A 72,089-nucleotide genomic window follows, 5' to 3' on the forward strand; every position below is an offset into this window, starting at 1 on the left:
AGTCTGTTTATTTCTTTACATTCTATTATCTTAACAATAAACTGTGATTTAAAGTGTCATTTTGCAGCTAAAAACACAACATCTGCCTGTAAAGCGAGTCTAACTGGTGTACTGCTTTTTAAAAATCTGTATACGTGCCTGATAAATGAGTAGAATGTTTTTGCAAGGAGCCTTTAATGCAGAGGGAATGCTGTGTTTTCATATCAGTCAGTCACGGATGACTGTGCAGTCGGCTAACAAAATGCTTCCTCTGAGGCGAAAGAGAGCAAACGAGCCCATGTGAACGGGGCGATCACAGGGTAATGTGACTGATGACTCCGGCTGTGGCCTAGATTAATGACTAGTGGCCACTCACCATCTTCAAATGGACGGGAATGTCCTTGGATTACAGGCTAATCCCAGTTGAGATTTGAGAGATGAGAGAACTTTGTGGCCGTGATAAAGCCCAGTAATGGCTGTGTGTGAAGCAAAGATTAGTCGTCTAACAACCTCTCTTACATCGACGTATCACAGAGCCTTTGGTTAACTCTTCAGTGTGGTCAGGCTCTCAGCTGATCCTGATTAAACTCATTGTTTAAGTGAAGAAAGCTGCTCATTGACTATTAAGCCAGTGTGTCAAAGGACCCTGCACACACAGACTCCACAGGCCTGAGAGTGGCGACACTGATCGGTCCATCCATCCATCTAGAGCGAGATATATCTCAACAGCTGCTGAGCTGATTTTATGTGGCTTTTTTAACCTAGTCTCACTGAGAAGACTCTGATATTGTTTAACAGTGCCCAGCAGTGTCAGGGGGAAACGCAGCGAGACAAAAATAAAAGTTAAAGCAGCAGAAGTCCATGTAGGGTGGACGGGAGGGGTGGTGGATGGGTCTAACAGCCACTGACCTTCAGGCTGGTGTTCTTCCTGTAAGACTGTAAAGCTAAACCTTGTTCCTATTTCCTAAACCCAACCAGCTGCGTTTGATGTTGAAGGGAAAAAAAGGTCAGTCGAAGGTGCTGTACCGTCGTAGTGCATGTATTTTGAAAGAAGACAATACATGTAACAGGCCGAAGTTGACACAGCGTCCCAGAACGTCAACAACTAACGCACCCAGGGTACCTCATATCAGGGACGTCATATCTCAATGAAGAAAGTCCATGACCAAACGCTGATATGCGATGAGGTCAGAGTGAGAATGTGATGGCCGTTTTAATGTTTCCAAAAGGATGAAAAATATTACTTACATTACTTTACTTCAGCGACACCATCTGGTTAAAATGTTCCCTTGATCAACACTTTGGTGCTTACCCAATTATCTCAAAGACTCTTGGAGATTTTTTAAAGGTATACTGTGCAGGAATTCTCAGCTACTGTTTGCAAACAATATCACCAGTCAACTCCAGCATTGTTCGTCGGAGTGTCGCCTCACTATATGTGCATTTTTCGGCGCTGTGTCTGCAATTTTCGTAGCTTCCCTTTGGATGCATGTTGCTTATTTTGAGGAAAATACATGGACACTATTCACTACATTAACATGACATTAGAGAAAACTGATTTACTGTGTCAGTCCGGCTAAAACCAGACTTTTAAAATATATGTAAGCATGTTAGTCCCACTGAAATCGTACCAAATCAAGTTTTGCAAAGTTGGACTAACACACCCAGATCATGTGACTCCTGCATGTATACAGTCAATCATACCCAAACTGACCGAGGCGCTCTGAGCATGCTCCACAGTTTCCGCCCCGGGCTTTGACCCGGAAGTCCAATAGCATTAAATGTGTAAGAGAAGAAGAAGAAGAAGAAGAAAAGGTAAAGCCCATACCAAATGTACAGAGCTGTAAAGTTGTCCACCATGGTACCAGTTAGCAGCTAGCTAACCATAGCTAACTTGTTTGTCCATTGTTTGGTCTGTGACGTAATAGGTCAACAGGAAAAAGGTCCAATACTAACAAGCTGAAAGGGGGCATATCTCCACCTATCGTAGAGGAGTCGCACATACTTGGCTCAATAAATGGATTCCCCTCCCGTGCCTGTATACTGGGACAAGGACAGTAGGCCAGTTAGATGTCCTAGTCGAGCCATAACTGCAGCTCCACTTAACTGTGCATATCGACGTACTGAGTAAGTTGTACTGTGGGATATGTAGTACCCAATGTTTGAAAGGCTTGAGCCATACCAAGAACCAATGCATGCATCAGTTTTGAGCATTCTGCCTCTTGCAAGTCCACCAACATTTTGGAAATGCAATACCGCATGTCTAATGTCCACCTTTAGGTTTGACATTTTATGGATTCCGTTTTTAAAGGCATGGGTGGACCACCAGCTGATTTATTACAACACATATATTATCAAAACATCAGTATTAGAAATCTACCCTCCTGCATATAACGTGATCCAAGGTGGGGTCGTGATCCTGAGACTGGGACCTTCTGCATCACACCACAGTGTTAAACTGTATTCAGCAGTAGTATAATGAAGCTAATATTCAACAACAGAGGTTTTGATAAACATGTCCTCCACCTTAATAGAAATGTAAGAGTGCAGACAATCAGCCTGAACACTTCCTCCTTCAGGAACAACACCAAACACTTCTACCTTAATAAACCAGGCGTATAGACCATGGTTCACTGAGCTGCCCTCAGCTCTGATTCATGCAGGTCATGAGGAGGACAGTCACAAACTGCACACATGAACACACAGATTGCTCCACTCAGACCTTCTGTATTGTTGCTTCCTGTTATGGCTTGCCTCATGGGACAGGAGAAGTGAAACCACCTCGGACCGATCAATTATTAATGCGGAGCGGAGCTGCGTTTCAGAAACACAAAGGCAAAGTGATCTCGTCTCTCAGCCGCCCATTCAGTCGATCAGACTGCCACTGATCAAATGTTGCTGTAGTCATAAAGTTATGCTGATGAGGAGAGGACAACTGTGCCTCTTCAGATTTTAAAAATAAAACAGGATTGAAGGAGCTCAACTGTAATGATGTGTCTTAAAAGCAGAGTTTGTCGTTGTGGGGAATGATCTTCTTCACTCTGGTGGAGATTTGGATGAGAAGATCATTACAAATCACCACATCTATTTATTACCCATAAGGCTACAGCAGCAGCCAGTCATCTCAGCTCAGCATAAGTACTGTAAACACTGATTATGATAATACAATGACCTCAGTGTGTTTCCAGGTGTTTGGGAGTTATAGACGACTGCATATGTTGAAAGTAATATAAAGCCTTCATCGTCTTCAAGTGGAGCTGTGTGAAGTCTGACACCGAGTCCTACCTGGGCCTCAGATTATCAGACTATCGCGCCGCATTGCGACGCTCTCTGTCCACACTGGATCCAACAAACCAGAAAAGATGGGCCATTACGTACTTCCTTATTATTGATACTCGCAACAATACTATTAACTCTTTCACTGCCTAAGACAAGTTATCTTGTTTTAGGCTTTTTTTTAATTGCAACGTTATGCTGAATATCTTGTCCAACTCCTCTGTGAAGATCAGACTTGTATCTTCAAAATAAAGTGCAGAAAAATGCATTTGGATAGAAGAGCACGTGCATCTGGTTTGTGGGAGTAGGTACGAGATCAGAGACAACAGCGATTACAGTTTACAGTGTGTTACAGACTAGGATTACAGAAAAGGATTTGGCTTTTTGGACTAAGGATATCGGCGTTTTGTTTCTATCGACTCTGGCTTTACGGACTTTGGATACGGACCTTGGATCACGGTTTGAACGCTACAATGCCGCGGTGTTGTTCGAGGTCTGGGGTTGCCCTCAAGCAACTTACTCTTGTCGAGATGTTAACACCACGAAACGCCAGTGCTACTGGGCCGGGCCAGGCTGTGCCGAGCCGGGCTCCACCGGAGGCCGGTGCGCCGGAGGCTGAAGAGGCGCAGCTCACATCTGCGGCCTCGCCCTTTGATCAGCACGACAGGGTGTTGCTGCCAGCCCAGACTCAGGATCTGGTGATCATGGGGGAAACCGTGTACATAAAAAAAATTGTACTGGCTCACCTGAAAATGACTGCCGACACAAAAACCTCTTTTTCTCAAGATTTTGGTGCCAAAATGGCTTTTTGGGCTAAACTAACCTATATTCAACAGCCAATTACTCAAGACTGGAACAAGTTAGAAACACGCTCTTTTTTGCTGGAAATTAGAGACTCTCTTCTTTCGTTTGGTGGGTTGCATGTGTATATACTAATAGTACATAATATATGGTGAGCTGGAAAATGCCTGGCAAGCTGGTGGATGTTGTTTTGAAAATGCCTGGCAGTGAAAGAGTTAAGGTAACTTGTTGTAGCTACCATACTACTTGGCTTATTTAGGTTTTTGTAGTGAAATAAAGAGGTATCCTGTTGGTAACTCCTCATTTAAACCTTGAGAATCAGCTGTTCCTCATCCATTGCGATGTTTTCAACACAAGTGACAGAATAAAGATAGAAACAGAGCATCAGATTAAACTTCAGCTCAAAACAACGTGCCACATCACATGGCATCGCAACAGTTAGGACAGTCTAACAGAAAACAACGTAGTCAAACTGATGCAGTCGCTGACCTTCACTTGCATTGCATCCAGTTAGGACCTGTTGTAATAAATGTCCCCAAGTGACGTCAGCATTGGTTGGGGCTGAAGACAAGAAGTTTGAAAATAAAAATGAATCTGGAGATGTGAGGTTAGAAATAAATGAGTTTACCAGCCCTCTGTAGCCTGCTCCTCATCTCTGCTGCAGGCTACACTAGTCCCATAACACACCACAACTGTCAGCCTGCCAACTGTTGCTGCTTCCTCTGCAAGCTGCTTTGCAACCTGCCTCCACCCCAGCTCCTCCTTTTCATGCTGTGTCTGACTTATCAATGTCATTTCTGTTTGTCATTGATGCTGCTCTGTTCTGGTCCTGAGGGGTCTTTGCTGCTGCTCTCCCTGCCTTAGGCTTTACATGTAGGCACATGGAAGAGCAGGGAGGTTTGTTCTCACTGCCTCGGACTCTCCTTATATGCACATGGAAGGGCAGAGAGGTGTGCTCTTTCCACCTTAAGGCTTTCCACGTAGGTGCGCTGAAAGGCAGAGGGGCCCCTGAGCAGAGCCATACCGCCAAATATAACACTGCAATAGAAATAAAGTTTTCTTTGTCTAAAGCAGTCCTGACTGAACTGTGTTCCAGCCCTGACCTGTAGTCCTATAAGTAGTGACAGAAAGAATGAGACTGTGGATACAAGCAGCACATATTTGCAGGGTGGCTATGTTCACCCCATGGAACAAAGTTTGGAGCCTTGACATCCAGGAGAAACTTGGAATAAAACCATTGTTCATTTATATCAAAAGGAGCCGCTGGAGGTAGTTTGAATACGTCATGTAGAGGTTGTCCGAGTCTTAGCCAACTAGACAGAAACTCAGGAATAGATCATTACATGATGGAGGAATTGTACTGTATATTCCATGTAGTCTAAGAACTCTGGACGTCCAAGGAAGAGCTGGAGGATGCATCAGTAGAAAGAAACGTCTTGGCTGCTCAACTTAGCCTTATTATGTCCTGTACCTGCAAGCGGCACTAAAAGAATGGATGGATGAATGGCTGAGAACAATGATGACTGCTGATTCAGCAGTTCACAGTACTAATGGTTTGAGTTCAGCTGTGGTTTTTCCATTTGCAGTCTCTGCTGACTCCCTTTGAGCAGTTTTTTTTCTTTATGTAATGGATCTGTTTCCCTGCAGTGCCGAGTCATTCATTTTGAATGAGGCTTAAGATGGCTGGAGTAGCATTAAAGCATGCTACCTGCTGCATCGACATGACTCTGCAAATAGGAGTCAAGAAGTTAGAAAATGATACGACTTCATGCTCCTGTGGGGAAACTTGTCTTGGGCCTGCAGCACCGTGGATCCACAGAAACAATACAAAAGCCACTGAAACTAAAATCTTCACCTATAAGAGTGATTTCTTTAATTTAGTATCACTGTAATACACTGTAGACACTACATGTGACCTCGAACACAACAATCTGACCTGAACAACGTAGAAACAAAGGGGGCATGTTGTACAGTTGAGCACAGTTCATTTATTTATTAAACATAGGTGGTAGAAACATAAAGCCTCGTTAACTTTAATATACATTATGTCATATTATACAAATCATTTACAACATTGCAGTACATTAAAGAGAAAGAAAAGGCCACATTAAACTTAGTCACAACTATTCAGAATGACTCTGTTGTGCATATACAGTATGTACGATCCCAAGCCAAACATATTTTACATTATGAAAGACTTGTTCTCTTTTTTTTATATAACTTTATACCTGTCATACAGTGAAATACACAGATACTCAAGTTAACAAAAATAAAATATTTCAGATTTTAAACACTGAGGACACAAGTTGAGGTTTTGCAGACAGAAAGGTTCTTTTTTTTTTCATCACGGTTGTATCAGTTGTTAGCAGGACTCAGAGTGCAGAAGCAGGAAAACACCATGAGACGAACACACAGTTCAGTGAATGAATACAGGACTGACCTCAAATACATGGAGACAAATTGCATTTGTTACACTCATGCCGGTAAAGGTCTATGATAGTTATTTTTTCTTCTTTTTTTGCAATCTTTCTCACAGTCTTGTTTCAGTCTAAACTCGAAGTTCACTTACCAACATCTTCCAGAGCTTCATTACTAAGAGATGCTAGTGAAAGTCCTGAAAACATACTAAACAGATTTGAGTTGATTTTTTTAACAACTGAATAATGAACTTTCAAGTTAAACATCAGCTTAGTTTTAAGTTTAGATCGGTTTGTAAAACCAACCCAGAGACACTCCGAAGTCGTCAAACACCAGCATTTGGTCAGTGAATTTTGGCGTCAGATACAAAGAAAAAAAGGTATCCTTTCATTTTGGCATGATACGCAGCCGGTCGCTGTTATTCTGTAAGAGCACAAAGGGAAAGCACAGCTGGGCAACAACATAGGTTAAGGGGGTGAAAGTCTGAGTAGGGTGGGTGGGAGTGGTGGTGGATTAGTCCAACAACCACCATCTTTCAGGAGGCCAGTACACGCTTCCCTTATTAATGTTAAGCCAAACCCTATTCTTTTGTCCTAAACCCAACCACGTGCATGTCTTGGCTAAACATAACGCATGTATTTGTTGTTGAAGGAAAAAAGCATCAATTAGCAGTGTTGTACCAACATAGGGCGTTTATTTTGAACATAACTGTATGCAAACTGTACGTTTCCTGTTAAAACGGAAGTGTATTTGAAAACAGACAATGCATGTAACAGGCTGAAGTTGATACAGCGTCAACAATCAACGCATCCAGAGTATTTTGCACGTCATATCTTGACGTGCAAAGTCCATGACCAAACATCGATATGTGACGAGGTCGGAGTGAGAATGTGTTGGTAAAACATAAAATATTAACAATAAAAGTCTCTGGGGATGTGTGTATACGTGAGAGAAAATCAGCCCTAATTAAATTAAAATCTGGTGTCAGTGTTGTAGTTCAGACAAAATGTTTGTTTCACTTTCATCTCAATTAACTTTCACTTAGTTTTACTGATCAGTGACAATAATAACATTGGTCATTACTTTGCAGCCGGACTAAAAAAGAAAAAATGTGCTTGTGAAAAACAAAAGATTGTATGAAGGCGCCCGAAGTGAAGATCACAGTCAACACTTGTACTCTCATGAGCTTCCAAATTAAAGTGATAAGACAGGTGAGGAATGTCAGAGTTTTACAATATAACATTAAACTAAGGAAGCTCAAAGTGGACATGATTGCAGACATTCTTGTAGACCTCTAATCCAAACATCACAATTTACTTCATTATGTTTAGGGACAATATCAAGGGTTAAAATTAAACAACAAACTTAAAAAATGAACAAAAATGTTCATTCACCATGATAAAACAAAATAATTATTTAATAAGATAACTGGCCTAAAAATATCAGTAGTCTTATCTTTCTTTCTTTTTACTTGTTCCATATTTCTTTCCTCTCAAAACACCAACCAGGAAGACTTCTTACTGTACATTCAATACATTAATTTACAATACAATATTTCTATGTGCAACCAGTCGATTGCCTCCCTACAGTGCTAATATAAATACACACTTTCTTCTTCTATGGTACGTCAGATGCATTTGATAGGGTTAGTAACTGAATCAGGTTATGATTAAGGCACTATCAACTTTTTATGCACATATATGGACCACCAGACAAATCACCTTTTGCTGATGATACTGTACTCTTCATGCATTATTGCTTATCGATGAATAACTGTGGTTACTGCATGTTTCTAAGTGACATCTGCTGGTTTTCTGTCTGCAATTAATTTGCAGCTAAACCTATGAAGCATTTCACAACTTAGCATTTCGATTCCGAACTCTGCACACCTTCAGACACCAACGTTGTTATGGTTTCCATGTCAAAGGTCAGTTTATAGATTTGGTTTTAAAAGGTGGAGACACAACAAAACATAACTACCGATGCTTGCCATTGATTACCTTGTTCTTTATTTCTGTTTTATTTAAAAAGCATCTTTTTTATGGTTACAAATTTCCACTTGTAAATCATCATATGAGCATTTCTTTAAGTATTTTTACAAAGTAATGGGTATGTTTAGGATTAGATATTTTGTCGCAAATTGATTCTGGCATCAGTGTCTCGTTATACTCCCCAAATAAATATCCAGGTTTATGAATTGTTAATGTAAGGACTTTATTATTGGATGATTCTGCTTAACGTTAACATTATAAACAGTAAATGTTTTAACATCCAGTGCTTTTAAAGTAAATTTCTTCCTCCAAAAAGGGAGAAATCTTCAGTCAGATATTGCAGGGCCCAACAGGGGTGGGGGTGGAACCCTAAATAAAAAAATAAATACATATATTAGAGGTTATTGTGACTGTTCATATTACTATAATCCAGACAGTCGTTATAGCAGATACTACCAATACTGTAGGAAAATATTACTCCCAGGATTTAATCTATTTTCATATATGTCTTCATATTCCCTTCAAACAATACTGACTGTTTCCTTCAGCATACTGAAGCACACAAAACATGATGCACATTTAAATGTTGAGTCTGTGATTCCTTCTTTCTTAAATGAGTTTCTTTCCTTCAAAGTGTGAGGGGCTACTGTAGGTACCCGCTGATAGGATATCGTAAGGTTCTAACTGTGGTTGAGAAAGGTGATGACAGAGGGCAAAGGACCATGCCTACAACGTCTATATTGCCAAAAGTGGAGAGAAATGGTTTGTCTCAATATGACCAGGAGATGTATCTGTGGGGCGCTGACATTTTGTACCTGCTGCTGAGATTCTGAGATTGCTGTAATAATTCAGTAACGCTGACCACCATTGACGACAGTGATCTCTGTTTGAGGCTGAACTTTAAATTCCAACTGAAAGCATGTTTACTGCTCCCTAAGTAAAAATAATGCTTTTAAATGTAGACTGCCGGTGTTACATCACAGGGAATGAGAGTGCTGCTGTTGCTTTATAGGGAACAAAAGAATGCCAGTGTTACACCATGGGAAATGAGAGAGTGCCAGTGTTGCAGTCTAGGGAACAAGAGGGTGCAGGTGTTGCACTGTAGGGAATGAGAGAGTGCCAGTGTTGCACTGTAGGGAACAAGAGGGTGCAGGTGTTGCACTGTAGGGAATGAGAGAGTGCCAGTGTTGCACTGTAGGGAACAAGAGAGTGCCAGTGTTGCACTGTAGGGAACAAGAGAGTGCCAGTGATGCAGTGTAGGGAACGAGAGGGTGCCGGTGTTGCAATGTAGGGAACAAGAGAATGCCAGTGTTGCACTGTAGGGAACAAGAGAGTGCCAGTGTTGAACTGTAGGGAACAAGAGAATGCCAATGATGCACTGTTGGGAACAAGAGAGTGCTGTTGTACTGTAGGGAACAAGAGAATGCCAGTGTTGAACTGCAGGGAACAAGAGAATGCTGTTGCACTGAAGGGAACATGAAAATGCCACTGTTGCACTGTGGGCAACAAGAGAGTGCCAGTGTTGAACTGCAGGGAACGACAGTGTGTCTGTGTTTTCCTTGCTACTATAGGGAACCAGAGAATGCCATTGTTAGAGAATGAGAGTGCCGCTGTGAGAAGGTGAAGAGGGAGAGTGCCGTTGTTACACTATAGTGAACGAGAGTCAAAGTAAACTAATTTGTGCTGTAGCCTACATGCAATGCCCATGTTGAATTCATGCAAAACTAGGGGGTGTCATCATGAAACCAAAAAATGTAAAGTATAAATTTCTGCCTTTTGGTTTCTATTTTGTTTTGCTCAAAGGAGAACACAGGACAAATTGTACAAAGGGCAGATGTGTATTTTGTAGATGTGTGTTTTAAAATGAAATTTAATTTCAGTTGGACTTTAAAGATCTGTCCCTTCCTCTCCACTACTTTATTCACCACTACATGGATGAAGGTGACACAGATGTGATGACATTTTATCCCAACAAAACACACATTTACACACCCCACAGGCGTACTGTTTAAACCCAGCCTTGCCGTCTTGTGTAAATGTCTATGGCACATGGAAAGCCAGCAAGAAACAGAAAAAGACACATCTGCATGTGCAGTCGTCTGAAACACATGAAGATTGAAGCTGATCAGGATAAAATATTTATTTTATCAAAAATAGATCACAATTGAAGATTGACAAAATAAAAATAGCAACAGTAACTGGAAATAAAAAACAGGGGAAAAAAAGGAAAGAAATCAAAAATGCATTTTGCTTCCACACTGAATTTCCCAGAGCACAGGAATCACTCACACTATTGCTTCGTCCTCTTTTTGCATGAAAATGAGACAATTTGGTGACAAGCCTGAAACTGAACTCTGCAGTCGAGAATGAATGAATGAATGAATGAATGAATAGATGTTAACGTGCAGTGAATATTACGTGATCTGACCTGGCTGAAATGTAGTCACAAGGACATTGCTGCACTCACAGGAGAAATGCTGTTTTAATTGTTGCACATACAGTATGCAGAATACATTAATCATCACCACTAATGCCGAGTCACAGCTCATCAGTGCCTCTGTCAACCAGAAATCACCCTCGGCTGTTTTTATGTCTAAGCAAAGCAGAATTACAACAAGACCAAACTGCAGAGTTGATGCTCGGGTTTGATGGATACAAGTTTTTACAGACCAGTTTCACTGATTTGTGACAATGACAATAACAAGTTCAGCATTTTGGGGAATGATTTTATTCATCATCTTCCCCAGAATCAGGTGAGAAGATGGACTGGGCATCATTTTGTGCATCTCTAGATGGTCCAGGGGGTGCTTAGCCTAGCTTAGCACAAAGACTGGAAGCAGGAGGAAACTGCTCGCCTGTGGTTGATCAAGTGACCAAATTTTGTAGGGATGGCGTTTCTTCATCGGCCAACATGGAAGTTAACTTTGCCCTGTTTCCTTTGTCAGAAAGCCAATGGGATTTAATGATACACATTTTGTTCAATCAGATAAAATTCACAAATTAACTCCACTTTTATAACTTTTGGAGTTTCACATGAATCGCCAGAAGTAAAAAGCTAAAGTTAGACTATAAGCAAACTACACTACAGTTTCATGATTCAATGTCGCCAGCACAACAAGGCTTTAAAGCTGTGTTCGGCATGACGACGTTCTGAGGTCTCATTTAGCCACTTGCGAACAACCGCTCTTTTTAAGACGTATAAAAGCTTCAAAATTTATGACAGGGGGAATTTGCTGACGTATTTTATGGCCGTAGTCTCTTAGGCTTGTGTTAACCACAGACAGATGTTATTTCAGGCAGCTTAACAAAAACCCATTGACTTTAAGACAAGAGCATGTAGTGCTAAAATGCTAACTCATTTCTGGGTTTTAGGACTCATTTCTGCACCACTCTATAACAAAGTAGCATTATTACATATTGTAGGAACAAAATAAAAAATAAGATTGCTAGCTACAAGGATGTAGAGTTGAGAGTGAGCTAAAACTAGGCAACCCGACCATAAAGATGGGACTTTTGAGATGCTAGCAGTCATTGGTCAACAAATAAGTTAGCTGCAATGGCAACTACTTTTAAAACCACAACATGTCATTGTTACATTTCTTTTCATACACCTTTTCAATAACCATTATATAATGAAAAGTGAATTCATTTTTTGAGCTAGGCTAGCAGTTTCGGCCTGCTTCCAGTCTTTGCCAAGCTAGGCTACAGGTGCCTTGGTATACGCCTAAGAATAACTGAGCTAACATCACAGAGTGACACCACCCCCTGCAGCACCAACATTTCATGTCAACATTTCATTCAATTAACGTCAGCTAGCAACTCATAATTAATCTACAAAAATTGATCATTTTCTTTACAGTGAAAATTTAAGATGTCTTTATCTATAATGTTAGTCAGTGCTGCAAGCTAGCTAACGTTGCCAGATAGTTGTCCAGTAATTTATGTAATTGGTGGCTTTAATAACATTTAACGTTAGCATGTACCACCTAGCCAGCTAAGTCTCTGGATCTCAAATATGTTAAACAACTACTAAGTTTGATCACTTTCATCATGGCTGTTGTTGGTCGCAAAGTAGCGCCAGTGTTAACTGATCCTGAATCTAAGTTGTTTTTTAGGCTAGCAGTTTTCATTTGCTTCCTGCTTTTATGCTAAGCTAGAACACATCCTAGAAACTGATATCAGTGCTGCGAAACTAGAATCCATTGTCCCATCTCAAATTTGAAACAGGTTTTCCAAAATTCTTCCCACAAGTGTCAACAATTACGTGTCTGAAATTTACAAGAAACAAACGTCACCCGAGGATTAGGCTCTTGTCAGGGTTGATAAAACCACTGAAACAGCATTTTGCACCATCAGCTGACATAAAACTTAATTTTCATTAAAACCTCAAACTACTTTGTCTAGGTTTTACAGTTTTAAGACAGGCTGACCCACTCCATTTATTAATGGTAGGAAACTTCTGCAACACATTATTGCCCTTAAATCAACGACTAATTCAAAAACAGTCACATTCACTCACACAGACTTCTGAAACAATTTCACCAGTAAATTAAAATGTGCAAAGAAAATGGTGCTGTCAGGTTCTTAGCTGTTCTGCTGAAGTCAGGCTGGATGACATCGGATGTTTATTAAAAGGATTCATGTAATTCAACCCTAGTTAATATGGTTTTGTTTACATATCCTGGAGCGTCTTTAGCATTTTTGGGGCTTCTCTGAGTTATCAAATGGCAGTTTATAGAGCGTTTGCGTTTCATGAATTGCACCAGAAAATTCGAGAGACATTTAAATACTTAATCCAGGTCTGATGACAGTGTTCAGATAACGCAGGGACACTGACATCACTCAGGTGTTAAAGCTTCTGTCATTAATGAGCGGACACTGAGGTAGATGTTATCGATAATAACAGATATACAGCATTCTGATCAAAAGCCAAACACAATCAAAAATATTCAAAGAAAATCAGATGTCAAATGTCTGCAATAAATGCGTTTCTTTTTTTTTTTGTTAATTTTCCACACGAACATTCTTCATATAGGGGCAGGGTTTTTTTTCCTTTTTTTTTTTTTAAAGTAGACATTTTCATCAGAGCTGCCCTCTGGAGCTGCTTTGTTTTTACCAAGGCAAAAAAAAAAGAAAAAGAAAGAAAAAACAAGAAAATAAAATAAAAACACGTTAGCAAAAATGTTAAAAATCTACAAAATAATTAACTAATTCCTCTCCATATAAAACATATACAGTATGACACTTTAAAAAATATAGATTTAGCAACTAACTCCACCAGTCGAACAGAATTATCTCAATAAACTTGATATTGATGAGTTGTTGTTGTTGTTGTTGTTGTTGTTGTTCCCATGTTTCAGATTAGCGGTGCTGGGTTGAGCCGTCAACACAAAAGTCAGACTTGTTTTCTTCTGTTTACATGCTCTACTTTCCAAGCATGCAATAATATGTTTTGGTTTGAATATGATATGCAACGTACAGACAAGGACTTACAAGTTTCTTTTTCTCTACAGCAACAGGAGCAGTCTCCCAAAAAACATCTATTCATGAATATATGGAGGACTCCGTTAGCCAGCAGACATGTTGTAAATATATGTTGCAGATGATTCAAGTAACATTTGTCGTACCTCAGAGTCCCACTGTAGCTTTGCTCTGTGCAAAAATCAGTCAGGGTGTCCTCTTGTAATGGAAAGGCGTCTCATAGCTCTGTGTTCTCTATGAGTGTCAGTGTTTTTATCCAGAGTTTGTTTTATTTCACCTTCATCAGAGGAAGGAAGAAGAAGAGGAGGAGAAAGAGGAGGAGGAGGAGGAGGAGGTGCGGGGCAAGCAGGGATGGCGTATTCTTTTGGTTTGACGAGGTGGAGGTGTGGCTCATCGTTCTGCACCTGGAGAACAAAAAGAAAACATAGTAAAGTATTGATTCTTCACATTCAGGATGAAAATGACTCCAACCTCGTCACATATCAACGTTTGGTCATGGACTTTCCACATCTACATATGACGTCCAATGTATCCTGGGTGTGTTGGTTGTTGACGCTCTGGGACACTGGCTCTATTTTGGGGCCCCTTTTGTTTTCTCTGTATCTTCTGCCCCTTATCTTAAAGAAGCATGGCGTCACTTAACACATATATGCAGACGACTCCCGAATTTACTTGCCTGTCAAAAGGCTCAACAACTGCTCCCTGATGCCCCTGTTTGAGTGTCTCAAAGGTATTAAGGCATGGATGGCACTAAACTTCCAGCGTCAAAATAGACAGTGCTCTTAAACTTGATAAGCAGATAAATGCTGTAGTGAAGTCCAGTTTTTATCATTTGAGGCTTGTGTCCAAAATCAAACCTGTGCTTTCTTTTAATGACCTTGAGTGGGTTATCCATGCTTTTGTTTCAAGCCGTTTGGATTACTGCAACGCACTGTATGTGGGGCTAAACCAGGCCTCCCTAGCACGTTTGCAGCTTGTTCAAAACCCTCCATTGGCTTCCAGTCAAGTTTAGAATTGATTTTAAGATTTTATTGTTTGTTTTTAAAGCGCTGAATGGGCGAGCTCCCCAATACATCGTCGACCTCCTAAAGTGTACACCCCCTCAAGGTCACTGAGGTCGGCCGATCAGCTGCGGCTTGTGGTCCCAAAAAGCCGTTTGAAAATGAGAGCAGCACTTTGGTAACTTCGTGTTTTTGAAATGTGCTATATAAATAAGATGGACTGGACTGTGTCAACTTCGGCCCTTTATATGCATTGTGTCTTTTCAAAATACACTTCTGTTTTCACAGGAAATGTACAGTTTGGTACAGTCTCTTTCAAAATAAAAGCACTACGTCAGCACGACACTGCGAATTGATGTTTTTTTTTCCTTCAACAACAAACGCACGTGGTTGGGTTTAGGAAAAAAGAACAGGGTTTGGCTTTACATTCATACAGGAAGTGACCACTGGCCTCCCAGGTGAACATCTATGATTGGTGGACACATTCACCACCCCTCCCACCTGCTCGACTCTGACTTTTCACCACTTAATTTATGTTGTTGTCTGACCACATCTCCCCTGGTGCCATTACACCATGGGGTGTTATGCCAATGTGAAAGGTCGGCTTTTTTTGTCAGGTGTCAGATGCATGAGTCACTGCCCAAGTGTCAGTATTCAACGACTTTGGAACGAGACCTGGTTGCCAAATCACGTTATCGCACCTAACTGCAGCATCTCTGGAAGTATTGAGTATATTTTCAAGAGATGCTCACAGCAACTTTATCTTCTTAGGAAACTTAGCGGCCTTGGTGTTAGTCAGCAGATTTTAGATTTGGTGTACCAAACAATGGTTGTTTAATGTTACTGGTACAGTGATCTGACCTGCACATCCAAGAATAAACTCTCTAGGATTGTGACACTGGTGAGTAAAACAGTAAAATAGTTGGCAGACCACAAAAGCCCCTGACCCAACTCTTTACATTAAGGACAAGGAAGAAAGTAAGGAGTATCTTGACAGGTAGCTCTGTTGAAACATAAACCAGTGTATCTGCTACATAACAAGCTATAAATGTAAAATATCTGTGCTCTGCAGAGTCGTACAGTGCCAACATTTTTTCTGGCGACTGCGTTGGATCTGGAAACTCTGACACTTGAACATACACGCTGTGAACAAGTCATCATGTTGAACTCACAATCTGCACACTGACATCTTTATACGTCTCTTTTTACTTGCCCAGTGTCTGCGTCGCCCACACTCACACACACTCACACACACACACACACACACACACACACACACACACACACACACACACACACTCTCTCTCTCACACTCCAGGCCATCTCCATCACTACAGTCACATGCTGAGGAAGCAGAGCCAAGGACAGGACAAACCAGCAGCCATCACTTCCTGTTTATTCTGTCTCGATGGTGCACACTGAGAGCAGCCGAGCTGTTGTCATACACCGAGACGTCGACCGACAACAAGAAGCAAACAAATGTTAAAGGGTCACTGCAGCCTGAGCAGCAGGGGACACTACAGTAAATATCAGGTTGTATGAAATAGTGCCAGAGAACCAAATGATTATTTTTATTTATTTGTTTTTTGTAGGAAATTCAGACAAAAGCAGTGATTTCTAATCAAGTAAATATCCTTTATGTAAACCCTGTAAACTGTCAGCAGGGGGAATGTTTGAGAAATCAACACTTTAGATTAGTCACTGATCATTTTACCCTTGAATTACTTCATATGTTCACTAGAAATAATAAATCCCGAACGACTACATCTTGCTCTCAGTTCATGTAATCTGCTCCTTCCTTCATTTTTCAATAGAGCAGCAATGAACCTTTGATTTCAAAGGTAACACAACATGTACACTACCTCAGTCCACAACCAAAATCATAAAAACACACAAGTTAAATGCAACTGGGTTTTAAAAAAGTTCATATTTGAGTAATTAAGGCAAAAAAAATCTTCTTGCATAGATGCCCTGCGTTAGTGTTACAAAAACATTCAAACAATAAAACAAAGGAACATTTAACATGAGGATCAAAATATAAACAGATATAAACCAATGATAAACAACAGTATGGCATTAAAGTCTAGTTTATGCCAAAATAGAAAATAAAAAATATACACTTAAATCAAAAGTGATTTGATTTTGGTGGTCACAGGTCAAAGGTCAAAGGTCAAAGGTCACTATGACCTCACAAAACATGTTTTTGGTCATAACTCAAGAATTCATTCGCTAATTATGACAAAAATGTCAAATACGATAAAATTATGAAAGGATGACATTATATATCCAAAAGGTCAAAGGTCAACTTCACTGTGACATCATAATGTTCTGCAAAAACATTTTTCTGGCCATTATTCAACATCAACAGAGGTCAGATCAGACACTAATCTGACATTTATCTTGAAACTGTGCTGACTGTGTAGATCTGTGCTGCCCAGGGGAAGATGCGTGTGAAGCATCCATGTTTTTGCAACTTGACAGGTGTCGTTGTGCATTCTTTTGTGTCTCTTTGTGTTTGTTCTCATTTTTGTGGTTATTTTGTGTCTCTTTGCAGTTCCTCTAGATCTCTTTGTGGTAATATTGAATGTATTTGTGGTCGGTAATTGAGTCACATTTTATAAATGAAGGCCAAACCCGGTCTCACTCCAAAGTCATTGAAATCCGGCGCTTGGGCAGTGACTTGTGGCATCAGAAACCAACAAAAAAAGGCTCCCTTTAATGTCGGCATGATACCCAGACGGTTGCTGTTAAGGTTTAGCTGCACCCGTTGGTGTCAGGGGGTAACATGGTGGGACAAGGATGAAATTTAAGGTGGCGAACGTCAGAGTAGGGCTGGTGGGAGAGGTGGTGGATGGGTCCAACAAACACTGACTTTCACCCCAGAGAGCCCTGTTCTTTTTTCCTAAACCCAACTAGACTCACAAGTCAGTCTTTATACGCTTTGCTTAACTAAAGACTGATGTCTTTCTCCCTGATTTTGTGTTCAGATGGACGGATACAATTTCAGAGTTTAAAAAAACTCCCTACGTTGCAGAACCAATAGTAAATCTGTAGGGCGGTCCTTCGGTGGCTCGCTGAACTCTTGTGCTCGTAAACATAGTTCGACTAGAAACACGTGTAGCGGTACAAAATGGCTCAAGTCGCTGTAAGTCCTTCATTTCCACAATCTTGTGGACTGAGCACATGTTTGAGAAAACGGAGTTAAATCTCTCGGCATCCATTTTCAAGCTCTCTGTGTGTTTGTTTCCTTGCGGACAAGAAAAGGGGGAGCGCACATTTCCGGAAGGGCGTGTCCTTTTCAAAAATGCAAGAGGCGTTGCTTTGTTGCCGGCCGTTTGCTCCCGTGTGTTAAACACACTTTAGAAAGGAGTGTCCCCAGACTATCAGAAGGCAGAGATCTCTGATTGTCTGGTGGCGAGACTAAAACCCAACCATGTGTGTTTGTTGTTGAAGGCAAAAAATGTCAATTCGTGGTGTTGCACCAATGCAAACTTCCTGTGAAAACAGATGTGTATCTTGAAAGAAGACAATGCATGTAACAGGCTGAACTTGACACGGTTTCCTACAACATCAACAACCAACACACCCAGGGTACCTTGCACGTTTTATGTAGATCTAGAAAGTTCATGACCAAAATGTGATTGTGACACGGTTGGACTGAGAATGTGTTGGAAGGCCACGAAGGCCCCTGACACTTTGGGCCCCTGGACCTGGGCCTGTTCAGGCCTGTTTGCACTGTGGTGTGCGGTTGTATTTTCTGTCTGTTGTCTTTACACTTTGTGAGTTTACTTTGAGTATTCCTCACACTAAGAGGCAAAGAGATCTTGTGGAACATGATGAATTTGCTGCTCATCTCCCAGTTGACACACGCACACAAACACCTGCATGAATATCGGCAACTGACGTCTGTTGGGCTGATGGTGAAAATGTGAACATGTCAGCCAACACTAGAAGACTTAACTTTTAAAAATGACAGTATACTGGCCAGTAGTAAGTTGTTATTTTGGGATAAACACATAATATACTTTTGATTTTGAATTTCTGTTTCCCAAAGACCTCGAAATGCTGTGAGATGCTCCTTTATTACATCCAGAAGAAGATGCTTTGAGACCGCGTTGGACTCTAAACATTGTCGTGTTTACAACAGGCCGCAGCACCAACACAGGAAACACATCACACCTGTACCAAACTGCACTGTCACCAGCCGGGGCCCTCTGAGATTAAACCTCCAGGGACCACAGGAGGTTTTTTAATCCAGCCAGAAACTCACTTTACTGACCCAGTTTAATCTCAGCTGTCAGATACAGACGCTGGTGGGAAATAATATTACTATAAAAATCTTGAGCAGAGCGGACGTGATGAGCTGAAACAAGACAACGCAGCAGACGGTGATCCGGACCAGAAACAGAAACAGCCCAACCAGCTGTGTACCGCATGTCATTTGTATAACAACCCAGTAGAAACTGCTCTCTGCAGTTTGTCGAGCTTCACTTCACTCCAGCAGATACAAGGTATTATCAGCTGGCATCTTTCAGCATGGCTGCACAGTTTTTCATGTAGTAACCACTAAAAATAGACTGTTCTCCAGAAAGGGAAATGAAAGGGGACATCAAGTAATAATCAATATAAAGCCACAGAAAAAGGAATGATGAGGTTTAATTGACTGATGTCACTCTGCAGGGTGTTGTGCTTAATTCATTCTTTCAGTTAGTTAAACAATGTTGTTTATCCTGCTGCCGCTCAGCTGGATAAACCTTTGTTCAAACCAATGTGAACCCTCCACTGTGCACTACAACCTTCACCAGACTGCCACATTTCACCAGCTATGGAGTTACTGAAAAATAATGAATGACACAAGTAAATGATTTTCTGATGACCTCATGGGTCAGTGTATTTTGTCTTGCTTGTACCGCTGCAGCACTTTGCAGAGGCCTGAAATGAACGCCAAATCCTCAAAAAGTGACAAACCAAGCCTGATCCTAACCAGACCATGACCTGAACCTACCCTGATGCAAACCCGACTTTAAATTAATCATAACCTGACTTTAAAGCTGAGGTCGGCACTTTTATTTTGGCGTCTCAGAGAGAGGGCATTCCTGTTGGCTGTTCTACAAACGCAGATGTGTGTTCACGTCTCTTCAGAAGGTGAAAGCCTGATCAGAATCCTGCAGGGAAAGTTGTATTCCAGCATTGAATGTTTACACTGCAAAGCAACCCGAAAAAGGAGGACCGACGTTTCAAAAAGAGAGTCTAAAAGAGAAAAACAGTGTTTCGGAGATGGAGAGAAAATGATGCTAATACTTTGGCATTCTCCTAACCTGAGCTAAAGGTGCACAGCTTTAAGTTCACAATTATGTAGCTAACGTTAGCTAGAGCCTTAAATCACAGTGTCCTACACCTCACTTCCCACTGCTACAAACCAACTCTCTCAGAGAGGAACAGGCAGCAGCTCTGGAGACTAACAGGAAAGACATTTGCAGGAAAGCCCAATCAGTGTTTTTTCAGCATTGGCAGTATAAAAACAAAATCGGGGAGTGTAGCAAAATGCCGCCTACCTACTTTTGTTTACACAGAATGCTTCTTTTTCGGGTCAATGGGGGGCGTTAGCAAGTAACAAAACGTGTAGCTCAGCGTGTGACGTTAACAGTGACGTGGGAGGGAAGCCGCGGCTGGTCAGTCCTTCTGTGATTCTCTCGTAAGTCGGCCCGTCCTTCACCGTCCCCGTCATCTGACGGTTAATGGCCTCTTCGTTTGCGAGGACAAGGAGGGCGCACAATTCCTTGTCTCCTCAGTTGCTCATCTTTACAGTGTCTGTCAGGTTTGTGTTTCCCTCTTGCTACTAGCTGCTCGCTAATTCCTGCTATCAGCTGTTTCCTGTTTATCCACCGCCAGTGGCTCGCACATGCGGTGTCATCAACAGCTCCTCCCACAAGTCATCAACAGCTCCTCCCACAAGTCATCAACAGCTCCTCCTGTTGCAGAAAGCGCCTCAGTCTGTTTAAACTAAAAGGGTTCCACCAATATGTCTACCCTACGAGGTGGAAAATTGGGCACCTCGGATCAACTCGCCAATCCGGCTCTGTGTGTCTAAACGCTCGCAGCTTGCCGGCAAAACGGCCCAACATTCGCTGAAAATCTGGCAGTGTAAAAGGGGCTAGTGGCCGCAGCAGCTTGGAGTCAGCCACACAAACCCCAGCTCCAGGGAACAGGACAGCCCCAACACCCCTCCAGATCAGCAAACTTTAGGTTGCTGCTGTTACGCAGCTGCTGCTGCTGGACACCAGCTCACTGTGACTTCCGGTACTGCCCACTTTCCTTCCACAGAAGCAGTCCACAGTGGTAAACACTACACAGAACTGTGCATCTGTTTGAAAACGGTTAAAACGAATACCTTATTGTACCAGAGGCACTGTGAAGCAGCAAAGCAACCTTACGTGTGTTTTTCACATTAAATTACATTTGTTACAATAATCCACTTAATTTATTCGGTACCAGTTCTTATAGCCTACGCTTCCACACACTGCTAAGTCTTTCGGCCAAAACCTGATCCTGACCTTACACATATTTATTTTAATATCCAGCCGGCCTCTAACTCAGTCCACACACCTGAACACGCACACAATAATGACATGTGATTCATCAGACTATGTAAGGGGACGAAAGGTAACAGTTGGGAGAAAACTGCAGTATACAGTGGAGGGTGTACAGGGCTCTGCTCTAATATACATAATATGAACCATGAATATTTGAATATATCAATACAGTAGCAGCAATAACTTCATATGTGTGCAACCTTAGAATAAACCTTAATAATTCTCTCCTCCGACCAGCAGGAGGAGCTGTAGCCTCGGTGCAGCTGAAACCAGCAGCCTCCCAGCTGTCAGAGTGAATCTCTTGATGATAGAAAATAATGCAAACGCTCCAGCAAATCAGAATCCAGTATCCTCTGTTGCTATGGTAACAGTCACAATACATATCTGATCAATGTCACCTGTGTGTGATCATGTTTCCTCCACATGCTTACACTGAACACACACATGAAAAAAAAAAACAGCTGGACTCTGGCTCCTGACTTACAACAACAATGTAAACAGTCCAAACACCTCAGCATCATGTTATGTTATGTGGATGTTGTGATCCCGTCGCCATGGCGACGGCCGCTCAGCAGCTGCTGTCACTGATGGTTTAGTGTTGTGCGGCTCAAGGTCTCGTGACTGTAATTCATCAAGTGTAAGTGACATAAGTGTCTTTAAATAACTCTGACCTCCGACCTGCTCCAGCGTGTCACATGGAGCCGTGTGGAGACTGAACTGCAGGTTGAATCACAGCTGGACGCCACCGATAACAGCTGATTCTCACAGATTTATCAATCACTCATCACACAGTTGTTCTTATCTTCAGTACAGACTCTCAGCTGTCCATCAGCAGGATATTTTAAGTTTGTGCACCAGATGGAGACAGATGTTTATAATTCAGTTACAAATTAGGTTCAGCACCTTTTTATGTCTCAGTGACCAATCAGAACAACAGTACTGTCAAAATGTCTTTTACTGTGAAAGTTGATTACGTAGAAGAAAGAAATGAAGTTAAAGATGCAACATGCTTTTTAAAATAATAATAATAATAATAATGATAAGAACGAAAGGAGCACCATGCAAAAGTTTGAGGTCTCAGACCTTAATGAGCTTGTTAGGGCTCTGGCTTGTTCCCAGTCATCGTTAGGAAAGGCCAAGTTATGTAAGTTTCAACTGACTCCTGAAACCTTGTCCCAACAATCAGCAGCCATGGGCTCCTCTCAACAGCTGCCCAGCACTCTGACAACTAAAATAACTGATGCCCACAAAGCAGGAGAAGACTACTGTGGAGGTCAAGCTGAAAAACTTTCAGAGAGAGCTGCTCCTAGATTGTTAGGAAGGAAAATCAAAACCGTCATTTGACTGCAACAATTAGTGCTGTTCAGCTACACCCGTACAAATATGACCTTCATGGAAGAGTCATCAGAAGAAAACATTTCCTGTGTCCTCACCACAACATTCAGCCTCACAAGTTTGCAAAGGAACATCTGAACAAGCCTGATGCTTTTAGGAAACAAGTCCTGTGGACAGATGAAGGTAAAACAGAACTTTTTGGACACAATGAGCAAAGGTATGTTTGGAGAAAAGAGGGTGCAGAACGAACGTAGCATTATCAGGGAAACAATAGGGCGCTTCCTGTGATGCGTTGATAGCACGTTTACTGTGTTCTTTTGACCCGTCTGCATACAGGGAGAGATTTCTATTTGTCCCAGACATTTTTTCTATCGTCCCTAGAGTGACACGACACCTTTAGTCCTGAGTCCTGATTTTTAACCTGTGCAAAACTGATGTGAGACAACACAAAAACATCAACCACCGTGAATGTCATCTTATTTAGTGATAGGTTGAGGCCAGTAAGTCAGTGCATCCCATATATTTTTATATCTAAAGTACTATTCAGAAGGGATTAGTTTTACACAGGGATGTGGACTGATGTCAGTTCACCACAGGATGTCTGTAATATAAATGTCCGATTCGCACAGGACAAGAAATCTCTGTAATTCTACCAGAGATGGGAGTGGTTGCGCCCTGATTCATATTAGGCCTACCTAACACAACCAGAAGTCTCGTGGCTCTGAAAAGTGCTTTCTTCTCGACCTTTTTTGATTGGTCTCCCACGTAGGGCTGTACGATCATTAGAAGAATGTTCGCTATCACGACTGCTGACAACACCGAGTGCTTCTTCAAGCGCCTCCATCATCGGAAGGACGCAGAAAAATGGTTGGAAACAGGACGTGACGAAATATTTACATATATTTTTACAGAGGATCGTTTTCGCACGGGATTAATATTACCCGAGGTGTTTTCTCTGGATCGTTTTACAGAAGATAAAAGTCGCCATAATTTTTACTGACATTATCCGAAATGATTACAGACATGGCACGTTCGGACGGGACTAAAATCCCTGGTAATAATTACTTTACCCCACGTCTCCACGTTAAACTAATCCTGTCCGAATAGAGTGCCGAAGTCACGCCCCTTCCGGTAGAGCTCATGGGACCTTAGATCGGAAAAAATATGAATGGCAGTGAATGAGGAGAGCGATATTATCTTTTGGTCCCGTTTGAGTTGTGACATGAAATCTAAATATGTTGTTAATGAATTTAAAACATAAATATTAAGGTCAAGAAAGTCGTACTTTGTGGTAAAACTGTTGAGATATAAGCTGTTTAATTAGAAAGACTCAACAGTACAGAGGAGGAGGTCACGTGTGTGATGTCATAGCTTTCGCTCGCTTCCTGCAGCTTGGCCTCCCCGCTGAAATTCCACTGTTTTATGATTAATCGATTTATGATTGAAGATGTCTGTGTGTTTTGTGCCAGGTTGCAGTCACTCCAAGCTGCAGGAAGCGAGCGAAAGCTGTGACGTCACATGCGCGACCGCCTCCTGTGTAGTCTTTCTAATTACGTTTTTTTCAAAAGCTTATATCTCAACAGTTTCACCACAAAGTATGACTTTCTTGACCTTAAAATGTATGTTTTAAATTCATTAACGACATATTTGGATTTCATGTCACAACTCAAACGGGACCAAAAGATAGTATTTCTCTCCCCATTCACTGCCATTCATATTTTTTCCAATCTAAGGTCCCATGAGCTTCACAGGAAGGGGCGTGACTTTGGCACTCTGTAGAGCTTTACTGTGTGAATTAAGTTTATTCTAACCAAACCAGAGTTGGTGATTGTTGGAACAGTGGAAAGACAAACCAAGATGGTTTCTTTGAGTTTTATTTTGTTTCTGTCGCCACTGAAGCAAATGCATTTAATGATGATAAAATGAGTTTCTTTACATGGAGTCTGGGGGGTTTTGCAACAATGACTTTGCAGCTGTTTCTGGTTAAACAAAAAGGATCTTACTCTTTACACTTTAGCCCTGTTCGGACGGGATTAGTTTTACATAGGTACGTGGGGTAAAGTAATAATTACCCGAGATTTTAGTCCCGTCCGAATGTGCCATGTCAGTAATCATTACCGCACGATGTCAGTAAAGATTACCGCGACTTTTACCTTCTGTAAAAGGGTCCCGGACAATTACCTCAGGTGATACTAATCCCCTGCGAATAGACCAGCAGTAAATATGTGTGTAGATATTTCATCATATCCTGTTTACAAGTGGTTTTTTGCGGGTTTTCAAGCATGGAGGCTCTTGAAGAAGCACTCAGTTTTGCACTTCACAGTTGGGCAAGTCCGTGTGAAACCTCAGGTACTGTGGGCCTACGACGAACACGATTCAAGTGTGTTCGAGTGTGGTACGCACAGGAAGCAACGTCATACACACATGACGACAGGAGGGGACGGCGGTGCGTGAATGGATTTACCCCTCCCACTTGTGGTAGTTTTACTGATATTTCTTATGCCGTGTGAATTGGCCATTAATATTACGACGTCCTGTGGTAAAGTGACATTACCCCACGTGCCCATGTAAAACCAATCCTATCCCAATAGTGCTATAGACTAACAATCTGAGCCTATCACCTGGCAAAAACAACACGTACACATCACATACAGTGACAGTGTAAACATGCCCTGAGTTACATAACAGCCTGTCTCTGAATATTGGACCAACTTCAATATTTCTGTTCTCCTAAGTCACTTCGACACAGACCATGGGGAAACAGGCTCCATGTTGACAAATACCAAACTTATCCTTTAAATGTGACGTAAAAATACTGATGTGTTTTTAAATCTCCTCCATCGTGTGTTTTGTTTTAACCCCTGCCCTCCCTCTGTCTCTGCAGTCCTTCCTCCGTCTCTACCTCCACGCTGCTGTTGTGCCTGTTTGTCTTTCATGAAGTGGAAAAAGGAGTGGGTTGGGTGGAGGTTGGGTTGGGGGGGTGGTGTAACTCACTGCAGGCCACTTGAGGCTTCGGGACAGATTCCCTCAGCAGTGACAAAGAAGCTAACAATAGCTGTCAGAGTGTAACTCTGCCCCGTCAACAGCAGCAGTGTCATCCAAGGGGAAACCTGTTTACCTCCGCCTGCACCAGCTGCATATGTTCACAGAGGACATGCAGGGCAGGAGGAGGGAGGAGGCAGGAGGAGGAGGTGGGGGTGGGGGTGACTTCACAAGAGGAGGTTTTGACCAAAAACCCTCCCAGCGGGGACACAGTCAGTTAGCATGATGCTTGTTCGAGCTGTCATGCCTGCTGCTCTCAGTCTGTTATGTAAGTGTAACATGGTGGATGTGAGGTGGAGGAGCGCACTCTGAACATGGTTTATTTTTCCTCCACGTCATCTTCACACTCAAAACAAACAGCTAACGTCTGCGAGCTGCACAGGACGGCTCTGTGATGTTCTTATACTGCAGAGAGGTCGAGGAGGAGGTCGAGTCAGATGGGTGGACCTGACGTGCACCTCCCCAGAAATGTAACTACATGTCGCGGTGACGCAGACCTCCTGTCTGTCTCTGTAAGATGAAACCATTTCCCTCAGTGGAAACAAAGCTTTGATTTACTTTAGTTTCACAGATAAGAAACAATAAATTGTGAAGACAATAAAGCCTCCACTAAAATAGCATTTTAAGTGTGTGATTTATCCTGGCTTTAGAACCTCTGAGAGAACAGCAGCGGAAGATCTGAAGGAACTTGTCGGAACACAAAATGAAAGGAAGTCGCTGCTATATGAAGGTGTCAGATTGTGTAAGGCTTCGTAGATCAGTAACTCTGAAATCAGTTCTTAAACATACAGGTAACCAGTGCAGTGCAAACAGAGAGGTTATATGATCTCTCTCTGACTGCAGCCTTCTGAATGAGTCTTTTTAAGGACACCAGTAAAAAGAGAGTTGCAATAATCTAAGCAGCTTGTGATGAAAGCATGTGTCAGCATTTCAGCATGGCTGAATTTTGGCAACATTCCTCAGATGAAATAATGTTTTTGCGAGCCTGTTAAAATGACTAATAACATTAAGATCAGAGTCTGAAATCACTCCCACATTCATAACTTGTGTTTTAATCTGTCTGGACAGGCCGACAAACACTGACTCTAGTCTCTGCCTCTCTGCCACTGTTTTTAAAAATCAGTGAGACGAGTTAAAAAAGATAATTTAGCATAATAATGCAAAGAGCTGCAGCTTTATATTGATTAAAATGTTTAAAATGAACCAATGAAATTCACACTGGTAGACAGACAATAAATAAACTGCACTAAATGCACTGTCCTGTGAACAGTAATGCACCAACATTCATATACAATCCACAGCTGTTAAATGTCCACCTCTCTAAACCAGTTCAAACACAAACTCAACATCATGACCTTTACTGCAGGACTCTTGTAACATACTGACTTCATTTTATCTTGCTGTACCTAATAAAGTGAACACTGAGTGCCACCTGTCTTAGACGGAGCTAAACGAGGTTGATTCCTAGCACCTGTGTGAATCCTTGTCAGCGAGACGACGAGCAGCTGGTCTGAGGGAAGTTATAAAAGCCGCAGAAGAAGTCGGCAGAGTGAGAGGAGAGAAGCTGGACAGCAGGTTTTCTTTTACACATAGAAACAGTTTGAGAACGTTACTGATGGGCTTCAAGTCCTGAAGTCACTTTACTCCTCCTCCAGGGAGTCACTTTGACACCAGTTTAAATTTAGGATTGTGGAAAATGAATGTGGTTGAAAGCATTTTAGTCTAAAAGTGGGCTTTCTGGAAACTAATCCAGAGAGGGAATATTTATACCATGTAACATGAGAAAAACACCTAACATAAAACAGGCAGCTGTTGCCCATTTTTAGACTTTTATGTGGAAAATGTTGAATTAAAAAGTAATTCTGTGAAGAAACCACAAGTTAAACTGCTGAAGTCTGAACCACCAGACTAAAAGCAAAAATCTGACTCTGCTCATGTTCCCACTGACTTTATACAAGAGCTTTAAAAACTTTTCTTACTCTCCCAGACTGACTGGAACTCATCAACTTTTTGTTTTTTTTATTTTTCAAATTTATTTAAACCTTATTAAACCAGAGGAAAAGCTCTTGAGATTAAGAGTGTCCTGGTTGAGACAGGCAGCAACATACAGTACAGGCCAAAAGTTTGGACACACCTTCTCATTCAATGCGTTTTCTTTATTTTCATGACTATTTACATTGTAGATTCTCACTGAAGGCATCAAAACTATGAATGAACACATGTGGAGTTATGTACTTAACAAAAAAAGGTGAAATAACTGAAAACATGTTTTATATTCTAGTTTCTTCAAAATAGCCACCCTTTGCTCTGATTACTGCTTTGCACACTCTTGGCATTCTCTCCATGAGCTTCAAGAGGTAGTCACCTGAAATGGTTTTCCAACAGTCTTGAAGGAGTTCCCAGAGGTGTTTAGCACTTGTTGGCCCCTTTGCCTTCACTCTGCAGTCCAGCTCACCCCAAACCATCTCGACTGGGTTCAGGTCCGGTGACTGTGGAGGCCAGGTCATCTGCCGCAGCACTCCATCACTCTCCTTCTTGGTCAAATAGCCCTTACACAGCCTGGAGGTGTGTTTGGGGTCATTGTCCTGTTGAAAAATAAATGATCGTCCAACTAAACGCAAACCGGATGGGATGGCATGTCGCTGCAGGATGCTGTGGTAGCCATGCTGGTTCAGTGTGCCTTCAATTTTGAATAAATCCCCAACAGTGTCACCAGCAAAACACCCCACACCATCACACCTCCTCCTCCATGCTTCACAGTGGGAACCAGGCATGTGGAATCCATCCGTTCACCTTTTCTGCGTCTCACAAAGACACGGCGGTTGGAACCAAAGATCTCAAATTTGGACTCATCAGACCAAAGCACAGATTTCCACTGGTCTAATGTCCATTCCTTGTGTTTCTTGGCCCAAACAAATCTCTTCTGCTTGTTGCCTCTCCTTAGCAGTGGTTTCCTAGCAGCTATTTGACCATGAAGGCCTGATTCGCGCAGTCTCCTCTTAACAGTTGTTCTAGAGATGGGTCTGCTGCTAGAACTCTGTGTGGCATTCATCTGCTCTCTGATCTGAGCTGCTGTTAACTTGCGATTTCTGAGGCTGGTGACTCGGATGAACTTATCCTCAGAAGCAGAGGTGACTCTTGGTCTTCCTTTCCTGGGTCGGTCCTCATGTGTGCCAGTTTAGTTGTAGTGCTTGATGGTTTTTGCGACTCCACTTGGGGACACATTTAAAGTTTTTGCAATTTTCCAGACTGACTGACCTTCATTTCTTAAAGTAATGATGGCCACTCGTTTTTCTTTAGTTAGCTGATTGGTTCTTGCCATAATATGAATTTTAACAGTTGTCCAATAGGGCTGTCGGCTGTGTATTAACCTGACTTCTGCACAACACAGATGGTCCCAACCCCATTGATAAAGCAAGAAATTCCACTAATTAACCCTGATAAGGCACACCTGTGAAGTGGAAACCATTTCAGGTGACTACCTCTTGAAGCTCATGGAGAGAATGCCAAGAGTGTGCAAAGCAGTAATCAGAGCAAAGGGTGGCTATTTTGAAGAAACTAGAATATAAAACATGTTTTCAGTTATTTCACCTTTTTTTCTTAAGTACATAACTCCACATGTGTTCATTCATAGTTTTGATGCCTTCAGTGAGAATCTACAATGTAAATAGTCATGAAAATAAAGAAAACGCATTGAATGAGAAGGTGTGTCCAAACTTTTGGCCTGTACTGTACGTTACACACAACATCGAACAAAAATACAGAATAAAAAATATACAGCTCTAAAACAAGCAATATAAAACACAAAATGAGATTACTGCAAAGAAAAGCCAAAAAGTGTGTTGATATACTTTAAGTGATGCAAAACAAGGGCAGCATCATCTGCTATAAATGGCAGCTAGGTAGAGACAAGATGAACAGCAGGTGTGTTGCAGAGGGACACTGACTGTGTGATCGTCTCATTTCACTTTTTAAGACAAAACTAAAGTCATACAAACACTTCCTGTTTTAACTTCAAAGTTACAATGTGTAAGTTGTTTATTAGCAAATATCAACTATTGCTTTCATAAATATATATTTACTAAAGTATAATGTAATTCACATACAAATGGAAGCTTTCTCATAGGCTTAGAATGATTTCTCTATATATACACAGGCAGGGCGCGGTCTGCTGGAGGCTGCCCTCTTGCGTCGCTATATTTGAATACAGTACAGGGACATAGGCACTTTGCCTTTGGCGTTTACCTAGGACTTGCCGTCACTGGAGACAGAGAAGGTGAAGATCAATCCGGGGCGCTTCTGCGTGAACCTGCTTTGTACTTTTATGATTCTGTCGCACTTTAAATGGAGGACCACACACACGTTTTGCCTCATAAGAGGGAAACCACGCCAGCAAATAAAAGAGAAAGATCAGATAAGCGAGGACGGGACAAAACGCAAGTGAACATCAGCGTTGCTTATTCCAGGTGGAAAGAACTCCTGAAGGAGGAGGATTTCACAAGGGAAGCGGAGGCTGCCTGCTTTCTGCCAGACAGGTAATTCAATCTGATATTTTCAAATCATTTTGGCTTCATGTTTGCAACTACTTTTCCCTCTCGTCTAAGTTTGAGTGACGGCTACGTTTACGTGCTAACGTTATCCTAGCCTTGACTAATGTTATCCCAGAGCTACAGCTAAATGGTTAGCCTCGCCTACAGCCTAATCTGTTGATTCCTCTCGCGCTGCTGCGAAGGCTGCCACCCTCTCCTCCTCCTCTTCCCTCTGGGTAGCCGAGACACACCTCTTCGCCTGGCCGTTCCTGCACCACATCCTTCCTCTCTCCGGTCTTCCTCCTCTCCCTCTTCCTCCTCTCCCTGTGTCCTGTGGAAGAACACCCTGGAGACGCATATATTATTATCGTACCAACCTATATTTGCTGCACTGTGCCGTGAATATCACATAAAACGTGTTATTTTAGCATTACTGTGCTAATGTTTGCTCGTGTTACCAAAACAATTAGAACTAAAACACTCCTAGCATATATCTCACAGATAACCTGTATCTCACTGGTAAGCTGTAACATATCGTAACATGGTTTAGATTCCTGAATAAATATTCACCTCGTCGCTGGATACTCCTGAAAATCTCGAAAAGCTCTGCTGTCTGCACAAGGCTTTTTGTCCTACGAGGCCACCGTCATTTACCTGACAGGAGGGGTGAGTGAGTGAGTGCTGCAATCTACAATTTGACTGCTGATGTCACCATTTTTACACACTGAGGCTTTAAAATCACTTCCTTCAGTACCCTTGATCAGCAGATTTACTATCATACGTTATCTCACTCTTCATGCTAAAATCACAAACCTATAAATAAAAAATCGTGGTTTCTTTTGCTTTGCTTTCGTACCACAAGCAGAGTTTGATTTGCCTGGTCTCCGGTTGTTTAGTCCAGCGCGCCCCAACTGATCAAGTTTGTTAAAAAAATACACCTTATTTTTAAGTTAATTTCCAGCACAGAGCTTTTATTTTGAAGTGTTGTTTGTTGCTGTAGAGAGAGTGAATAACAGACCGCTTCTTGTCAGAAAGAGCAAACTATCTTAGCGACAAACACAAGTATGGCACTGAACATGTTCAACTGTGTGGACCCTGAAGCAGAAATCTGGACCAGTTGGGAACCACTGGTTTAGTCCACATCAGTTTGACTGTCAGATCTCACGTCAGCCTGAACAAACCAAACGCACAATAAATAAGGAGATTATGTGTGAAGGCACCTTAAGGGAGTGAGCTCAAACTATAAGAAGCAGCCACAGATCAAAAGTGCACAAACTTTATAAGCAGACAGAGGTGTCCACATACTGTATCATATATGACACTGTTCTAAAGTAACTAACTCTCCGTCCTGAGGCACGCCTGTGCTCCATCATAGTGCAGTAACATCCACACTGTGTTCACAGGAGCTCAAACTGACTGAGTTTTAATTTACAGACATTTACAGTGAAGTTCTGAATAGACAGGGATCAGTTTGTCCTTCACGCAGCTGCAGCTGACAGTTTGTGTCTGCAGCAGCAGAAGGATCCGGCTGTGGTGTTTCTCCAGCAGCTGCAGGCTTTCTGCAGTAGCTGCTGCCACCTGCAGGCTCACAGCTGTACTGCAGTGTTTAAATCTGTCTGCACACATTATAACCTTCTAACACTGTTTGTTACAGGAGGGAAGCTGTTGTTCTTTTCTCTCAGTGAAGGTGAAGAAATAAGGTTTCTCATCAACAGAGAACAAACTGCAATAAAGACAGCACTGCAGCTTAAATTATTTTGGATTTGTCTAGTTTACCAGATCCTTTTTTATGTCATTAAGTTGTTGAATCATAGTTTCTTTAAATAATTAGCATCCTGTGTTTCTTGTCTGCTCCTAATTTAAAACAGCAGCTTTAAAGCATTACTTAAAAAACTGTGAGTGAGCGTACAGTTCTAATGCTGTGTTGTGTTGAACACTTTTGACACTACTGGACTCAATAAATGCTCACATGTACTTGTAGGTATTCTTATTTTTGCACTGCTGGATCACCAGCAGCTTCATGGAGGCTGCAGACCAGAGGCCTGAGGTCACTGTGTGGTGATCACTACTTTGATCAGTTGATTCATATAAATTGAAATGCTGAGTGCCTGAAGGTGGCTCCTCCATTTTTATCAGGTCTTGACGCTCTGTTTTATTTTGCAGCAGAACCCTGTTAATTTACATTTTATCACCGGACACGGTGCGTGTTCACAAATTGATTTGTACCAAAAGTAAGTTGAGGAACACAGACGCAGGTCGTCCCTGTGATTGTGAGCAGAATGCACTGATTCTACAGTGGATCCAAACATCATTTGGTTTATGAAGTCTCACTAAGAAACATCCTAATAAAGTGAGATGAAGTTGCAGATGAAGCATTTTCTATTTAAATATGCATTTTTAAAAATTGTATTTTATTTTATTTCTTTTTATTTTATTTTATTTTATTTTATTTCATTTTGTTCTGAAATTTTTTGTTTTAATATGTAGATGAAGCATTTTCTAATTAAATATGCATTTTAAAAACTGGATTTTTATTTTATTTTATTTCTTTTAATTTGATTTTATTTAATTTCTTTTAATTTGATTTTATTACATTTTTAAATTTTTATTTATTAATTTATTTTTCCATAAAATTTCCAGAGCAGTAATTTGAACTAAAAAGCACCTGACTGTGTCTTTGGGTGTTATTTTTCCACTAGTCTGAAAAAACCCATGTAATGAAGTCTTATGGAAAGACATTTTCCAAGTTTTCTGATTTGTTTTTGGTTTTTGTTTGTTTGTTTGTTTTAATATGCAGATGAAGCATTTTCTAATTTTATATGCATTTTTAAAACTTGGATTTTTATTTTATTTAATTTTTTTTTATTTTATTTTATTTCATTTTTAAATTTTTATTCATTTATTTTTCCATAAAATTTCCAGAACACTAATCTGAACTAAAAAGCACCTGACTGTGTCTTTGGATGTTATTTTTCCACTAGTCTGATTAAAACCTATGTAATGAAAACAGTGACATAAGAAAGTGCACACTCTTGTGCATTTATTATCATGTCACATGATCAAATAGAGACTTGACATTGGACCATGTCGACATAAATATTACCCAGAAATCATCGCTGCATATCTGACAAAACCAGAAAGTAAAAGAAAGTAAGAAATTAATCATTTAATTGAATAGTTTTTTTATACAGTAGTTAAGACCCCCACCCCATGGGCCCCACTGCAGCTGCACTGTCTATATTTACGCCCCTGTGTGCAAGGAAAGACGGCTGAAAAATCTCCTGTTAAAATCACCTCCTACCAGCAGATGTTTGGTCTGACGTTATGCAAAATATGAGTCAGACCACTGAACATGAACTGCTCAGCAGCAAACAGCAGACAGACAGTTAGAGACCAGCTGGTGAACATAGTGAAGCATTAGCAGCTGAAGAGACAGATATTTCACTCAGGAGTTAGTGGAGACAAAATTTATAATCATAGGTGTAGACTTCATGGGGGACACGCCCCCTTCAATATTTGCATTTGGCTCCTAAAGAAAGGGCAGTTGAAGAGGATGTTTATTCTGACAAAATTAAATTAATAATCACCCAAATGCAAGAAATGAAGTGTTTGACACTCACAATTTTCTAGCAGATGACCCTAAAATTCTCCCTTCATGTCAATGCTGTGTATTCAGAGTGTTCTGCTGCCCCCTGGTGGTTAACAATCCATCACTGCAGCTTTAAATGTGGAAAACCTTTCAGTGTTTCTTCTGACAGCCTTTAATGCAGCAGCTTCATGGCCCAAAAGCATGAATATGTCACCTGATTAATTAGACCAAACAACCCCAGACAGAAATAGTCATTCATGAACACATCAAAAAAGTTATTGATTGATTATCAGACTGTAGAAACATCAACACAAATACAGACTGAATACAACATGTTCCGGCTAAACTCACCTCTCTGTGTGACCAGCCCTTGGTGTACTGATTCCATTGGTCGTCTGAGCTGAAGAGCCGTCCGTCCTTCCGTCCATCGATCCGTCTGTGTCGATGATTCAGCAGTTAAATTCCATCAGGCCTCCATCCATCAATCCATCAGCTAATAATCCAACAGGACGGTGAACACGTGACGTCTGCTGGGACCATTTTAATCCCCTCAGTTTGTTCAAGAACTCCTCTTTTTGTTTTCATCGGGTTTGGTTGAGTGATTCGTCCATCGAGTCCAGATGAGTAAGGTGCTTTCATGTCGTGGCTAATTATGGAGACTTAAACTCAGCAGGAGGTGACCTGACATTTCACTGTGCAATAAATCATAGAGTTCTGAATCAGTTTGTTTGAAATATCGGGGCATGCACGAAATTATTGATCGATTGGAGACAGATTTTGTTGAATTAATGATTTTGTATTTTGAGTATAATCTGAAGTTAAAACATCAGAGCTCGACTGATACTGGCTGACTGATAATGTCAAAATAATTTCAATTTTTAACAAGTGGCTGAACACCTAATGTTTAAGTTTAAATATGACTGAATTAATGGTATTGAAATATTTTAATAAAAAACAAAATCTGTCTGAGTTCATGTAGTTTGGACGCTATTTTTATTCTTTTTTTTTTATTATTATTTTTTTTTTAGATTTTTTTGTAATTTCAAAAACTTTAATTCAGTCACTCCTAAATGTTTCTTTCTTGGATCAGCGTAACCTGATTGGTTGTCTAAATGATCCCATTCAGACTTGACAAGAAACAGGTCAGTTTAGTTGCTGTTCTGGAGCTTTTGATCAAATCACATGATCTTCTTCAGCTGAAGAAGGGTTAGCCCAGGTGTCATGGAAATGGAAACGTTCATATTTCTGCATATTTATCATTTGTTTCTTTGTTTGTTTTTGTTTAATATTTAATTTTTGGATTTTTAGATTTAATTTTTACAAATTAAAAGTCTTGCTGAAGTAAAACTATTATAGTGAGGGACAGGCCAAAAACCTCACTCTCACCAGTATAAAGCTGTTCAAAATATTTTAAACGTTATTTAATTGACTTTAATTTTATGTTATATTACAGGCAAAGTTATATTTTTTTAAATTACATATTTGTTCATTGTTTCAAGCTTTTTATGACTGATTACCTCTTTGGGACACTAAAGGGCACTGATTCTGTGGAATGACCCTTTAGCAACTTGAAATCTTTTTATTTTTATTTTTATTAATGCTGAAATTTCATATCTGAATCTCTGAACCCTAGTTTTTTTTTGTTGTTGTTTTTGTTTTTTTTTAAATAATATTCACAACTTGAAATCACCCATGGCAGTTCCAAAGATGAGAATTCAAACCATTGTCATTTGGTTTCTTCTTCTGCAACTGAATGAATACCTAATCGTGAAATTCAAATCACAATTTCAATACCAAAAATTCAGATCTTGGCTCTTGTTAGCCTCCGTACATGACTGATATGTAACAAATGCCGCTAAAATGTGACTTAACTTTGTTGTATTGATCATTTTTAGCATCTTTTTTATCAGATTTTGTTGTTTTTCGTTTAGTTTATATAAGTTTTGCTGTTCAAACTGTACTTTTTTGATAAGAAACTAACACTAAAATGTCAGAACATTTTATCACAGCACTTTAATATAAATGTCTAATATCAGCAGAGATATTAAAGAAGTGTCAGTATCAGTCGAGCTCTGAAACATCCATAATATCATCACTGAATCTATTGAACAGGACGATTTCCTTTTTTTTTTCCTATTGTAACTCTTTAAGATTTTTCAAGCTGAAAAAATGCACGATTTTAAAACATCAGATGTGTTTCTGGGAACTTGTGAAGAACATTTCTCATTATTTTCAGCTTGTTGCAGCCAGTTCATTTCTGCGGATCATATTCTCTGTGTGACTGAGCTGCATGGACAACAGGTCACAAACCTGCCTGCTAATATTTTATACTTGATCATCTTTACTGTTGGAGATTAAAATAACGTGTGTCGGATTCAGCTGGTGAGCTAAAACAACATGGAGGCTTCCACAACATGGTGGTTTTGTGGCCTCGCTGAGCCTCGTCTCCACAGCCTCAGCCTTTCATTCCTGTGGCAGACAATACAGAAAAGTCTGGAAGGTTGCTATAGAAACTGCATCCACCGGAGAGATGCGGGGCTCCTTGTCATCCACACAGTGGCGCTCTTGGTTTGGGAAAAGCTGCACCTGATTTCATAATGCCTCTCTACAAAGTGAGGATTTAACCTCCTGAAGCAACATTTAAACATTTAGGCGACTTGTACGGAAGCCTGCTCAGAGAAGTTTAATTTTAGGATAAGTGATTCCTCCAGCCTGCCGCACATCATCTGATCCACCACTGAGCTCCATGCAGAGTGAATGGAAAATACATGAGGGTGAAATAACAGGTGTGCGTGTGTGCGCGCGCGCGGGGCCATAACAAAAACAGCCACCATGTGCCTCCTGCATCAGTCTGTATATTTAGACTAAATTGGTCCTGTGTTGCTTCAGATAGACAGAAAAGCAAATGTAAACTTTAAACCTGCATTATTGTGGCAATAAATTACGCATTTACTAAGAGAAACATCAGGCTAATAATAATAACAACAATAAAGTGCTACAACTGGCTAAAGGCTGATCATTTCAAAGCTTTCCCCTCTGACTCATGGCGCGCGTAATGGAAGACTGTTTCAGGGGGATAAATGTGAGTTATCTCATAATAATCCATCTGTGAATGAAATGAATCCCTTTGATGGCAGAAATAAGGAGCTCGCCAACCTAAACTCAAACCAGAGCGCGGGATGTTTGATGGCACGGAAAGATTCCCTCAGCGCGCCACTGATGCGTAATTGTGGGTCAAAAATCAAACATCGGTGAGCTTCCCGGTGTACGCTTTGTGCGGGCTGCAGTTGGTGTATTTGATGGAGTCCGCGTCATCGCTGTCCAGGTAGTCGGACTTGGACAGAGACGGCTTGCTGTCGCTCTTGTTGAACTCTCCAAACTGCGGCTGCTGCTGGCCGCACGTCACATGCGTGTACTGGAACTGCTCCTCGTGCTCCGTCTCCCGGTGGTAGAAGTAGTTGAAGTTGGAGACGATGACGGGCACCGGGAGCGCGATGGTTAACACTCCGGCTATGGCGCACAGCGAGCCCACAATTTTCCCTCCGATGGTGACCGGACACATGTCCCCGTAGCCCACCGTGGTCATGGACACCACCGCCCACCAGAACGCGTCCGGGATGCTGCTGAAGCCAGAGTCCGGGTCATCCGTCTCCGCGAAGTACACCGCGCTGGAGAAGAGGATGACCCCGATGAAGAGGAAGAATATAAGCAGTCCCAGCTCCCTCATACTGGCCTGCAGGGTCTTCCCGAGAATCTGGAGCCCCTTGGAGTGTCTGGAGAGCTTGAAGATCCGGAAGACCCGGACCAGACGGATGACCCTGAGGATGGCCAGCGACATGGCCTGCTGCCCGTTCCCCTGGTGCTCCGCTAACTCCAAGCCCAGCGTGATGAAGTAGGGCATGATGGCCACGATATCGATGGTGTTCATGATGTTCTTAAAGAAAGCGGGCTTGCTCGGGCAAGCGAGGAACCTGACCAGCAGCTCGAAGGAGAACCAGATGATGCAGAGCGTCTCCACGATGAAAAACGGGTCTGTGAACGGGTTTGGCTTCTTTGCGCGCACGGTCCCGTTCACCACCAGCTGCTCGTCAAACGTTCTGGCTTCCTCTCGGAACTCCGGTAAAGTCTCCAAGCAGAAAATCACAATGGAGATGAGAATAACCAGCACGGAAACTATCGCGATCCCCCTGGCGGGTCCGGAGCTCTCCGGGTACTCGAACAGGAGCCAAACCTGCCGCTGGAACTCGTTATCAGGCAGCGGGCGCTCTTCCTCCTTAATAAACCCCTCATCCTCCTTAAAATTCTCGATCACCTCCTCCCCCAGTTCGTAAAATTTAATCTCCTCCATGAAAATGTCCACTGGCACGTTGACGGGTCTCCGGAGCCTCCCCCCGGACTGGTAGTAGTAGAGGATGGCATCGAAGCTGGGTCTGTTCCTGTCGAAGAAATACTCGTTCCTCAGCGGGTCGAAGAAGCGCATCCTCTTGCGCGGGTCCCCCAGCAGAGTGGAGGGGAACTGGGCGAGTGTCTTCAGCTGCGTCTCGAAACGCAGCCCGGAGATGTTGATGACCACCCGCTCGCAGCACTCCTGGTTCTCGGCTCTCTCCGGGTCGTACACATCCTGGGCTGACAGCGCGGCCAGTGCCACAGTCTCATCCAGGTTCTCTCCGGGCACCACTGTCATCTTTCCCCCCCAGACAAGGGCGACGCTTCCCGCACCTCAGTCCTCTCTGTTCCCCCTCCGACTCCTCCGCGCGTATTTGGAAACCAGCTGAGCGTCTCCGCGTGCCTTCCTCTTTTTTCTCGGTGTGTCGGCGTCACGTCTGCGGGTGAGCTGGTTCCACTGGCATTTTTGTGCCCCCCCACCCCCACCACGCTCACCTTTCCCGTCCACGCGCTGCTGTAGTCTGGACTATCGGCTCGACTGTCACATTCGCTGCATCTTAAGCAGGCTTTGCCCTCCCCGAGCTGACGTGTGTGTGCACGCTCTCTCACTGAGGGGGAAATAAAAACACACATGCACGCACATATGCTCATAATGAATCTCATCCAGATATTTAGGAACAAAGATGCACAAAATGACGACGAATTCAGGAGGAAATGTCAGGAATTTGGAGACTTTGCGTGCACATAAACTGTCGTGCGTAATGAACCTGTTGTCTCCAGCGTGGCACAGTCTCAAGGTTATCACTTCAGCTGCTGTTTATGGTGAAATGCAATGTGATATTTGCAAATACGAACATGCAGTTATGAATGAGGGCAGAAAGCGCGAGAAATTTCGTGCAAAAACATGCGATTCTCATGCAAGAAATTGTTTTTTTCATTCATATTTGATCCTAAATGAATACCTGTGGCTCAGAGATTTGCCTTCCTCCATCCACCCATGCTTTCATCCACAAATGACACACACATAAAGGGGAAAGAGACCAAAAAAGAGGCTCTGCAATGTCACGCTGCAGCCGTTTCAAGACGAAACCTTGCTGACGTTTCCACAACAGCCCTGAACGCGGCTGAGCTGCTCCACAAGTTGTGCACGACTTGCAGGATATGTCATGCCTCTGTTCTGTCTGCTGCAGGCATGTTGCACTGTGCATGACAAGCGAGATAAAGACAGCTATATTCTTCTCTGCTGCTTCTCTGTGAGACATGAAAGGCTGGGTTTCAAAGCAACATGTCTCTGAATGGAAGGTAAACACTGCTGCGCTGTGCAACAAGTCAAGGGGGGGGGGGGGGGGGGGCAAAGCTGGATGATGGAAAGAAGGGAGAGTTTCTGGGCTGCAGCTCAAAGCAGTGACGTGTTTTCCTAAAATAGCTGGATTTCTCTCAGGGCCGCAGGAAAAGTTTCTTTTCCCATGGAATGGCCCGAGGGAGCTGCAGGGGGAAAAGGAGGGAAAAAAGAGAGATGACATGAAAAGGAAAAAACAGATTTGCATCTCTAACCAACAGAGAGCAGAAGATACAGTGTGTGTGTGTGAGTCATTCAGAAATTACAGGAGTTTAACAGAAAACCTGGAGATTGAATTCTGAGCTAAGCTCCAGTGGAATGAACATATTTTTATAGCAGGAGACAAATGCATGAAAACATTCCAACATCTTTCACTATAAATGCTTAAATGTTTCTGTTATTTCATGGAAATGAAAACTATTTTATTGATAAAAACACAAGATGTGAAATAAAATGAGATTGTTTTTTGTAAACTGAACCTGTGTTATCTTATTTAGCTTCATCGCTCCTCATTAAAACAAATCTTCAACATTAAGAAACTCCAAAACCAGTGGAAAATAAAACTAAACTGCCTTGCAAAGTGGGAAGAACATGTGCAAAAGTTTGTCTCTTCCTGCAAATAAACATACAAAAAATGGGGGGGAAATCTGCTGCATTATCTTTGAGCATGGTTTCATGATTTTAACAAATTCTCTGCACAATGTGGAGGCTTCAGACGGCAGATTTGAATAGCACAGTGTCTTAAAATGCATCACAATAGACCCACATCACCACTGATCACCCACTTACAATGCAGTGTTTGGATCCCTCCCCAGACCACTTAACACCCATTCTGGACCCATCTAACCCTAAAGACACATGATGGCCGGGTGGGTCAACGACTCACATGTGACCTCAACGACTCTGTAAGGCTTCACACACACACACACACACGCACAATTTAAATGCACGTAACAAGCTTAATCTGATGCGGCATCCCTGAACATCCAAAAGTGACGCAGGAGGGTAACTCGTGCATCATATTTAAACATGTAGGCACGTCCACTTACGACAAGTTGGGATGGAAGTCCGCTTTTGTTTGACCCTTTCACCTCCCCTTCCTCCCAACCTACTCAGACTTTCTTGCTCTTTATGCTATGTCAGTTGCTCTCAGTGTCAAATATTGCCTCGCACTGGTTTATGTGGGATGTAGCTGAAAGCCCAGTGCATCTCATAAAGATGCCAAAGGGGGCCTTTGGCTTCAATATCACGCTCCGAGGGCTGTACTGTAACAAACCAACGGTATTCAACACCCTGGGAATGAGAAGAGGCTGAAGCTTACTAACATGGCCTCTCGTCCATGAGTAGATGCACACCTCCTTCTGCGCAGTGATATGGTTAGTGGAGGTGGTCATATTTTTTTGATGCTTTGAGCACCACAAGCCGAGTGACACGTGGTTCCATTATACTGGAGAGAAGGCAGACATCTCTACGGCTGATATCTCCAACACTCTGCAACTCACACCAAAACTATCCAGACTGATAACAGCATAATGGGTAAGACAGAAAATATGTTTTTGATTTGGGGGTCGACTCTCCCTTTGAACCTGTTGAATAGTTTCTCTTGTCAACTATTGATTACATTAAGTAGTTTGTGTTCAAAGGTCTCTGACTCCTCATTCTGATGGATCATTACCCAATCAGAGGGCCACGGGGGCAAAGAGAGGACGGAGCCTTTTAAAAATTAATGATGCAACATTTCCAAACTACTTTTAAACGTCTCTTATTCAAACCCTCCCCATGTGTGTTCGCCTCATCATAATTCAGCTCCTGACAGTCTGACTCATGCTGAAAACCCGACTTCAGCTGCCTGCAGATGACCTCTGCAGTCTGGCACTACCTCATTTCCTGTATCCTGTGAGCTCATTGCTTCTAACACACACACACACACACACACACACACACACACACACACACACACACCAGTTGCTAGTTTCATACTTGTGTCCACATGTTTTTAAATGTCACTCCAGGTCTCTGGTGCATACTCTGGCAGCTCGTTGTCCTCGTTTCTGTCCAGGTTTCTGTTTCCTGTTGGACCGCAGGAACGTCTGCGAGGCCTTGGAGCAAAGAAACGCTCGGCGGTGTCTGCAGCGAGGTCGCCTCATTCAGTCTCGTGTCACAGTTACAGTCACGGCTAAACCTTAAATGTCACATTAATCTGACAAACGTCTGGCTCCCAAAGATGATGAGTTAAAGGGCAGCGGAGGAGTTTCAGCTCTGTTCCTCTACAATGCTCTGCAGGCAGAAATAAACTGGTTTCTGATTTCAGTCTCGGCAGCAGGAGACGAATACAAGCATGTTCTGCAGAATATGTTAATATGCAACCATTTGGTATTGCTGATATGTGTTTGGATACATGGAGCTGCCTGCTGTCGTGTTCAGTTCAGATTCAATTCATCTGCAAAATGTTCCAACCAGTTCATCTAATTATTCCTCAAACATCCATAAAGCAGAGTTCTGGTGAATGAATCCACAGACCAGCTGCTTCAAACTGTAGATTTTAGAAGCATTTGCACTATTTTTTTGGTCAGATTTATGAGGCTGTGCATCGTTTTGAGACTTCACACACATATACACTCACTGGCCACTTTATTAGGTACACCTTGCTGGTACCAGGTGGGACCCCCTTTTTAATTCTTGGTGTTCACAGATTCAACAAGGTGCTGGAAACATTCCTCAGAGATGTTGGTCCATATTGACATGATGACATCACACAGTTGATCCATGATGAGAATCTCCCGTTCCAGCACATCCCAAAGGTGCTCTATTGGACTGAGATCTGGTGACTGTGGAGGCCATTGGAGTACAGTGAACTCATTGTCATGTTTGAGATGATGTGAGCTTTGTGACATGGTGCGTTATCCTGCTGGAAGTAGCCATCAGAAGATGGGTACACTGTGGTCATAAAGGGATGGACACACTCAGCAACAATACTCAGGTAGGCTGTGGTGTTTAAACCATGCTCAGTTGGTACTAAGAAAATCTCCCCCACACCATTACACCACCAGCAGCAGCCTGAACTGGATGGCTTTAAATACTACAACACCCATGAGCCTCTGCTGCTGTTGCTATGGAGAAGAAGCTGGTCAGAGGTCTGAATCAGAGCGGCAGCAAATTTCTCTGCAAAATGTGGTCTTTTAGCTTCAGCTCACCACTGTGATTGGATGTTTGTCAGTGAAATGCACCCTGGGAGTCGTAGTCGACTTCTCTCCTCCAGTTTTTATGTCCACAGGCTGAACGCTGCAGGATGAAGCCAGCTGACATCATCCATGAGAACATGAACAGTTGCTGCACGACACCACACATGACCCGGTCCTCGGGTTGTTTTTGGACATTACTGTCTGTTGGTTATGAATGGTTCACTGGGAGCTGACATGCCAGCACCACTGGGATACTCTGCGTCCCATTACCAGCGACCATTACACTCTGCCATCCAGTTTAAATACACACAGGGTATGGAGGGGATTTCCCACCCTCTCAAGCTTGTTGCTGTCATTTATAAATTATGTTGTTTTTTTAACTGTACAGTTCTGGAACATGTTCAGGAGTCTGACGTGAAAAATGATAATAATCCTGGAGGCCACGGGGTCGCTGTGAGTGCAAACATCACAGTAAGAACATGTCAACAAGTATGAAGAACCCCAGCAGCATGTTAGCTGTTATGTAACATCATCTTCGAATTAACCTTAGTTTCTTTGGGCTAACACGTTGTTGGTTTGGGTCTTAATATGATATCTGTTGCCAATTTTCAAAAAAAGCAAATAATAACATTTATGTTTCTCTGTACATTAGGGTTCGGCACTTGAAACCACACCACATGGACTCAACAAGAAGAGTGAATGATCATCTCTGATAATAGAAAATTTCCAACCATTCGCCAGGGGAAAAAATGTTAACGTTGTACGTTTCTGCAAAGCATTTGTACATTATTTTGTAGAAGATATGCTGGAACTTTATGTTTCAACAGGGCTGTGGTTAACATGTGGTTAGGTTAAAGCACAAAAACCACCTGGTTAAGGTTAGGAAAACATGTTGTGGCTTAAAATATCCAGTCTGCTGGTCACAAAGCCACGAGTTCCTAAAAACACCAGTGTTTGGGGACTGAAATGCAGGAAAAACAGCAAATGGATCCCTAAAAAAATCCACATTTGGAGGCTGAAAAGCAGCCAGAAATAAGGCCACAAGTCCCCAAAAAAGACCCACGCTTGGGGGCCTGAAGAGCTGCAGGAAAAAGAGCCTCGGGTCCCTAAAAAAACCCCAACAATTGGAGGCTGAAAAGCAGCACGGAAAAAGAGCCTCAGGTCCCTAAAAAACACCAACAACTGGAGGTTGAAAAGCAGCACGGAAAAAGAGCCTCAGGTCCCTAAAAAACACCAACAACTGGAGGTTGAAAAGCAGCACGGAAAAAGAGCCTCGGGTCCCTAAAAAACACCAACAACTGGAGGTTGAAAAGCAGCACGGAAAAAGAGCCTCGGGTCCCTAAAAAACACAACATTTGGAGGTTGAAAAGCTGCCAGAAAAAAGGCCATGAGTCCATAAAAATGACCCACACTTAGGGGCCTGAAGAGCTGCAGGAAAAAGAGCCTCGGGTCCCTAAAAAACACCAACAACTGGAGGTTGAAAAGCAGCACGGAAAAAGAGCCTCAGGTCCCTAAAAAACACCAACAACTGGAGGCTGAAAAGCAGCACGGAAAAAGAGCCTCGGGTCCCTAAACAACACCAACAATTGGAGGTTGAAAAGCTGCCAGAAAAAAGGCCATGAGTCCATAAAAAAAGACCCACACCTGGGGGCCTGAAGAGCTGCAGGAAAAAGAGCCTCGGGTCCCTAAAAAAGACCTACATATGGGGGCTGAGAAGCTTCAGGAAAAAGAGCCAAAAGTCACTAAAAACACTGTTAGGGCACTGAAAATACGCTGGAAAAACAGCAACAGGTCCCTAAAACCACCTCTGTTTGGAGGCTGGAAAAGCCACAGGTAAAGGAGCCGTGTGTTCCTGAAAACATAGTTTAGAAGCTGAAAGTCTGCAGGAAAAAAAGCAGTAGGTCCCTAAAAACATTGTTTTGGTGCTTAAAAGCTGCTCGACAAAGAACCACAGATCCCTTAAAAAATATCTCTGTGTTTGGGGGCTGAAAAGCTGCTAGAAACACAGCAGTGACCCGCTAAAATCTACTGGTTGTGTTGTTTTTTTTGGTCCTGAAAGGTGGTCTGCAGCTTGGCGGACGTCTTACTTAGATGTATGTCGTGCAACATCCCCTCCAGCTCCTGATGACAGAGTCAGCTCATATATTATCACTTCAGGTTGACATTTTACGTATGAAACATACAAAGGTAACGTATCTGTGACTCACAGAAACATGCAATGCCAACATTTTCCTCCTGCGACTGGACTGAAAATTGAAAATTGCACTTTAAGACAAAGGTGTCCATTGACAGACTCAATACGGCTGATTTAATTCACAAACTGAAACCTGTGAGTTTAGTGAACAGTGTTAACATACATGGACTCTAAAGCTGCTTTAAATTAGAAATGTAGTGTGAAATTGGGACATTGAGTGTGATGGGTGTGAAATGAACACATGACACGGCCTCATAATGTAGGACACATCCCAACAGTGTCGGCTGAAATCTGACATTAAACTTTAAATCAGTTACAGGAATGTGGACGTATCGAAGTGATTCAATTTAACTCTAATTGGTTTCATTTTATTAGCTGCTGGGTGTCTACACACTGGTCCGGGATCAGTGACTCTCCTCCTCTGCAGCTCTGCAGGGAGCCTCACGTCTGTAACATCACATGTCCTGTGTAATTAAATGAATCTAGTTAGGTGAAATTACAGTGCGTGATGTGACAGCTGACAGTTAGTGGGCTGAGAGACAGCTGGTTATTATTCATCAACACCCCCAGTCAGTGAGCGGCGGTTAATCAGGACGTGTGAGGTCAAGAAAATATGAGGAAGAGGGACAAAACTTGAACACATAACAAGCATTAATATTTAGCTTTCACTGAGTGTTGCACAGAACAGACCACGTTAGCCTTTTTTATACAGCGGCACTGAGAGCTATAACACTGCAACTAAAAACACGTGCAAAACATGAGCAAGGAAATCTGAGAAATCTGAGAGAAATTGAGGAAACATCACCAGGTTCATCTGGCCGTGGTCCCCTTTGGTTTTAATTTAGAATTGTTTCATAAAAATCAGGTTTCCAGCCTGTTTGGTGTGAAGATTGTATCTCTAGCAACCTGTAACAGTCTCACAGGATATTTCAAAGCTCTGTGTCCTCTGACTGAATGATTGAACACTGAGGGTCGTCTTAGTTTCAGCTCCTGACGGGGAAATCACCAGAAACTGGGTTAATGTTTCAGGGAGCTGATGAGAATCTCTGAGGAATTTCCGCCACATGAGGGAAGATTTTCTGTCAAATCTGAAACGAAAAAACAAAAGAGGTTTCATCTTGAAGACTAACAGGCTGACGTATGACGAGACTGTGGCTGACAGCCATAATCTGTGATTTAAAGTCTCAGTAGTTGTTGCATTTTTTGAAGATGATCCAGAAAAAAGCTTTTTCTAAAATCTTTTGTGTAAGTTAGAAGCTTTAGCTTCATTTTAATGGCGTTCATATCTCTGTGGAGAATAATTGGCTCAGTGCATCAGGAGGATTCGCTGTTATCTCAGCAGGAGAGACATTAATCTTTAATTGAAGTCATTGACACGTCTGGATTCATTAAAGACCTGTGAACGCGCTATAATTATTAACGGCACAGCAGTAATGACCCCAAAGAGTCAGAGAAAGAAAGAAAACACGTTTTCATGGATCAGTTTCAGGAGCAAAGGTTGAAGGAACAGAAGTGTTTTCATGTTTTACTGACGATGACTCACATTAAAGAGCAGTGGTGCTGTGTTTTAACATGATACAGTCCGGAGCATACATCAATTATCTTCGTTTGTACTGTTAAATGAGCCGAACTAACTCCTCTGAATGTGGCAGATAATAAGTAAGTAATTTCAAAATGTACATTACAAAATATATCAAAATGTGAAAATTTAAGTGAGTAAATATATTAGAAAATAAGTAAGAAAATATGTAAATACATAATTAATTGAGTAAAAATATATATCATTATATAAGTAAGTAATATAAGAACATAAAAATAGAACTATATCAGTAAATATATTTAAGTGAGTAAATATTGCTATGTGAGAAAGTAAATATATCAGAACTAAGTAAGAAAATCTGTAAATATGTAACTAAATATATCCTACCAAAGTTAAGAAAATATATAATTATTTAAGTTAATGTAAGAATGTCAGTAAATATATTTATTCTATGTAATAAAATAAATATATAGGAAGTGAGAACATAAGTAACTAAAAAAAATGCATATGAGTAAATATTAAGAACAAGTAAATTTAGTTTATATGTGAGATATTCAAGTCAGTAAATATAGGAACTAAAGGAAATAAAATATGTTAATATGAAATAAAATATGTAAAAAATATATATTGAAATGTAAATAAGAAAATACATAAATACGTACTTAAATATGTAAATGCGAAAGTAAAAAAATATTCATATAAGCAAATATGAGAATATAAGAAAATATGTGAGTAAATATTGTCTATATGTATGTATGACAGTAAACTCATGCTGTTGTTGCAGCTGCAAGAAATATGATGAGAATGATAACATTGTACACCATGTAAATATAATATTAAATAATATTAAAGTCTTTTACATCTGATCAGGCTACAAAACAAGACAAACAGGTTTTGTTTTTATTGATTTTTCCTTTATTTAACCATCATAATGTAGATTTATTAACAACAGAAACAGAATCAAGCAACTGTCATACATGACAAAGGAAAATAACAATATGCAGTTAGGATGCAAAAACAGGCGTGAACATTAAAAATGACGACAGCCCTGTAAAATGAAACCCTCAGCTGTGTGTGTGTGTGTGTGTGTGTGTGTGTGTGTGTGTGTGTGTGTGTGTGTGTGTGTGTGTGTGTGTTTGCTGACATCAAATGAAACCCAATCTGCTACAAACACAGAAAACAGTCAGTGTTGACTTCAGAGCTCAGTTACAGTCAGAGACATGAACCCTGGAGTATAAAACCAGACGCATCACAACAAGCTGATATTTGTTTGTTTGTTTACTGCTCACAGCTGCCAGCTGGGTCAAGGTGACTGCTCCGGTAATGTGAGTGAGTCTCCGTCTGCGTGATGACTGTCTTCAAATGTTACTGATGTCAGGAATCACTCGTCTCCTGGGGATGCATTAGGAGATTACACGGTTCACTACCAGGGTCCCAGCATGCAAAGTGATGGATTTGTTTCCTGCTGCGTCCGCCCCTCCACAACAAAACACAGCAGCTCGTACTGCCGGTTAATGGTGATCCACTTGAAATGTCATACTGTCAAAGCGAGACCTTGAGAGGCTCACCCACTCCTTTATTTCCAGGAGGTTACATTACTGCAGTCGTCTGTTTGTCGGCCTTTAAAACGACTTCGGCTTATTCAGAGCGCTGCTGCGAGGGTCCTGACACAAACTAGGAAATGTAACCACATTAGTCCAGTTTTAAAATCCTTACATTGGCATCCTGTCACTCAGAGAACCCAAATATATCTCTGACATGCTCGTGACATATGAACCTTCTCGGACCCTGAGGACGTCTGGGGTCGGCCGACTGACCGTCCCAAGAGTCAGAACAAAACATGGTCATCCTCCAAGCCATGACCGGCATGGAGTTAATGTTGGTAATGTTTCAGTGCAACACATTCTCACTCCGACCAACTACGTCCACGTACGACGTCCAAGGTACCCCGGGTGTGTTGGGTGGTGACGTTCTGGGACGTCGTGTCATGTTCTGCCCGTTGCATGCATTGTCTTCTTTCAATACACATTTCCGTTTTCAAGGGAAATTTAACGTTTACGTACAGTCTCTTTCAAAATAAAAGCACTACGTCAGTACAACATTGCAAATTGACTTTTTTTTCCTTCAACAATAAACACACGTGGTTAGGTTTAGGAAAAAAGAACAGGGTTCTGCTTAGGATCTTACCGGACGCTAACAGTCGGCCAGTCGGACTTTCGCCGCCCCAACTTTCGTCCCTGTCCCGCCTTGTTTTCTCCTGACGCCACCGAATGGTATTAAACTATAATGGCAACCTGATGTGTATCATGCCGACGCCTTTTTTCGCTGGTTTCTGACACCGCAAGTCACTGCCCAAGCGCCATATTTCAACAACCTCAGAGTGAGACCAGGCTCCTCAGTTAATCGTAAAGTCACGTTGGTTCTGTTGTGGTTCCCACACGCCAATATGACACCCATTTTCATTACGACACCGGTGTGGTTTGAGAATCCAGTGCCACTAGACCAGATGTGCCGTAATATAACCACGACTACACCTACTCTACATTTGTTAAGCAGACATTTGCAGTCGCTGACAGTTATTGGATGTATGGAGGGCTGGACTTTGCACCCTGGTACGAAGGAAAGTGCCCACACAGGTAGTGTACAAAGGAATAGGAGAGTAATCAGGTTTAATCGGGTCCCGTGCAGAATCCATGGGTCTAAAGACAGGATGCTCCAGACTCAGGTGTATATTTCGATGATGTAAGAGCATCTCAGGGAGTTCCTGAAGAAGTTAAAGCAATAAGCAGAATATTAATAAAATGTCTTTCCTTTAGTAGAAACTTTAATCACCTGCTATGAGTACAAATATTTGCCAGTGACGTTTACAGCTCTTGTGGAGTAATCAGCAGGATGCAGATGCAAGATTCCCACTCCACCCTGATAAACAGCAACAACTACTGAACCACAAAGCCACGTCGCCTCCATGAGCACCCAAATTCAGGAGGACTGTTAACACCAGCAGTGCACTTCTGCAGATATGTCACATTTGTACGTATGTTGAAACCATGTACGAGGAGCTGGATACAGTGATAACACTGGGGTGCAGGAGGTCAAAAAAGTTCAGCTGCCAAAATTACCTGGATGACTGACACTGTTCCTGCACTGTGCAGCCCACAGAGCAGCAACACTAGAGACTTCTGCCTTGCGATTCATCACTCTGCTAACTTGAATGGAAATAAATTGATTCCATCATGTGGCTCTTCTAGACTTTCCAAATGTTGTTGGACCACATGGATCAAATTCAAATAGTAAAACGAGTCATTTCACTGAATGCATTGATTTACAGATGTCTCTTTGACAATGTAAATCTACTGGGCCACAGGGCCTCACGTGACGGCCATAATTCCACTGCTTGGCCACAACAATTGGGCATACTTCCTGGGGGCCTGGTTAAAACTTTGTTTCTTTGTATTTTACCAATGCTCCAACACTGTGGTTAACATTTGGTTATGTTTAGGCACAAAAACCACTTGGTTATTGGTATGAAAAGATCATGTTTTGGCTTTAAAACGCACCTTCACCCATCCATCACAGCTGGAAATTCTGCTGATGTCTCACTTGAAAAACACAAAGGTTTGGGTGCAAAATCATGTCTAGAAATGCTGCCTATGTTTTACTGAAAAACACTGTTTGGGGACAAAATATCATCTGAAAATACCAATAATGTCTTGTTAAAAAAGACCAAGTTTCGCGGCAAAATCATGGCTGGAAATGCCCCTGATGTCTGGCTTAAAAACACCCAGCTTCATAGCTCAGTCATGGCTAGACATGCCACCAACGTCTCTTCAAAACCAGATTGCAAAATCATGGTTAGAAATGCCCCTGATGTCTGGCTTAAAAACACCCGGTTTTGGTTACAAAATCGGAGCTAGAAATACTGCCGATGTATTTCTGAAAAACACCCAGTTGGGGTTGCAAAATATCGACTGTAAATGCCACTAAGGTCTCGTTAGAAAACATGGCAAAAACATGGCTGGATATTCCACCTAGGTCTAGCCAAAGACACCCACTTTTGGTGACACAATATCGTCAGAAAATACCACTAATGTCTTGTCAAAAAACACCAAGGTACGTGGCTTAAAGCAGCTGTGCGGAACTTTACGTTTTTGTTGATTATAGCGCCCCCTTTGGTCGAAGCGGTATGACACCCACAGCCTGGTGTCGTAAAATTCCGACTGCAGCCGGCATTCGGCTTCATTCGTAAAATCTCGACTGCAATCGGCAACTACCGCATGCATTTGTTTTGGAGAGCAAGAGGATTAACGTTATTAACGTCAGGTCAGTCCAAGTAATTAGTGGAAACAGCAAAATTAAATTCTCCTGTTGTGTTTCTGTTCTGATCTAATCCTAACACAGCAAAGCTGTTACCTGCAGCCTTCACTTGCAAAGCTAACGTTACTAACGTTAGGTCAGTCCAAGTAATTAGTGGAAACATGCTAACATGCTAACGTTACACACAAGTTAGTAGTAAAGTAAGACCTGTTCATAAATGTTCTGGTGTAGCTCTGAATTTCTTATAAACTGAGGACAACTGCCTGCTGTATATTTGTGTTCATGGTCACAGTCACAGATAATTTTGTGGCGTTTGTAACGTTACTAGACAAAAGCGGTTCACATCAGCTACATTTAGCTTGCTTATAACTTCCATGTCGTCATATATTGAAGTGAAACAACGTCTAACAAGTTGCGGTATATTGTCTAAATAAAAACAAAAGTTACAAAGCTGTCGATTAGGAAAAGGGCCAACTCGGGATCAGTTTTAAAACCTTTCAAATCTCTCAGCTCTCTCCACTTGCTGAATGCCCGACCAAGGTTTACATGCGTTTGGGCTCGAGCCCTATCACTGTCCCGTTTAGCCTTCTTCTGTTCTTCTGTTCTTTCTTCTTTTAGATGGTGCTCCTTCTTTACCCGCCATGACATCGAAAGTACAGCCAAGTCCTTCTAGATACATCTGGTAAAACTGTTATGTGTTCAGCAATGTCCATTGCGTACTGCTTACTCAAAGAACACTCTCTGTAAACACGGCTCCTTCTTCTTCTGTGGTTTAATGGCTGCGGGCCGCTGCAGACTTACTTCCACCTCGGGTGCTGTATTCTGGTTTGCTGACTTCCACTGTGTCCGACCTGACCGAGGCTACACTAAATAGCCATATAGAGAAAGGCTTTTTTGTCGCTGTTGGGTTCAAATAAATATGCGGATCTTCAAGGCGGGGTGATACGAACTAGGGACAGTTTTATAAATGGTAAAAAGTTTCGCACAGCTGCTTTAATTGTGGCTGTAAATGCTGCAGATGTCTGGCTTAAAAACATCCAGTGCTGGTGGCAAAACCACAGCTGGACACGCCACCAATGACTAACTCTAAAACACCTGCTTTTGGTGGTAAATTCACAGCTAGAAATGACGCAGCTGGACATGCTGCAGATGTCTCACTAAAATAATCAAATTTGGTTCCAAATTTATGGCCAGAAATGCTGCTGATGTATTATTTAAAAACACCCAGTTTTGGTGGCGCAATATTGTCTGACAATGCCACCGCTGTCGTTACGGCTGGACATGCTGCCGACGTCTTACTGAAAACCACCCATTTGTGGTGGCACAATATCATCTGAAAATACCACCAAGGTCTCATTAAGTAGCTCCAACTTTCCTGGCTGGAAATGCCGCTGATGTCTCACTTAAAAATACCCAGTTTTGGTGGCTCAGTCTTGGCTGGAAATGTTGCCAAAGCTCAAAAACATCCGCTTTTGGTGGCATAATCACCGCTGGAATCACTGCAGATGTCTTGCTTGAAACTCCCACTGGTGACACGATATTGTCTGAAAATGCCACTAATGTCTCTTAAAAACCAAGGTTTGGCGTCACAATCACGCAGGAAATGCTGCCAATGTGTCACTTAAAGGGATAGTGCACCCAAAAATGAAAATTCAGCCATTATCTACTCAGCCTCATGCTGAGGAAGGCTCAGGTGAAGTTTTAGAGTCCTCACATCACTTGAGGAGATCGGCGGGTGGAGCAGCTAGCACACCTAATGGCAGACGGCGCCCCAGACTAACGTCCAAGAACACAAAATTGAATCCACAAAGTATCTCCAACATGCTCATCCGTAGTGATCCAAGTGTGCTGCAGCCCCGACATAAAAAGTTGTTTCGAAAAACGTCATTTGAACTCTGTTTTTAGCCTCACTGTAGCCTGTAGTTCTGACTGCCTCTCTGTGCTCCGCGCTCACGTGTGTGCGTTTAAGAAAAAGTCGTGCAATTAAATGATATTTTCCAAAATATCACTGAGTGCAGGTTTAATTTGTTTCAGATTTTGAAGTTGAATTATTATTATTATTTAGGACATGCGCATGCTGACATGACCAAATTATTTTATTATCTCAGAATAACATGATTTATTGTGTCTTATACAGAATTCTAGCACAGCCGTTTGTTTTCTCAAGCTGAACTCATTAATTTGTTATCTGAGAGAGTAGCTCTGTCCTCCTGAGATAACGAGATAATTAACTTGTGATTTTAAGTCAGATAGTCTGACCCCATTAGTCTGCTTAATTGTCATATTAATTACTGTGTTTTAGGGTTAATTTGCTGAAGATGAACATTGTATTTCACACCGCTGGCTGCTGGGTTAAAAACTGAAACCACAGCCAATGTTTTCATTATTTATTTATTTATTTTTTTCATATTTTCTTTAAATTTTTTAGGATTTGAAAGATTTTCCTGTGTGATGAGACAAAACAGTAGCACATCTGTGTATGTGCTGTGAACAGGCGTGCTGGCAGCCCTGCAGGAACCATACCTTCACGTTTCAGTTTGTGTTGCTGACGTTACAAAAAGCAAACAGCAGTTTCGCATACTGTTATTTTCATCTGCAGACATGTGCAGCCGTGACCTCTCTCCAGACTCTATTAGCATGGTTGATGAAACTGCCAGACTATCTCACACAAACACACACACACACACACACACACACACACACACACACACACACACACACACAGAGCTCGGAATAACCTCCCCTCCCCCCGACACCAACACAAATACAGCCGCAGAATAGTGACGAGCACATTAGAGCTCATGTGGAGAAACATAATTACACAGTCGATGCAGAATCCATCACATCACATCAGTTTAGAAGATTTACTCTCATTGCTCTCTCATTACTGTAGGAAGGTCCCATCACAATCAATGACTTCACTCATTTTTCCAGTCGTCACTGATGTGTTTTCACATATAAAGAAGCACAGCGATGAGCTGAAGTAGTTTATTTACAGCTGCAGTGACGACATTTGTACAGTTTGTTTCTAAATGCTGAACGGCAGGAACTGAGAGGTTATCAGAGCGCAGACTGTTGTTTCATTGTTATCTCTGCTCCCTTATTTTATATTTTTACAGTTAACTGGTGTGTCGTCAGGGGGAAACACAAGCTGAGGTCAAAAAAAATCTAAGAAGGGTGGGTTACAATGATGAAGACAAAAAAGCAATACCAACTCTCAGTGGTGGTCACGTCCCAAACCCTGTTCTTTTTTTTCTAAACCCAACCATGGGCGTTTGACATTGAAGTTAAAAAAAAAACAAAACAAAACATCAATTCCTGTTGTTGTACCGATGTGGTGCGTTTATTTTGACGATGAGTGCGAATGTGTTGCTCAGTTAGGTTTGATAAAAACATCATGTTTTGGGTTAAAATACATTTGTTTGTGTATACTTATTATATCATATTCCATTTCTGCCAATATTTCCCTGTAAATCTTCCACACTGGACCCTAAAGGTCAAAAATGCCAAAACAAAAAATGTTTCCAGCTTCTTAAATGTTGAAATTAGCTGCATTTCTTTGTCTTTTATTATCTTAAACTGAATATCTTTGGGTTCTGGACCAACATTATAATAAAATAATAATGTTGGCACTGTATATTAGCGAATATGTTGAAACCATGGATGTATAAAGAGACCTGGATACAGTGTTGGAGGTGGGGCGCAGGTTATTCCTATTAAAGCTGATCACTGGTGCATGAAGCCAAAAAAGCTCAATTTCATGGGTGCAAAATTACCCAGATGTTCCACATTGTTCCCATTGAGCAGGCGCACTAGAGATTTCCACATGGCGAGCTGGCTACTTCTGGGTTGGCGCTCTGCTAACTTAAATGGGAATAAAATGATTTATTCTTGTGGCTCTTCGAGACTTTTAAAATCGTATTCTATTATTCTATTGAACTAAATGGTATTCACTGATTTATAGACTTGTCTTTTTTCTTTTGCCATGTAAGTCAATGGGGCAAAGTCTTGTTGGGCCACAGGACATCGTCACATCATGGATTGTGCTGATCACGTTTCCTGACAACAAATGTCAACCCGTTTTCATTCCCAGGTCGTGAAATACCAACGCTTTATCACGCCCCTCAGCGTCTCATAGCGACACACAGGGCACCCTTTAACGTCTCTATAGCCCCTTTTACACTGCCAGATTTTTGGCGAATGTTGGGCCATTTTGCCAGCAAGCTGTGAGCGTTTAGACACACAGAGCCAGATTGCCGAGTTGATCCAAGGTGCCCAGTTTTCCACCTCATAGGGTAGACATATTGGTGGAACCCTTTAAGTTTAAACTATGGGGTGGCATTTGTAAAGTGGCTCACGCTGAAAATAACATCAACATTTTGACACATTTAGCTTCAAACAATGTTTAAAAAAGTGTTGTGAATTTTTTAACGTCACCTTTTTCCACATTTACAGCAATATTTGTTAACTTAGAAATATATTAAATAGTTAAATCTAAACATTAAATGTGGCACCTAAATGTTAAATGATAAATCTAAATGCTCAATGTTAAATCTTAATGCTCAATGTTAAATCTAAATGTTCTGGGTGAAACTAAATATTTAGCTAATATGCAAATTCACACTGCCGGTCACCAGAAGTACCAAATTAAAAGCTTGAGATGGTCAGACTGTGTTTATAGAATCAAATAACGAATTAAAACCAACTTATCGGGGGAAATGAACACTTGAACATACATTAGCGTGATAATAACTACCTAAAAAAACAAGAAACATGTTTGGAGAAATTTTCTTTGACATGTACTTTGAGTTGTTAGTGTCCCTTCTATGGAGGGTGTGGGACTTATGACCTATACTACAGGCAGCAATTTAGATTTAGCGCTTAGATTTAGATTTACATTTAGATTTAACATTTAGCATTTAGATTTAGATTTAGCATTTAGATTTAACATTTAGCATTTAGATTTAGATTTAGCATTTAGCATTTAGATTTAACATTTAGATTTAGCATTTAGATTCAGATTTAGATTTAGCATTTAGATTTAACATTTAGATTTAGCATTTAGATTTAACATTTAGATTTAACATTTTGCATTTAGATTTAGATTTAGCATTTAGATTTAACATTTAGCATTTAGATTTAGATTTAACATTCAGATTTAGATTTAGCATTTAGCATTTAGATTTAACATTTAGATTTAGATTTAGCATTTAGATTTAACATTCAGATTTAGATTTAGCATTTAGCATTTAGATTTAACATTTAGATTTAGATTTAGATTTAACATTTAGATTTAGCATTTAGATTTAGATTTAACATTTAGCATTTAGATTTAACATTTAGATTTAGATTTAACATTTAGATTTAGCATTTAGATTTAGATTTAGATTTAGCATTTAGATTTAACATTCAGATTTAGATTTAGCATTTAGCATTTAGATTTAACATTTAGATTTAGATTTAGATTTAACATTTAGATTTAACATTTAGATTTAGATTTAACATTTAGATTTAGGTGCCACATTTAAAATTTAGATTTAACTATTTAATATATTTCTAAGTTAACAAATATTGCTGTAAATGTGGTAAAAGGTGACGTTAAAAAAATCACAACACTTTTTTAAACATTGTTTGAAGCTAAATGTGGCAAAACGTTGATGTTATTTTCAGCGTGAGACACTTTACAAATGCCACCCCATATTAAACAGACCAAGGTGCCCTTCCGCCACGGGAGGAGCTGTTGATGACTTGTGGGAGGAGCTGTTGATGACTTGTGGGAGGAGCTGTTGATGACTTGTGGGAGGAGCTGTTGATGACTTGTGGGAGGGGCTGTTGATGACTTGTGGGAGGAGCTGCTGATGACTTGTGGGAGGAGCTGCTGATGACTTGTGGAAGGGGCTGTTGATGACTTGTGGGAGGAGCTGTTGATGACTTGTGGGAGGGGCTGTTGATGACTTGTGGGAGGAGCTGTTGATGACTTGTGGGAGGGGCTGTTGATGACTTGTGGGAGGAGCTGTTGATGACTTGTGGGAGGAGTTGTTGATGATGCAGTGGGTAAACAGGAAACAGCTGATAGCAGGAATTAGCGAGCAGCTAGTAGCAAGAGGGAAACACAAACCTGACAGACACTGTAAAGATGAGCAACTGGGGAGACAAGGAATTGCGCGTCCTCCTTGTCCTCGCAAACGAAGAGGCCATTAACCGTCAGATGACGGGGACGGTGAAGGACGGGCCGACTTACGAGAGAATCACCGAAGGACTGACCAGCCGCGGCTTCCCTCCCACGTCACTGTTTACGTCACACGCTGAGCTACACGTTTTGTTACTTGCTCACGCCCCCCATTGCCCCGAAAAAGGCACATTCTGTATAAACAAAAGTAGGTAGGCGGCATTTTGCCGCACTCCCTGATTTTGTTTTTATACTGCCAATGCTGAAAAAAGACTGATTGGGCTTTCCTGCAAATTTGCACAACTCGGGCTCATGTGATGCAGAGTAACACAGCTGAAACATGTAACATGAGGTCAGTGTTGTGAAACAAACTACTCGGTCATTGTTAAAGAAACATCATGTTTGTATAAATCATGTAATCAGCATGTAAACTGCATTTTTATTAATTTTTACTTAGATTTTTAGTTTTCAGTTACATTTCACTAATTTATTTCATTTTTATTTTTATTTATTTATCTATTTTTTATTTATTTCATTTATTTTTGCTATTATTTTTTTATCTTATTATTATAATTATTATGAAGATTCTTTTATAATTCTAATTACACTTTTGTTATTATTTATTTATTAGTTTTGTTATCTCTATTACTTGTTGTCCATGTATAGAGGTATGATGTATATTTCCCTGCCTGGAAACAGACACTGACACTGAGACACTGCTGATTCATGTGCGGCCTGAAAATTTGAATAAACAAAGCTGTGAGAAAAAAAGAGGATCCAGATATGGGACACTTCCAGCCGGCTGACGTGAACTCTGCCACATTTATTTAGTTTATCCTGGAAAGCTCTGTTGTCTATTTCTGCTCCGTGCTCCTATGGTTTCACACACTTTGTATTTTCATGCCTGGTGAGCTGATAACTCTCCCCTCGCCAAATCGACTGGTGTATTCAGCCACAAGAGACTCGCATCAATAACTTTTATCCACAGCAGCACGCGGCCGACGCTAATGTGACTAATTTCAGGGGGGGCGGTGACTGATGGATCCAGATTCCTGGTCCTGCACTAAAGCAAACAATGAATGTCCTGAAAAGCCTTGCTCTTATTTTTAGGGCCTGACTGTGTTTTTACGTAACGGGTCACAGTCATAAGAATAGCTCCATCAATCACTGGGGCAGCACCGTCCAAACGCTCTGGGAACGCTGGGATCAGAAAACAGCTCATTGTGCCAGAGAGGCCCGACCGGCCAAGACCACGTTTCCACTTCCAGCGTCCAAAAACCGATTCAGTTGTGGATACCAGAGAAGAACATTTACTGTACTGCAGTACTGGAGCTGAGTATTTTAGTTTTAGGAGACTTTCTACGTGTTGCACTTTTCACTCCTCACGTTGGTCTGACAGCTGGATGTTTGTGCCTTGTTTGCAGATCCAGAGTCTACAAAATGAAATAAAGTTCGTGACCTCCGTGACCTTTGCATGATGATGTCAGTCTAACAAAAGAAAATGTTACGTAGATGTCTGTTTCATTAATGCACTAAAAACTTGATATTTTCTGATATGTAATCCCGTCCTTTACGGTCTTATCTCTGATTGATGCTCAGTTCTTGCATCTTCTTATTAGAATACAACACTCAGACAAGCTCAGCTGTAAATCATAATACAGATGATGTTTTTCCCATAGAAAAAAAATGCAGAAGATGTGAAATTAGTTGTGTTTTTTTCTCAGGGTCCAACACTCTGCATCAATCAGATGGACAGGACAGCCTTCAGTATTCAAAGTCCCTCTCACACATGCTCTGCAAACCTTAAATTATCTTGACATTTCCCAGAGAAGACGTATGTGAGAACGCAAGTGTTTTTTTTTAATTCAAACATTAAACAGACTTCTTCCTGCCAGCTACTTCGCAGAGGGTGAGGAAGAAGGGTCATGATGAAACTGGAGGGCCGATGAGATTCTGTAACTTCTGTCAGTTAAGGGCTGAGCTGAAATCATCAGCCAAATCAAGACAAGGCGAGAGACTTTGTTGTTTAGGACCAAATGATCAATCGGCTACATGGTCACGTTATTTGCATCACATCCTGCCTCCTGCTACCTCTACCCAGGCGCCACATCTCACCTAAACTAAACTCATTATTTGAAGCACATGAGAACGCTTCTGACACAGAAAATCTCCTGCTGTGTGCTACACGTGTGAAAGAGGAACTCCAGACGATGTCTGATCTTTTTTTTTCTAAAATAAAACTGTAAATGTGGAGACTGATAAAAAAATGAAATGAAATGAAATGAAATAAAATGAAAATATAAAATATAATATTTATAAATAAAATTAAATGAAAATATAAAATATAATATTCATAAATAAAATAAAATTATATAATATAATAAAATAAAATAAAATAAAATAAATTATTATATTATATTATATTATATTATATTATATTATATCAAATTACATTAAACTAAAACAAAAAATTTCTTTTTTCCATTTGCTTCTCTTTTTTCCTCTTTTTTTCAAATGATAGTATGAAAATTTCCACAACTGGAGATATGAGTTTTCCACACAACACTGACACTAGAGTTATGAAGCTCACAGGTGGCGTCTCTTACAAACTCTACACTGAAAAATGCTGCATTTAAGAGCTGCGTTCAGTCAAGTGTTTGTGGTTTTTACTGAACACACCCTGGACTTCCTGAACAACTCATTCTCTTTCCCAACTCCCCAAATACAGACGCTTAGTCAGTGGCTCGTCACGTTGAAATATGATGCTCTAGGTCCCTCCTGAGTCGTCCTCTTCTTCAGTCTGGTGTCCAAGTGTCCTTTGGCAAGTACTGAACCCCAAAGTATGTTACCTGAGGAGCAGGTGGCACCTTCAGCCATCAGTGTATGAATGTGTGTGTGAATGGCTGAATAGTGTTTGAGTGTTTTGAGTGATCAGAAGAGTAGGAAGGTGCCATACAAGTGCAACCATCTTTCTTCTCATCTTTCTGTCTTTTCTTTGAATCCTTGTGTTCCTCCTGTTTTTACTTTCTGTGCTTCTTTTTTCCTTCTTTAACTACAAACATTAAAGTCCCTGAAACAGCAGATACAGCAGTGACGACTTTAACGTCAGATCTCTGAACAAATCTCACTGTGAAAACTCGTTTAATTAAGTCACATTTCACATGCAGGACTATTTTTCCATTGTGGTGTGACTGTAATCAGCTACATTTATTTTGGAGGTGAGCTGTTCCTCCTGCGGGTCGCTCTCAGTCTCTCTTGGCTCTCAGCTCAGACCACATTTCCACTGCCCTCCCTCCTCTAATGGATCCACAAACACTGAGAGTCTATTGATTTTTCAGCAGGACCTTTTCTGCAGAGCAACAAAGGTCCAGTTCATTTTCACCTCCGCAGTTAACGGCTGCTCTGCAGGTCGCTCTTTATTCTCGCTGACAATCAGCTCAGGTGTTCCAGACTTTAACATCCTCCAACAAGTCTGTGCTTCTCATACAGACATTATTTTATATTTGCAGACAGAAAACAGAACAAATAGTTCCTGTTATCTCTCTCTCTCTCTCTCTCTCTCTCTCTCTCTCTCTCTCTCTCTATATATATATATATATATATATATATATATATATGGTTCATTTATCTGTTTGTTAATCCTCATGAATCATGTGTTTAAATTGTTTTAATTTTCATATAAATATAAATATTTTTCTGGCTTTACATGGGACCACAAATATTTTATATATTTTCAAAATAATATATATAATATGATAAATATGGAGACAAAAGTATAGTATGCAGTAATTTATGAATCTGTCCGTATTTATTTGTATTTTTTACAATAAAAATGTTTTAAATTTTCTATGTTTTTTAATCGTCCTTTAACTTTTTTTCTGAAACTGACATGTAATTTGATTTTTTAAACATTTCTGTCTGTGTATTTTCACTTTGTCATGTAAAATCTGCTCCACATGTTTCCATGACTTTGTTTTAATTCTTTGCACCCAATCAATTTAACAGGTGTTGGACTGTGGAGGGGATCTGTTTGGTGTATTTTTATTAATTTAAAGTGCAAATGTGAGATCATAAATTTGGAAACTCATCAGTTTAAGTTCTTCACTTCTGTTTAAAGTCTCAGATATAAAAACAGTTATTTACAGTAAATCATAAATCCAATATGTTGATATGAAAGCATGACTCGTTGGTCAGTGGCTGTTACTGTGTGATACTATGAGAGGTGGCAGCAGGCAGGTCGTTGCAGACATGGCTGATGGAGGCGATTACATAACGGCTGGACGAACACACGGTGCCCGGCGGCCTTCAGACCTGTGCCAGCCTCGGGCCATGTGGTGGGGACGGGCTGGTCTGGACAGGAAGTGAGTGACTGCAGGACGGTGACTCTGCTGATTCAGGACTGACTCAGCTTCCAACTCACCAACACAGAAACACTTCTGTTATTCATCAGAAGCAAAAACATAAAACATGGAAATATTTGGTGTATTTGTTTTTCTCTGACTCTCTGTAGTGACTCTCCGTAGTGACTCTCTGTAGTGCACGTGTTGTTAGAGTGAGAGGTTATTTTTATATCCTCATCTCCTGAAAGACTCTAAACTGCTCCCATTAGTATTTTTCAGCATTTTAAAGCTTTTGTAGGAACGTAATGATCCGTAAGCTGAACTTTTAGGAGCCTGTGATTTTTCAGAGAGATTCTGCATTTTGTTTTTGACTACATTTTACAAACAATATAAGTCATTGATAAGATGACATGGACTGTGTTTGCATTATGCGCTGTCTGAGGGACTGATAACAGCAGAAGTAGTGGCGCTGATATTGATTTCTTTCACGCTTAATTACTTTTTAATGTCAGTATCGATAAATCAGTCGCAGGGTGTACGTGCAAGATGTGCTGCTCTCAGAAGGATGCACTGCAATCCTGCCTGAGCTTTTCCATTCTGAAGATAAGATTAAACTTTATTCATCCGGGGGAAATTGCTGAGCAGCAGCTGCAAAACCAAGTGGAGAGTGAAAATCTAAAATAATAAAAACAACTGCAAAAGCGCGCCTACTACAGTCTGTTTTTAATGGAGCCCGGCGCGTTGCACAGAGCACAGTTTTCATGCTAACACTGTACGTGAAATATACCCAGATAGCACACATACATCGGCCTGAGGACGACACATCGGCCCTGAATTTATAACGTCTGACAAGCGCCGGCCGCATGGGCGGATATCTTTAAATTTAATACTCTTTTGTCCCAGCTTATCAAATGTCTCTGTTACATCGGCTTTGGGTCGGCCCATACCTGCCCACATACGGAAATCGCCCACGGTCTTTGTTTGGAACTGAACTCACAGGTCACAGCATCTCATCGCAGTTGGTTTCAGGTAAGTTAACTGGAATAAATTAGCAGAAAAAGGTTATGTTGTTTATTCTGTGACCCTGAAAAGAGGTTCCTGGTGAGTGGTGAGGCATGACTGGGTGTATATAGCATAGGTCCCCACCAGCTAACGTTATCTTTCGTTAGCTGTTAGCTAGTTTATTTCATGTTAGCTAACAGGCTACAACTGTGGTGTTTTCATTTTATTTTCCCTATAGTTATCATTATCTGCTCATCTGGTTATCGTGAGCACTCGTTTTGGGTTAAAGTGGAAGTGCCTGGAGCTGCCACCCGTGGTCCCGCGCCCCCCGGCCTGACCTCCGGGGCCCTGGACGGATGCTCAAGTGTGGGTGACAGGAGCGGAGCGGAGTGGAGTGGAGATCCTGTTATTTAACAGTTTCAACACTAAATGAAGCAGAGTGACGGACCCAAAGCCTTCAATCTGGCTAAAAGACAGCTGAAATGCTAACAAAAAAAAAAAATACAGTGGTGAAGTTGGGATTTGTTTCTTGAAGTCATGTGCTCATCGTCTTTTCTGTCTCTTGCAGGCTGCCAGGAGAAGCGGACTGGCTGTCAGATATTGTTTGTGGAAATTTGAAAATAAAGTTTCTCAAATTGACTTTTGTCTCTTCATTGTGCACACTTACACACGAAATAGGGTAACAGTCAGCTATTTTTGAATGTTAGCATTGATTCTCACATTGAATGGTGAAATATTTGTAGTTTGAAAGGTCCGACCTAAATGAATAAAGGTCGTAGTTAACGAAGCATATGAATATTAATGAAGGAGCGCCCACTGAGCGCAGCTTCTTTTATTAATCGTTTGAATGTCGTGTGGTGATCATTTTCAATTAAAGGCTGACGTCTCAGCGACGTATTGGCAATGAGCAAACGCTCTCCCTGCTACGTCTTAATAATGTAAACTTGATACATCGGGCCGACGTGTGCTATCTGGGTAGGTACATTACAATAACAAGGATGGATGAATTTTTTAATGATTACAACAACCACATATGTTTATATTGTACGTCATTTCCAGTAAATATCTCAATATAAAACATGCTTTCTGTTTAAAAAGTACAAACTGTATCGTACTGTGGTCATTTACATGATGTAACAGAAGGGCATATTTAACTGATTCAGTGTGGACAGAGAGGAGCTTGCTTGCTGTTAGAACACAGTTTTAGGTGTATATATTATCAAAGGGAAATGTTTTTACTGGACTTCAACAGTAGCAGGGGTACTAGAAACCGAGGGCACAGCAGCACTGAGCTGTGTGCATTTCAGAGAGCCAGAGAGAGGAAAAGACAAGACGGAAGGTGGACTATTGCACACTATTCCTGTAGATTATTAACAATAGTCGGGTTTCCATCCACCTATTTTTATTCGCATTTTCAACAGTTGCAAAAAAAAGCTTGAATGGAAACGCCAGAAATTTGAAAAAAGGCTGAAATATCGCAAAAAAGTTTTTATGCTTGGAGGGGGTGGAAAAGTCAACGTATCGATATTAGGAAAATGCGACTTTTGGCAATGGAAACAGATTTGGCCAATAAACGATGACGTAGGCTACCGGATCCTACTTCTTCTTCACTTTCGCTCCACAAGTCCACAGTCACAGTCTTTCTTGTTTCTTTTTCAGGACACTTACGTACACTGACAGCGCTGATGTGAGTGTGATGAGAGCTCTCGCAATAGCCAAGAAGTTCCCAAGGAATCTCTCCATCTCGTCGTAGTCATGGATGTGCCGGTAGCTGTTTACATCAGTTGTGGACATGAGGCGCTCTCAATGATGTCATCTCATGGCGCCCTCTTCTTCTATGGGTGTTCTTTTGCATTTTTATTTTTAATTTTTCACGAGAAGCGCCACCTACTGCTCGACCTGTTGACTCCCAATACTCGCAAAACAATAATGAATGGAAACGTGCATAAATTTGCATTTTCTTTTGCGCATTTTCACAAAATTCACTTAAAATTTGCAATACATTTGGATGGAAACCCAGCTAGTGTTTTAGTAGTAACAAAGAGTGATTCAGTGTAAATACTGTGGCACCAAACTAACGGAGAGAGTTTGGTAAAGATGGTATAAAAAGGTTTTGGGTCGTTAGAGCATTTTGTCCTTATCAGCTTCCATACTTTCCTGAATGTGGAAGATACGACCTGTCGCTCTAAAGTGCTGCTGTTACTGTTCCCACCTGTAGGTGGCTCATTTCAAACTGTCACTGCAGGTGTGATATCAGTTTCCAGGTGCTTCCTATCAGTGAGAGTCCTTGCTGAACACAACAGAGCTGTTTTATCTGTGCAGGCAGGAGGAGCCGGACGCTGCAAGGTGAGCTGACATAAAGTCACATACACAAATGGAAACAAACTGTACGGCCATTATACATCTGAGCGGTCAAACATGGAGGTGGCTGCTGTCAGTCAGCCTGCAGCTCCTGCCTCGCCTCATATACCACTGAATTATAGATTTGTATAGATTTGTAGATTTGTAAGTTGTGACAAACAATCCAGAGTTACAAGATTCAGTCTCACCTCAGAGCAAAGCACAAATTTAGTCCCGGGAGCTCGTCCTCAAAGTGAGCAGAGGTAACAAAAGCAAAATGACAGGATCCATAATTTAGCTTAACACTGCTGCTAGACGGCACTGACGCTGACCCACCAGACACCCACCCTGCAGAGCTTGTCTTAAATGTACCTCCAGCCCTGCATCTCGTCTGTCAGCCATCTCCAGCCGCCGCTGAGGAAAAATAGGAAGAAACAAGGTCTAAAGCAGAATTAATTCACAGCCTCTCACCCTCAGGGGGGGAGGAAAGGAAAGGAAAGGAGAGCTCACCTGCCATGCCAGACTGTTGGTAGCCGTGGCAACCTGAGGACAGTCCTCTTTGCCTTCCAGCAGCAGCGGCATGCAGAGACTGACCTGTCACATCCCATCACACACTGAATACATTCATTCATGCAGAGCTCGGATGTTTCTGCTCTCAGGTCTGATCAGATGGAGACATCCAGCTGTGGTCGCCAGGTGCTTCAGTCACATGATGCCATGAAAACAACAACCTAATCACCATGAAAAAATGTGTTGTGCCTTTTTTGCAAAACCTCTACATTTGTACATTATTCTGTAGCTGATACGTTGAATCTTTACGTTTCTCAACAACACTTCGGTGAACATGTGGTAATGATGTGGTTACGATCATGTTTTTGCTAAACACACCTACATGGTTGGGTCAAACACCGCTGGAAACGCTGCAAAGGGTTGCTGACAAACAAAACGATGGTGTCTGATACATCATTCTGTCTAACGTCCAAGTGCTCATGAATCCCTCCTTCCAGTCGCAGTCACTGTAAGGTACCGCTCACACTGCCTGTGAGTGAACAAGATACGATTGAATCGGACCCCAGCAGCTCATCGAACAAGACCGAGAGAACCGTTCTCTCGAGGTGGGACGTATACTGCTCGCATTGGAATAACGATAAATCAATGCGGTCGGATCGTATTTCTGTAAAATCTGTTGGGCTTACATGGCCTGCATACAAGCATGGGCTCGTTACTTAGAAAATAGATTATATAGCATATAGATAACATATAGATAACATAGATGATGATGCAATCCTGGGCTGTAGGTGGAGGAGTTAAACTGGTCATTGTTCTGGTTTGTGAGGTCTCGCCATGTCACCAAACAGTATACAGAAATGTATAATGCAAACGTTTTCTTCTCATGACTGAGCTGACAAAAAAACAAAGATGGCAGCACTGAAAGCGTTATTTGGGAACATTAGGCAGTGGTGGACAGAGTACTGAAAATCTATTCTCAAGTAAAAGTAAAACGGTACCTGGCTAATAAATTACTCAAAGTACAAGTTACTGGTGTCCCCCAGGGGTCAGTCTTGGGTCCACTTCTCTCCATCCTCTACCTCCTCCCCCTGGGCACAATCCTCTGTCAGCATGGGGTCCATTTTCACTGCTATGCCGACGACACACAGGTCTACATCTCCTCCAATCCCACCACTGCCATTCCTCCCACCTCCCTCACCACCTGTCTTGAAGACATCCGGAGCCGATGAGCAGGAACTTCCTGAAGTTTAATGGCAATAAAACTGAGTCCCTGCTCCTTGGCTCCAAATCCACCCTCACCAGGTCACAACACAGCCCAGCTCCACCCATCATCATCTACGGATTCCCTGTACCCTTCTCCTCCCAGTCATATTCAAGTCATATTCAAAACATCACCCGGACTGCATTCTTCCCCCTCCGCAACATCTCCAGACTCCGCCCATCACTGTCCCAATCCAGCACCGAAAACCTGGTTCTTTCATTTGTCACATCCCGCATCGACTACTGCAACGCCCTCCTCATTGGCCTCCCCACCAAACTCATCAACAGACTGCAAATCATTCAGAACTCGGCTGCCCAGATCACCACCTGCACCAAATCATCTGACCACATCACCCCTGTTCTCATCCATCTTCACTAGCTCCCTGTACAATACAGCATCCACTACAAAAACCTTCTCCTCACCTACAAAGCTCTCCACAATCTAGCCCCCACTTACCTCTGTGACCTCCTTCAGGAAAACACCCCCTTCTGCACCCTCCACTCAACCTCTGCTGGACTCCTCACTATCCCCACCTCACGCCTCAGTACCAAATAATGATAGCCTATATGAATTATCTCCCACGTTAGCTTACTAACTACAGTTTTACCCCCAGTATGTGTAACTTACTTTGATACAGGGTTTCCTCCAGTAGAGTTGTTCAGCCAGGAGGCAAGTAGCTTTTGACAGGGCCTGGTGCTGGCTGGCAGACAAGTGTCTTTTTCATGGGGGCCAGTGACACTTCGCGTTAATTTTAATGTTAAAGGGAAATTTCGGTTTATTTCAACCTGTCTCCTATCGTCCTAAATTTGTTTCAAGTGACTAGTGACATAAAAATAATAGTTAGCATGTTAGCCGTTAGCCTAGATACAGCCGGGGCGCATAGTAATGTCAGACCTCTAGCGTCAGAGCTCTAGATAAAGCCCAGCTGGATACTACTCCAGGTGGAGGTGTCTCGTCCTCGGTCACATCCAGACCTTGAAAATAAGGCTGCAACCGGTCCCATTCCTTGCAACAGAGGCATTCCTCTTCTGTGGGCACTGGGGCACAGCATTCACAGGTACACCACCAATCTCCAGAGCTACGCAGCCTTGCAGCAGCCATTCCTCCTCTCTCGTCCTCTACCTGTTGCGCCTCTCTCTCTCTCCTCCTCCGTTCTTCAATTTCACGAAGCTCTTCGTCAGTGTATTCTGGCTCAAATAAATAAGGGCGGCCATCAAACTCTGCAAAATCAAATTCCTCCTCCACAAAGTCGAAGTCTGGCAAAAAGTCAGCCATTATTCTATAAATCTTTCATAAAATAAATGAATGAACTTTTCAGGCTGCTGTCCGGTTCTGCCTTCCAGCTGTTGCTGCTTGTTCTCATGAGATTTCGGCTGCACTTTGGAAAGCAGAGCTGGATGGTAAACAAACATGGCAGCACACCGGTAAGGTAAGACAACACGTTTACATGTCATTTTCTATATGTTCTCTGACATTTATCCTAACGATATGAGGCGGTCTTTGTGGAGAAAAAGCTTGTTTAGTGGACTAACTTTGCACTTGAAGGTTGCCCGTTCACTTACGTTTTAACAGGTCTGACGATACTATGCGCCCCGGCTGTATCTAGGCTAACGGCTAACATGCTAACTATTATTTTTATGTCACTAGTCACTTGAAACAAATTTAGGACGATAGGAGACAGGTTGAAATAAACCGAAATTTCCTTTTAACAATACAGCAAAGTTAAATTACAATACGTGTCTTATGTGTAAAACACAGCATTTGGTTTCATATACATATGCAATATGATGCGATTTTTGATGTGTTTTCATGAGAGATTGAAATATGGGGGCAAAGCAGGATTTTGCACAGGGCCCCCAAAAAACTAGAAACAGCCCTGCTAAGTGTCTACAGGGCACGATGCAGCTGTCACAGGGAGAGGAGCAGCAGGTTGCTAAGGACAAAATGTGATGGAGAGATCTCATTGTGTCCCACAGGGGATGATGAAGAGTCATTTAGTCAGGAAATGGTTTAAGAAGAAACAATGATTTGACATTTATTGTGATAATTATCACGATCAACTGTCGTTAATTTTTTTTATCGTTGGAACATTTTTAGTCGTATCGCACAGCATTACAACGACAGCATGTTTGTAGCATGGCTGTTCTGTGAGAACAACATGTCTCTACAAAGTCAACTTTTCATTTGTGAAGATGAATTTCTGAGCTGATCCAAGAGAATGTTTAAAGGGTTTATTCAACTTAAGAAGGAGACAAATTTTCTCAACACAGAAAGAAACACTTCATCATTCAGTTTATCACAAACATCCAACATCAGCACACCTGGAGATACATGGTTTCCACTGGACAAGAAAGGAATGAATGACAGATGACTGTCAGATACATGTAGAACGGGTAAAGGTACAATATTTACCTCTGAAATGTGGTGGAGCAGAAAAAGGAGCATAAAATGGAAATGCTCAAGTAAAGTACGAGTACCTTACATCTTTATCTAAGCACAGTAAATGTACAATATTCGCATTAACCAATCAATCAATCAATATCCTTTATTTAACCAGGTAAAAACTCATTGAGATTTAAAACCTCTTTTCCAAGAGTGACCTGGCTAAGACGGCAGCACAAAAGCAAAATGGTTACACCAAACACACAAGACACAAATAAAATACGATCACACACTACAGGAAAACAGGATTACATGATTACACAGTGCAATCACAAGATCCAATTGAACTTAATTTTCTGTCTTTTATAATTGTCTTGAAATCCCCCAGGGTTACAAGATGTGTCAGTTTCAAGTCCTTCTGCACATCGTTCCAGGTAGACGGGGCAGAAAATTTAAAAGCCTTTTTGCCCAGTTCAGTTCTGACTCTCGGGACCTGCATCTATATGATGTCCTGAGAACGCAGGCCAAATCAGCTGAGGTTTCTACACGTGTGAACACAAATATGTAGGCAGAAGTCCAAGAATATATTTATAAATAAAAGTCAGCCTGTGAGAGAGTCTACGAACATACAAAGATGGACCATGTGCGATGGCATATAAGGAACAGTAATAAAACACAAAGCACAGTGGTATACAGTATCCAGTTTCTGTAAAAACTGATCAGGAGCATTCGTAAATAGACCAAAAAAGACTGTGTGAGACTGAATCTGTGTTATTTTACTTGCCTAATCTCGCTTATTAAAACAGACCCTGACAGTAAAATCTGTGCTGCTGTTGCCGCAGTGTCATTTTTTAGTCTCCTCTTCATTATTATCACTCAGACAGAAAAAGGGTCGCTGGTATTGAATTTTCAGTTTCATGTGGCTGCCACCTCGTTATAATTGCTTCTCCTGAATGGTTTGATTGGGGTCATCTGGCTGCGGGTAATTGCATTAATTGTATTCTCCCCTGCTCATTATGCAAAGCAGAGAGGCTGCAAGGTAAGGAAGGCGAGGAGAAAGAAAAGAGCTGTAATGTGTTTTTACTGGTCAGTGAACAGCCATTTATCTTCCTGCTGAGTACCTGGAGATACAGGAAGTGATGAGAACTCGGGGTTTATTCTAAAGCTGGTAAAAATGGAAGGTCAGATAACATAAATATAAATTAAAAACGATCTCTTGCAGTGTCCAGAGGTTCTGAGCTGCACATGTTGTTTAAAGAAAGATGAAGTTTGACTTTGCTTGTATGCGCTCTGTGAACATCATGGCAACAGTAAACAATGCAGTGTCAGAATATATTTTGGAAAGCTACTTTTTCCTTTCAAAGTAAGCAAAAATTAACTACATTTGTTTTTTGTTCATACCCGAGGTTGCACATTTAATATTTTAAGGCCCCTCTTTGTAAGGACTTCTTGTGTGTTAAGGGCATAGTAAGAATGTGTTGCCTGGGAAAAGTCCTGTGTTTTATGACCCATGTACCCCCTCCACCTGCCTTCTTACAGGACCATTCCTTCGTTATATTTTACCCCCATCAAACCACTGATCATCTAATCATAGCCTTTTCAAATACTTGGGTTATCCATGACTTAGTGACTCATTATTACGTAGTAAAAGTACAAATTCTGATGCATTACCTTTTGTCGAAAAATGTACAAACAGTACATGAGAACAGATCGCTTTTCACAGGGCGACACAATTGCGGGAATAAATGTTGGCATTGTACATGTCATTTTTACATTTATGTAGCAGATACATGCACTGCGGTTAAAGAAAACATCATGTTTTGGCTTAAAATTCCTGCTTTTGGTGTCACAATTCCAGCTTAAAACACACTGGGCGCAGTTACATGATGGCTTCTCATTCAGAATGAAATAAATCTGAATGAAATCATTCGGAATTAAAGTTTTTCCAGTTATTTTACATGAGAAATATTCATTCCAAATGAGGGTTTATACAGCAGATCAGTTTAATCACCTGTATTCAGGTCTGCGCAAGGTTTGGGGCAGGGAAGGTTTCTGATTGGATAGGGGGCGGGGCAGATGTTACGTGTTTACGTTTACTGGAAGAAAACACTAGCCATGTTTCCATCAGCCTGTTTAGATGCGCATCTAGAAGTATCGCATCGGAAAATTATGATAGAAACGTCAAAACTCGAATTAAAATCCCCTGATTCGCACAAACTAAAATACGCTCGCTTTAGCTGGGTTTTCGTTGACTCGAAAAAATGTTGATTCGCAAAACGGGGGATGGAAACAGTTATGTTGGAATTAAGTCTGACGTAGCGCACCTCTCTCCATGGTGATATCCACACTCCGGGTCGGGAAGGCGGTAATGCATTTACAAGCTGGTTGCCAACCGCCAGAAAACACAGAAGAAGAAGAATGCAAGACTTGTTTTGTTTCCAGTTCTGCGGAAAACTCGCGCGAGTTTGTAGTTTTCACCAAAGTCCGTACATTTAATGGAAACACACAGGATTCGTATTTCTTTTAATGCGCATTTCCCAATGATTCGAATCACTTTTGGATGGAAACATAGCTAGTGTAGTCCTCGCTCCGGATAACAAGAAGCTTGGCGACGCCGTTCTTAGTGCCTTTTTCGGGCTTGTTTTGCTTATATTCTTGAAGCAGCAGTACGACAACAACCTTGTTCTGCTAATGCTTCGTCTGTTGAGGAGGAGGAGGGAGGTAGAAGGTTGAAGAAGGGAGGTAGAAGACCGTGCTGTGGCGAATGGAAACCGGTGAGTGCAACGAGTCCGACTGCTCTATCTCAGCCTGTTGCTATGTGCGCTATATACATCATCGCACCAGAAGGGCAAGGAAACGAGCATGTGCAGAAAGACCGGAATAAACAAGTGCGAGAAATTCTTTCATTCGGAATTAGAAACAGAATATTCCAGCCCTTTACATCAGAATGAATTTTCAATCACATTTGCCATTTTCATTCCGAATTAGGTGTTTACAAGATCACTTTTAATAGGAATGAACTTTCATTCCGAATGAAAAGGGAATTAAACTGTCCGTGTAAACACACTCAGGGATGTCTTTGTAGAAAAAAAACA

General features: G+C 41.5%; 1 protein-coding gene across 2 annotated transcripts; it reads right to left on the reverse strand.

The window, feature by feature from the left end:
- Positions 1-5,962: 5,962 nt before the first annotated feature.
- LOC125882593 (shaker-related potassium channel tsha2-like) lies at positions 5,963-39,673 on the reverse strand. 2 transcript variants are annotated; one of them, XM_049566381.1, is made up of 4 exons: positions 39,384-39,673; positions 34,387-39,029; positions 14,093-14,350; positions 5,963-8,834 (listed from the first exon to the last, which is right to left on the reverse strand). In XM_049566381.1, the coding sequence occupies exon 2, from the start codon at positions 38,717-38,719 to the stop codon at positions 37,277-37,279; it is 1,443 nt and encodes a 480-aa protein (XP_049422338.1). In that variant the 5' UTR covers positions 38,720-39,029; positions 39,384-39,673; the 3' UTR covers positions 5,963-8,834; positions 14,093-14,350; positions 34,387-37,276. The 2 variants fall into 2 exon arrangements, with proteins under 2 accessions (XP_049422338.1, XP_049422337.1); XM_049566380.1 differs by lacking the exon at positions 5,963-8,834 and having other exon boundaries at positions 10,591-14,350.
- Between the last annotated feature and the right edge of the window lie 32,416 nt (positions 39,674-72,089).

Source organism: Epinephelus fuscoguttatus, linkage group LG22 (assembly GCF_011397635.1).
Source record: "Epinephelus fuscoguttatus linkage group LG22, E.fuscoguttatus.final_Chr_v1".
NCBI lineage: Eukaryota > Metazoa > Chordata > Actinopteri > Perciformes > Serranidae > Epinephelus > Epinephelus fuscoguttatus.

What these genes read in the sequence shown, in the direction of transcription:
- LOC125882593 (XM_049566381.1), bottom strand. Translation starts at nt 38,719, where the DNA reads ATGACAGTGGTGCCCGGAGAGAACCTGGATGAGACTGTGGCACTGGCC.